General features: G+C 29.9%; 2 protein-coding genes and 1 long non-coding RNA gene across 8 annotated transcripts; 2 read left to right on the plus strand and 1 right to left on the minus strand.

Annotated features, from left to right (window-relative positions):
* Positions 1–1,943: 1,943 nt before the first annotated feature.
* Positions 1,944–5,368, plus strand: LOC125370827. Its single transcript, XR_007216907.1, has 4 exons — positions 1,944–2,103; positions 3,128–3,195; positions 3,794–4,677; positions 4,959–5,368. It is a non-coding gene; the product is annotated as an uncharacterized LOC125370827 (long non-coding RNA).
* Positions 5,369–10,060: 4,692 nt separating this feature from the next.
* LOC8282720 (F-box/LRR-repeat protein 14) lies at positions 10,061–20,458 on the plus strand. Of its 4 annotated transcripts, none has more exons than XM_048377769.1 (16): positions 10,061–10,212; positions 11,617–11,917; positions 12,000–12,128; positions 12,220–12,427; positions 13,206–13,352; positions 14,035–14,109; positions 14,467–14,538; positions 14,875–14,946; positions 15,193–15,264; positions 15,371–15,442; positions 15,802–15,873; positions 16,504–16,575; positions 17,724–17,867; positions 18,718–18,789; positions 19,141–19,287; positions 19,854–20,458. In XM_048377769.1, the coding sequence occupies exons 2-16, from the start codon at positions 11,720–11,722 to the stop codon at positions 20,036–20,038; spliced, it is 1,737 nt and encodes a 578-aa protein (XP_048233726.1). In that variant the 5' UTR covers positions 10,061–10,212; positions 11,617–11,719; the 3' UTR covers positions 20,039–20,458. The 4 variants fall into 4 exon arrangements, with proteins under 4 accessions (XP_048233726.1, XP_048233725.1, XP_048233728.1 ...); XM_048377768.1 differs by having other exon boundaries at positions 10,099–10,250; XM_048377771.1 differs by having other exon boundaries at positions 10,099–10,250; positions 17,772–17,867.
* A 3,939-nt stretch (positions 20,459–24,397) lies between these two features.
* On the minus strand, positions 24,398–33,217 carry LOC8282721 (topless-related protein 1). 3 transcript variants are annotated; one of them, XM_015718310.3, is made up of 27 exons: positions 33,053–33,217; positions 32,426–32,563; positions 32,099–32,278; positions 31,874–31,987; positions 31,640–31,798; positions 30,997–31,174; positions 30,796–30,922; positions 30,568–30,677; positions 30,270–30,435; positions 30,030–30,139; positions 29,859–29,928; positions 29,678–29,751; positions 29,482–29,577; positions 29,307–29,402; positions 29,058–29,185; positions 28,723–28,957; positions 28,482–28,643; positions 28,315–28,401; positions 27,988–28,134; positions 27,503–27,613; positions 27,224–27,403; positions 27,013–27,141; positions 26,833–26,928; positions 26,225–26,413; positions 25,935–26,101; positions 25,049–25,323; positions 24,398–24,687 (listed from the first exon to the last, which is right to left on the minus strand). In XM_015718310.3, the coding sequence occupies exons 2-26, from the start codon at positions 32,503–32,505 to the stop codon at positions 25,113–25,115; spliced, it is 3,402 nt and encodes a 1,133-aa protein (XP_015573796.2). In that variant the 5' UTR covers positions 32,506–32,563; positions 33,053–33,217; the 3' UTR covers positions 24,398–24,687; positions 25,049–25,112. The 3 variants fall into 3 exon arrangements, with proteins under 3 accessions (XP_015573796.2, XP_048233739.1, XP_048233740.1); XM_048377782.1 differs by having other exon boundaries at positions 30,565–30,677; XM_048377783.1 differs by lacking the exon at positions 28,315–28,401 and having other exon boundaries at positions 30,565–30,677.
* Between the last annotated feature and the right edge of the window lie 20,362 nt (positions 33,218–53,579).

The raw sequence follows: 53,579 nt of genomic DNA on the forward strand, positions 1-53,579 counted from the left end.
TATGACTGTACCATTAATTATCACCTAGGAAAACAAATGTTGTGGTAGATGCACTTAGTAGGAAGACTTTGGAAAGGGTTGCAGGTATGATGTCATATCATATGAGTTCCTTAATTTCGCTAAGAGCTATGGATATGCATTTTTCTATAAAGAATGGGGTATTATTGACTACAATGAAGACTAGTCCTCAGATACTAGATGAGATCAAACATGCACAAGGTAGTGATGCATACTTAAAGAAGTTACAGAAAAAGGTGCAAGATGGTAAGACAAATGAACTAATCGAGCGAGATGATGGAATGTGGGTTATGAAAACCAGAGTATATGTACCTAATGTAGCCGCATTGAAACAAAAGATTTTTTGGGAGGCTCACAATTCTCCTTATTCAATGCACCCAGGGAGTATAAAAATGTATAACAATTTGAAGCCACATTATTGGTGGTCAGGCATGAAGAGGGAAGTTGCAGAATATGTAGCTAAATGCCTAACTTGTCAACAAGTGAAAGCAGAACATTAATCACCTGCAGGTAAATTACAATCTTTAATTATACCTGAGTGGAAATGGGAAAGAATTACTATGGACTTTGTTGTTGGTTTGCCTCGCACTTTTAGGAGAAATGATGCTATTTGGGTAATAGTTGATAGGTTAACAAAATCAGCACACTTTTTACTTATTCAACAGAATGATTCATTGGATAAGCTAGCCAACTTGTATGTGAAAGAAATTGTTAGGTTGCATGGTGTACCTATCTCCATTGTTTCAGACAAGGATCCTCGGTTTACATCTCATTTCTGGAAGAGCTTACAAGTGGCAATGGGAACTAAATTGCATTTCAGTACTGCTTTTCATCCTCAAACAGATGGGTAATCTAAAAGAACCATTCAAACTTTTGAAGACATGTTACGGGCTTGTGCATTAGAGTATAGCGGAAATCGGGATGAACAGGTACCACTTATGGAATTTGCTTATAATAATAGTTTTCATTCTAGTATTGGTATGCCACCATACGAGGCATTATATGGGAGAAAATGTAGAAGCCCTATATGTTGGGATGTAGAAGGGTTGAGACAATTGGAAGGTCCTGAAATTATTCAAGAAACAGTAGACAAGATACAAGTTGTGAAGCAGTGTATCAAGGCCGCACAAGATAGACAGAAAAGCTATGCAGATAAACACAGAAGGGAAATTGAGTATGCAGTTGGGGATAAGGTTTTCTTGAGAGTATTGATCCATGGAGGGGTATCCTTCGATTTGGTAAACAAGGTAAACTAAGTCCTCGATATATCGGGCCATATGAGATTTTAGAGCGAGTTGGTCTTTTAGCCTATAGACTTGCATTACCCCTAGAGTTAGCTCAAGTACATAATATTTTCCATGTTTCTATGCTTCGACGATATCAATCTGATCCTAGCCATGTTATCAAGATACCAGAAATTGAAGTTTCTGAGAAACTTACATATGTTGAAGAACCGATTCAGATATTAGACCGACAGGTTAGAAAATTAAGAAACAAGAAAATTCCTATGGTAAAGGTGAAATGGAGTCAAAATTCATCTAAGGAAGCAACTTGAGAAGTAGAGAAGCATATGATGGATAAATACCCGAGCTTATTTGGCATGTCTGTTGGCGATTAGTTAATTTCGAGGACGAAATTTTCTAAGTGGGTAGGAATTGTCACAACCAAATTTATTTATTTCTTTTTTATTAATAATTAATATTCATTAGCATGTCATTAAACATGTCATTTGCATCATGATTATGTATGACCTATTTTATTATATTATGTGGTAGATAAATAAATTATTTAGTTACATATTGATTTAATTGAAAAGTAATGATTTTGGACTAAATTGGAACATTAGAAAGAAAGAGGATTAAATTGTAAAATTGCCTATTTTTACACCAATATACCACCTCTTTCATTTGTTCATTTCTACGCATGCTTTCCTATTTCCTCTTCTTCTTTGTCTCTCTCATTCTTCTCCTTTTCTTCTTCAACCTTGATTTTCCAAATCAAGCTCTACAAACTTTTAGTTAGTGGAAATCTAATTCTTCTTTTAAGTTTGAAAGATTTGGGCTTTCTTAATCAAGAGAAACAAAGGTGAGTAATTTTAATTTCTTGATTTTGCTGTAAATTAGGATTAATGATATGAAATTGTTGATGATTATGTGTTTTGGAAATTGTTTAATCAAGAGTAAACATGCTATTACTTGTGATCTTGAAGCTGAAATTTCTGGACAGATTTTTCACCTCTGATTTCGTGACCTTAGAGGCTTTATCTCGAGAATTTCCAAACATGAAAGTTGTAGGTATATGTTTCAAGAATATCTCTGTAAAATGGTTTTGCAGATCGTTGAGTGAGTAGGAACTTATGAGGTTCGATTTTGCTGCTGCTCTGTTTATGGTTCAGCAGGTGACCTGGTTTTTGTGCTGACATTTTGAGGCATTTAGAGGCTGAACCAAGCAGAGAGTTAAACATGAAAGTTGTTCATTTATATATCTACTATATGTTTTCAAAATTTCATAAATTTTGGTTAAGTATAACGTGAGATATATTGAACTTAATATGGCCTGCTCGAAACTGTTTTAAGCAGAAATCGGACTTAGGATTCAGAAATTTGTTGCTAATTTTGTGTTTCACAACTTGAGCTAGAGAAGTCCAAATTGAGTAAAATTAGTGTCTATAGGAACTTCAGAATGTTAACTTTATATCTAAAGAGTTTCATTAGAAAATTTATTCGTTTGATTGGTCATTTAATAGGAAACTTTTTGATGTTCTGTTTAGATGGAAATTGGAGCAGCTGTATAGAAAATGCCATAACTATTTCTATACCAATGATTTTGAAGTGATTCTTTCTGCTATGGTTTCTATAAAAAGGAAAGTGTAATTTTGGAAAATATGATATTTTTATTAATTGTACATAAGTTTTGGTGTAATTTCTAAGTGAGTACCTACAAGCTGTCTTCATCAACAAATATGTTGATTTGTTGTCATTCATCTCATGCATCATATTAATATCTAGAATATATGTTATTTTGTTGAAATGTGATGTTTTATGGATAGTAAAGATATATATATTTATGCCTTGTGATTGAGTTGTATTTATATTGAATATGTGAATAGGTTCATCCAAAGGCAAGGAAGTGGTAAGAGAAAAAGAATAGGATTACTTTGTTATCCTATAAATTTTGGTAAGTATTTAATAGACTAAACTTTGTGTATATTGAGTAGGAACTGATGTTTGATTACTTGATAATTTCTTGGTTGACTGAGTTGATATTAGTTATGTTTTTGGCTTGTTGTAAAGTGAATTGATTGTGATGTGTTGTAAAGTGAATTGATTGTGATGTGTTGTGAAGTGAATTGATTGTGATTAAGGATTGATGACTCTTGAATGGATATTGTGTGATCGGGAAAGCTGAGCCGGGCGGATAACTACTCGAGTATGTAAGATGGCAAGACTGAGCCGGGCGGATAGTCTTGTCAAGTGGTTATTGAAATTTGAAAATGTGAGGAAATATAAGGATGAGTCATCTGATCCTAATTTGATAGAAATAATGTAGAATTGAATTATTTGACTTGGTTGAGTTTGAGATTATTTGCATTATGTGAGATGAAATTGTTTGTTTATAAGAATAATTGAAATGGTTGATTTTATGATTGTTAGTTAAGTGTTGGTATAATTTTCTGTATTGATAAAGACTTGATAATTCTAGCCTAATATACTATAGTTTGTAAATTAAATGCTTATTGAGTCACTAGCTCATTCCTTAGCAATTTTTTTTTCAGGTTAGTGTAGTTGTAGATAACCTTAGCTGTGCATTGCTCTCTTTGCATCAGTCAATATTATCAGGTGGGCCAGAGGAGTTATCTAAAGCATTGGGGCATTTTGGAAACTTGTGTGAATTAAAATAATGTATAAATATTCCTTATATATATTACGTATGTCATGCCACTTAAATTGTATGAATGTATATTCTAACTAAGTAGTAAATTATGTTTATAAAGTTAATTATATATATATATATATATATATATATTGCTATTCAATTGGATGTTTGAGTTGGGGTGCTACAAGTTGGCTCTCACAGAACCTGCTGAATTACGAGCCTTTGGGACTTATATTGTACGAAGAGAGGAGCAGAGATTGGTATAGTTTTTAATGGCCTTTCGTGATGAGTTTGAGGGACTTCGTTGGTCTATTCTGCATCGTCATCCACTGCCTTCTGTTGATTCTGTTGTTAGTGAACTTTTGGCTGAAGAAATTCGTTTGAAGTCCTCGGTTGTAAAAAAGGTTTCTTCAGCTTCTACTCCATCTGTTTTTGCCATGCTTCCTCGATCAAACTCTAAATCTCAGTTCAGGCCATATGGATCTGTTGCTCGTAATGAATGCGGGTTCTGCAAGCAAAAAGGTCATTAGAAATCTCAGTGTCCGAAATTGGGCAGAGGAAAACAACAACAGTTTCATCAACAGCAGCAGCAACAGTCTCATCAATGGTCGTATCGATCACCGCCTCTCCACAATGGACCTCATCTTCTACCTCGTCCTCACAATGCCTTGTCAACCTCCTCCTTAGACCCATCATTGATTGAGCAATTTCAGCAGTTCCTTGCTTCTCAGCCTCATGTCATGTTTGCTTCCTCTCAAGTAGGTCCGTCATTTAGTCTTTCAGGTATATCCCCTTCCTCCTGGATTTTAGATTTTGGTGCTTCAAACCATATGTCACCTAATTTATCATCATTTACTTCTCTAACCCCTAAAGTTTCAGTTCCTGTTATGAGTGCTAGTAGTACACCTATGCCATTGCAAGGTGTTGGTTCGGTTATTATGCATTCTCTATCTTTATCTAATGTCTATTACATTCCTAGTCTTGCTTTGAATCTTACTTCTGTTGGTCAGATTTGTGATACTGGATGCTCAGTCTCATTTTCTTCTTCTGCTTGTTTTGTTCAGGATCCACAGTCTCAGAAAGTGATTGGGATCGGCCATAGAGAAAGAGGACTTTATGTATTAGATCAACTCAAAACCCCTCACACTGCGGCTGTTGTTCCTGGTGTGAATTTGTCATCTTTTCGTTTGAATCCCTCTTCATGTGTTTTATTTGTGGCACTCTCGGCTTGGTCATGTCTCTGTGTCTCGTTTAAAATTTTTAGTTTCTACAGGAGCTTTAGGAAATTTGAAAACTCATGATATTTCTTATTGTAGTGGTTATAAACTAGCCAAGTTTAATGCATTGCCTTTTCCTAAAAGCACTAGTATATTTGTTGCTCCTTTTGATCTTATTCATTCTGATGTAAGGGGACCCTCTCCTGTTTCTACAAAAGGGGGTTCTCGCTATTATATATCTTTTATTGATGATTGCACTCGTTATTGTTGGGTTTATCTTATGAAACGTCGTTCAGACTTTTTTGGCATTTATAATGAGTTTCGATCTCTTGTGAAAACCCAACATTCAGCTGTTATCAAATGTTTTAGATGTGATTTGTGGGGAGAGTATACTTCTCATGCTTTTAAGGATCTACTTGCTTTATATGGTACAATTTACCAAACTTCTTGCACTGATACTCTTGAACAAAATGGAGTTGCTGAGAGAAAACATAGGCACATTCTAGAGACTACACGATCACTCTTGTTGTCTGCTAGTGTTCCAAGTGAATTTTGGGGGGAAGGAGTTCTTACTTCTGTTCATTTAATTAACAGAATTCCTATTTCTCATAATTTTGGCTTGTCTCCCTATGAAAGATTGTATGGTCGTCCGCCAGATTATACTTCTCTTCGTATTTTTGGTTCTACATGTTTTGTTCTTCTTCCTCATGTTGAACGCAGTAAGCTATCATTTCGATCTACTATATGTGCCTTTCTTGGTTATGGTGCAAGTCAAAAAGGGTATCGTTGTTTTGATCCAGTCAGTCATAAATTATACGTTTCTCGTCATGTTGTTTTTCTTGAACATATTACTTATTTTGCAATTCTTGACCGTCCTCACCATATATCTATGTCTAATCTTATCCATATTGACCCTTTTACTACTGATGTTGATGAGCTATCCTCTACTGATATTCCTGACACCTCTATTGACTCCTCTACTACACACTCCGCCCAATCATTTCCTGAGACTGCGGATATTATCGTACCTTGCTATCCTGTATGCAATCATAAGTCCACTAAACAACCTGATTTTGATTATTCTTGTTATTCGAGTTTATTTGTTTCCTTTCTCGCTTCTATTCATCGTCTTTTTGAACCTTCATCTTTCAAAGAGCCATTCTTGATCCTCTTTGGCAGCGTGCCATGGTTGAGGAGTTAACTGCTCTTCACCAAACCCATACTTGGGATTTAGTATTCCTTCCTGCAGGTAAACGTGCTATTGGTTCTCGTTCGGTCTACAAGATTAAAACTAAGTCTGATGGTTCTATTGAAAGGTATAAAGCTCGTTTAGTGGCTAAGGGTTATTCTCAGGAATATGGTATGGATTATGAAGAGACTTTTGCTCCCATTGCTAAAATGACTACAGTTCGAACTCTTATTGTTGTTGCTTCCGTTCGCTGTTGGGATATAACTCAAATAGATGTCAAAAATGCCTTTTTGAATGGCGATCTTCAAGAAGAAGTTTATATGGTCCCTCCTCCTGGTCTTGATCATCATCCTGATGAAGTTTGCAGACTTAGGAAGGCTCTTTATGGTCTCAAACAGGCTCCTCGTGCTTGGTTTGAGAAGTTCTCTGTTGTAATTACGTCATTTGGTTTTCATCCTAGCCACCATGACTCTGCACTGTTTATCAAATGTACTTTGGCTGGTCGAATTTTGCTTTCTCTATATGTTGATGATATGATTATTACAGGTGATGATATTGTCGGAATTAGTCTGTTAAAGTCCGAACTGACTCGTTGTTTTGCTATGAAGGACTTGGGTTCCCTTCGTTACTTCTTGGGTATTGAAGTTGCTTCTTCTCCAAAAGGGTATCTTCTTTCTCAATCTAAGTACATTTCTGATATTTTTGAGCGTGCTCGCCTTTCTGATAATAAAACTGTTGCTACTCCAATTGAGCTCAACGCTCATTATTCTGCTTCTGATGGTTCTCTACTGCCGGATCCAAGTCTGTATCGGACCGTTGTTGGAAGTTTGGTTTATCTTACTATCACTCGCCTTGATATTGCATATGTTGTTCATATAGTCAGTCAGTTTGTTACTTCTCATACTACAGTTCATTGGGCTGTTGTTCTTCGCATTTTTGAGATACCTCCGCGACACTCAGTTTCAGACTCTTCTATTTTCATCTGCTTCATCTTTAGAGTTATGTGCTTACTCTGATGCTGATTGGGCTGGTGATCTCACTGACCGCAAATCAACTACTGGATTTTGTATCTTTCTAGGTGATTCCCTTATCTCTTGAAAAAGTAAGAAACATGACGTCATTTCTCGATCCTCAACGGAGGCTGAATATCGCGCTATGGCTTCTACCACTTGTGAAATAGTTTGGTTGCGATGGTTGCTTGCTGATATGGGTGTCTTTCTGCGGCAACCAACTCCTTTACATTGTGATAATAAAAGCGCTATTCAGATTGCACACAATTCAGTCTTTCACGAACGGACCAAGCATATCGAAATCGACTGTCATATTACCCATCATTATCTTCAGAATGGCACTTTGACATTGCCTTTTGTTTCTTCTTCTTTACAGCTTGCGGACTTATTTACAAAATGTCTCACTGCTTCACGTTTTCGTTTTTTATCTGACAAACTCTCGATCTTGTTGCTATCGCATCGTGAGTTTGATGGAGAATGTTAAACACTGTACTTAAATGTTTATTGTAAGGGTAGTATAATTATTTCCATGTTAGAGTATAAATAGTTATTTTTCCTTTATTTTTAGGTTAAGCTTACTTTGGGGATGTACATAATGTTATTCCTTCATTTGTAACATAAAGGAGTTTAATTTTGATTTTTTAATTAATTATTTATTTATATTATTTCAATGAAAGTGTATAGTAGAAAAAAATCTTAAAATAACTCATAATTTTTTAAAATTTAATTAAATTAATGATTTTTGTCGCTTTTATTTTAATAAATTTTTTATTTTAATAAATTTTTTATTTTATTATGAAAGGAGAAAGTAGAGTTTCAAATTTAAAATCTCAGTTCCATCTTTATACAACTTTTTCACTTCCCAACTGCATAGTTTTAGCCACCAGATGACACAACAAAGGGCATTCTTTACCCTTTGCATCAATTGGTCTTCATTGATATTTGCGAATTACTGCCAGCAAATATAGCCTACAGAGACTTCTAGAAAGGATCGTTACTGGCCTTAGTCTAACAAGAGGAGAAGGATCGGAACTGAATAATCTGAGGACGAACTTTAATATTATAATTTTTGAGACTCCTTCCTTGAGAATAGTTTAAATAAAAGCAATTTCACACTTTCAGACCCACCGCTAAATTAAAGACAATAGTTTCTATATGCTTGTCAATTATATCACTCAAAGTTATGAATTTTATGATGGCTACCGTACTTAATTCATATCGTTGAAATAAAATATTTCGGTATCAGAGTATTTCAGTATTCTATTTTAGATTTTTTCAAATTATATATAATTTAATTTTAAATTATTAAAAAACAACATTATAAAATTATTATCCATAATCTAATTAAATAGTATATTAAAAAACAAGAAATAGATATATACTTAACTTTTTATTATTATAAAGTTATAATAATAAATTTCTTTTATAACATTAATCGACTAAATTATAAATATTATCTTGTGGGATAAAGATATAAAAATCAAATTATATAAAATTTAAGTTGTTATTATTAAATAATATAGATTAGATCATAAAAATTATAAATTAATAAAAATATATAATTAAATTATAAGGTAATAAGTAAAAATAAATATATAATTATTTAAAATTTTAGATTCTGAATCGTTTTTATTGATCATAAAAAAGAGGTGATTTATAAGTGTAAAAAATCACCCACCATTATACGAAAACTACCGGCTCATATTTAACTATTAAACTCTCTCAAATTGTTAGTTGCATCTTTGTCAACAATACCCACCAACCATTAGTCCCAAAACAATGAGCTCATCTTGAGGAAAATTCTTTTAGATAGATCGAGTTAATAGTATTAGTCATTGTAATTATTATTGATTAATTAAATTTTAAAAAATTTTAATATATAAAACTCATATATATTGAAATATAATTAAATACTTATTTATAGTAGTGAATAGAGACACATGAGAATTTTTTTAATCGTCAAAAAAATTATATTCTACTTATTTATTATCAATTCTAATATTTAAATATTATTTTTTTATTTCAATAAAAATTATTTTATCACAATATATTTGTGTAATTTTAATTTCAACGATAATAAAGAATAGTTACATTAAAGTTAAAATTATGTTTCTATTATTAAAATATTATTATTTAAGTGTATAAATTAATTTTTTAATTATAAAATTATCAATTTATTAGTGTTTTATTATATTGATTTTTATTAATTTAACCGATAATTTTATTAATTTTTTGATTAATTTATTAATTTTTATTAATTTATCAATTTATAAATTTAATAGATAATTTTATTATATATTGAAATCAAAATTGTTATTAAATATATAATATTAAAATTTTAGATTTCAAATTTATTTAATAATAAATACAAAATATGAAATTGTTTAACAATTACAACTTTTTCAGTAATGATAACAAATATTTACAAAATAAATTTTTAAATTTAAGAATATAAAATAGAAAACTGAACTTGACACGCCCTTATTGGACTTAACTACTCATGAAGATAAATTAATAAAATACGAATAAAAAATTAAGGAGCCTTTGCGTGTACTATCCTCAAAAGCAAAATGGGCTCCATTCTAAGGATAGTGGATAAAGCAAAGCCGACGGCGAGGCATGGAATATCTAATAGTCATCATCATTGAAGGGACCCACACACTAGAGTAGGGTCCGCCCCACCCCACCCCATTTTTCTCTTCTTATCTCTTATTATTATTATGATGCTTTAGGAGTACACCTAATTCCAATCCTACCATTCCTTTTCTCCCTTACTCTATTCCACGTGGCGTTCATCAAGTGGTCCGGTCTTTTCGTTCCGTCACAGTCACAGCTCCCTTTCGTTTTGCTCATCTTTTTACTCTGGTTTAACACTCCAGTTCTGTTGGCTCAGTGTGTCCTTGTACGTCTCTCTCTCGTTTTGATCATCGCTTTGATTCGGTATATTGATTGATGGAGAAACATTTCGTGTTTTTTCGTGTTTTTTTTCTTGTTTTTATTTGTTTGATTTTCTGTTTTCTGTTCTGTGCTGGAGTCTGTTTGTTTTCTCGGAAATTGATTTCCATGAAAATGATTCCTGGAAAATCTTTTTGCAAAAATGAAATTTCACTTTCTGTTTTTTGGAGCCTCTTAGCTTTTACCTTGTTATCAACCTTTTACGTATTAGCTTTATGAAAATTAAGAAAAAGAAAAAAATTCTTTCTTCTGTAATTTAAGTTTGTGCTTTTTTATAATATATTTTTTTCTCTGTTCTACGTCATTTCTTACTTGATCAACATCTATCCGTAGCTCTTTTTTTTTTTCTTTTCTGTTGCTGTTAAAATCTATGAATTTGAAATTATTCTTTTATTTAAAATGTAGAATGTAAAATGTTTAAACTGCGAAAATATATAAATTTGGTAGCTGAGAGCTATTATGTGAGTTTTAGTGTTTTGTTTGTGGAATGGAAAACTTTTAAATGATTCATTTTGTTCATGAAATAATGATGTTTGTTGAACAATAGAATTTATGAAACTATTGCCTTTTCAGATTAAAAATATTTTAGTTCATCTGTACTTCTTATAGGGGTTAAATTTATATGCTAATAAGGTATTTAAGCTGTTAACTTACTAATGACTAATGAGCTGAATGTACTGTAGAATGTTAAGTTAAACTGTTCAGTCATTAATGATTATGATTATGTCAACCTTGTCTGATGACATTAGGTTATTAATATGGAAAGTGGGTTAATCAAACTTTTGTTTGTGTGTCTTTCTAAAATTTATTTGGAAGAAATTTTTTTACAATTAATCGAGTGTCTGTAGGATTTAGCTCTGTTGGTTTTGCAGAGCATATATGGTAGGCCTTGATGGTTTAAATAGGTCGTTGTAGCTATTTTAACCCTTATATTGAAACTTTATTTGCCACTCATAAATTGCACTGTCAACGCTACCTTTGTTTCGGTGTTGCAATTTTGGGTGGAATTTGGTATGCAAGCCATTGTCAGAAAGCATTTAGGAAATTTAAGTTGGTACTAAAATTGATTAGAACTGTATGTTGATGTTATTAAATGTTTCCTTAAAAGATATTCAATTTACCCTTTTTGAGTTGATGGCTATGTCTCATGGAGTTGTCTAATTTGAATGCCCCAAGGCAAATAGAATCGTCGGTGCTTAAATTTATGAGTGGTGCTCCTATAAGACTTTCTATTGGATATTTAATTCTTCAAAACAATGAACTTTCTGATATGAATTATTGAAAATTCTGTTCTGGAGGTGAGGATAATGTGGTCAGAATACTTACTCTTCCATACTTCTTCTTTTTACAGGGTGGGGTGGAGTGCATATTTCTGTTTTTGGTAATTGAATGGATTAGGGTACTGTTCTGCTGCACATTTTATGACATACAATTGACTATAAGATATTTCTTCAATGGGGGGAGCTTGTTCTAGGAAGAGGAATCAATTGGAAAATGAAGATAATTTACAAAGGGGCATTTCTAGAAGATATAGCAAAAGTGGAAGCTCAAAGTGGTTGGCAACTTCATTTTCTAGACCTGCCTATGAACTACTGCGGGGAAATCAGAGATGTCCATCTCTCATGGAATTATGCATCCAAAAAATACGCGAGGTATATTCTGTTCTATGCAGTATCAGAATCATCAAATTGTTTTTTCATGCAGACTGACTGCATGAGTTTCTTGCTCGAACAGGACATAGATAAATACAGTACATTTTCAATGCTTCCAAGGGACATTAGTCAGCAGATCTTCAATGAGTTGGTGTATTCTCAACGTTTGAATGATGCTACTATTGAAGCTTTTCGAGATTGTGCTCTCCAGGTAATTTCTACTGAGACATTTGGCAAAGCCTTTCAAGATCTTCGTCACTGTTGATTGTGGCATATTGTTGATCTGCTTGTGGGTTTGACAGGATCTTCACCTGGGAGAATGCCCTGGAGTTAATGATAGTTGGATGGATGTTATCTCTTCACAAGGCATATCTTTACTTTCTGTTGATCTTTCTGGTTCAGATGTCACTGATTCTGGATTGGCTTATCTAAAAGACTGCACAAATCTGCAAGCGTTAAATTTTAATTATTGTGACCAGATTTCAGACCCTGGACTTAGTAATATTAGTGGTAAGTAATATCCTTTCTCTGTGTTTATCCATCTCTACCCGAAATTATTTAGTATTCATTTCTGGCTCTATGTTCTTTTTAGAACTATAATTATATTTTCTAAAACAAACTAAACTCGTAGTAAATGGTGTATGACAGAAGGTAGGAAGCTATCCAAACTTCAAAGTAGTAACATGAAATGTAAATGAAAATTGAAGAATATGAGTAATCAAAACTGAGTGATTGTGATATGAATGCTAGAGTTCTGGACCTAAGAAAGTTAGAATAAACGGGAATTTGTTATCTTGCTCTACAGGATGGATTAATTATTTTCTTCCTTTCTGGTTTTTCCATTTACTACTGGTTCTTCTTGGTCCTAACTCGATGTCTTTTGTATTGTCATATTCTTTTTGTTTTTGTTGTTGTTTTCCTTTTTTTTTTTTTTAATTAATGTAAAGTAGGATATGGGAAGTGTCTTCTCCTTTTTCTTCTCCCGCTTTCTTTGTACTGTTTCATTGCATGAGGTCAATGGAGGATTGCTTTTTCTTGTTCTTCTTTTTCTGGGACAACTTTAGTCGTATCTGTAGTATAGATGCTTGAATTGACAACCTCTCATTAATATGAGAGATGAGATGCCCTTTAAAGTATGTGGGACTTGACCTGGGACTTGGGAGTCAGGATATCTCCTCTCTTCCTATTTTTATTCTAATTGATATTTAACATACTATTTTATCCTGGTGTGCAGATTATAAGAACTGAGATTAGTTTTTGTAATATTTTCTTTCTGAAAAATCTACAGGCCTCTCAAATTTGACAAGTTTGAGTTTTAGAAGAAACAATTCAATTACGGCACAAGGAATGAGTGCCTTTGCTAGCTTAGTTAACTTGGTGAAATTGGATCTAGAGAGGTGTCCTGGCATTGGAGGTGGGCTTGTTCATCTCAAAGGTAGTTCTCACCTTTAAAGGAACTCTGACTCCATTAGAAAGTTACAAATTTGACATTTATACAAGATTTGTCTGTTTTTTTATGTTAATTAATGTAGTTTTGTCTAGGAAATGTTTAGTTATGTATGACCTGTTTTTCAAATACTAATTGAGCATAATCAGGATGGTTTATGCTTTGCTGGGATTTTGTTTAGTTACATAATTTTGTATGATATATGGGTTTGTTTCCATCTATCTTAGAAAGCAGCATGAAACATATATGTGTTTTTGCATAAACATGGTAAACTGCATCTCTGCATATTTGTGCTTTTCTGTGTAAACTGTAAATCATATTGTGCTAACATAGTTATATATATATATATATATATATATATACATATATATATATATATATATATACAGTTTTTCCTTGAAAGTTTTTTGTGGTTATTACTCTTGGGAATATTTGTTTGAGATCCTTGAAACCTCTGCTCATGTGATACTTGATTGCATAATTTCTGCAATGCGCTTGAGATGCAAGTGCTTCTGTATCCATTATATTTAGATGGTATGTATTTGTATCAGTGTTCTGTAGAAGAATTTATAATACTGAAGCTTTCAAGTTCTGGTTACCTCGCACGTTTGTTTTAATATTTTAACTTTTGGCTAATCTGTAGAATTTTGCCACATCTATCATGCTACAGATTTGATGAAGTTGGAGTCTCTTAATATCAAATGGTGCAACTGCATAACAGATGCTGATATGAAGTATCTTTCTGGTAATGACACTCTCTCTGTTTTGCTCTCCCCTCTCAGAGAAATAAATAAATAAGTAAAGTGCGTGCGCTAGAAAATATCAATTATTTGCTTTAACTAGATAGAAGTTTTTGCTAGGTTATTCTTGCTGAATACTGACTTCCATTGGCATAGTCCCTTGTTGATGACATGGAATTATTTGCATTTTTCCATTATAGAGTTCATGCTTAATTCTTGTGGATTTGACCCATGGGGCATGAGATTAAATGGATAGGAACATAATTCTATTTATGAGAAAAGTTCTTGTCAAAATTGTAAAGCTGTTTCAACTTTGACTTACCAAATAGCTTTTCAATTTTCTTATTTACTTTTCTTTCTAGGGCTGGTAAAGTTGAAAGGATTGCAAATCTCCTGCAGCAAGGTTACAGATGTGGGCATTTCTTATTTGAAAGGTATGTAATATCTTTCTTTCTTTTTTCTTTTGTTTATATTAGTGTTGAAATTTTAATTAGGCCATACTCTCTTTGCGAGTATGAAAGTGGTTTGATGTTTATAAGCAGAGGCTTAAAATTAGTTGAACTGAACCTTTTACTTTGTATATGCCTTTTGATGATTGTTTCAATATACTTTAGCTGCATGGTTAGATGCGCCTAATATAAGTGTTTTCTCATATTATAAGATAATTTTATACAACAATATTTCCATGGGTTGTTTGATTCTGCAACATATTATTCTTTTTACATTATTGTTGAAGTTGATTTTTACATCCATAAAGATAAAATTTGCAGGTTTGCATAAGCTCAATCTATTAAACTTGGAGGGGTGCCCAGTCACAGCTGCATGCTTGGACTCTCTTTCAGGTTTGCAAGTTCAATTCCACCGCTCAACATACTAGGAATATGACTCATAAATTTGCTTTGGAAGTGGCTATTGGTGCTTAATTGGCCTGATTTTCTATGATTTTGAATGTGGGATATGTGGGACTATAATATGATGAATATCTTGTTTCTAAAAGCTAGAAAGTTTATCTTGATTTTGTTAAGTATATCAAATTTATCATTCTGTTGGGCATAACCTGATTTCTATTTTTGCATGTTTTTGTGCAGCTCTTGCTGCTCTGTTGTATTTGAATCTTAACAGGTGCCATCTTTCTGATGATGGATGCGAGGCTTTTTCCAGTAAGTATCCATTCAGCCATATTTTGTGGGGCGTAAATCCTATGGTCGACGCATGCTAATATTTAAGAAGTAATCCTACTGTCATGACATGTTTTGTCTTCCACAGAGCTTGGAAGACTTAAAGTGTTAAACTTAGGCTTCAATGATATCTCAGACGCATGTTTGGTACACCTCAAAGGTAGTGTATCTGTTGCTCTGTACCTTTTCCATACCAAAAGTGTATATCATTTTTTTTTTTCATGCCATGACATGTAGCTAGTGTTTCTAGACGACTAGGAAAATTATTTCCATTCACCCTCTAAATGAAAATTATTAAGGTTCAGAAATGTTCAGAAAAGATGAAAGACTAGGAAACTGATTCGAAAAGGTAACTACTTTGTTGATTATCTTTTAACTTTACTGGAATTATTCCAGTGCCATGTCTAAAATATGGAAGCACAAGTTGGTTTGTGCATTAAAATAGTTAATAGACTACCGTATATAAGTTATGTTCGATGGATACTTTTGGGTAACTAGCTTTCTATATTATTGGATCAGGTTTGACAAATTTGGAGAGCTTGAATTTGGATTCTTGCAGAATTGATGATGAGGGGCTGGCTAATTTAACAGGTCATTAATTGATTTGCCCATTTTCTTTTCATTTCTTGATGTGCTTATTTCATTATCTTTTCTTTCATTTCTTTAGTTATTAGGTTGTCTAGAAACATGCTTTTATGTCACTGATTAAATATCAGAAATCTGCCATGCCGAATTTTGTGTATGTAGTATAAATGTCATATTTATTGGCGATACATTTTATGTGTGAATTTCCATGTAGATAGAATATATGAAGTCTCTGATTCGAGCAAACTTAATTATGAAATCATTGAATTAATTTCTTCATGTTTTAAAACTTTCCTTTAATTGCATGTATTCAGTTTATGATCAGTAAAAATTTGCAGAGTTCTCAGTTCCAGGTTACTATAAGGGCAAAAATTAAAGTGAGCATATTGTTGTGAAGACTCGAGTGTGATTAGGAGTTCTGTTGATGAAGCCAGTATATTTCATGATGATAACCGGTTTTCAAAAAGCTATGTCAATGCAGTGCACAAGGGTGTTGAAGTCAATAGATCTATCAAACATATACGGATACTACACTTTTTCCAGCATTAAGAGACATGTTATCTGAAGTGTGTGACATGCTTTTCTCCCTTTTCTGTCTATCAGTAGTGCTAACTTTTGAATGTTGCTTGGTTTTAGGTCTTCGACATTTGAAATGTCTGGTGTTGTCAGATACTGAAGTTGGAAGTAGTGGGCTCCGCCACCTATCTGGTTAGCAATTTATTTCCTACTTCTGAATTGATATGTATAATTAGTTTATAAAAGATGACCCTTTTCAATTAAACTATTACATCATGGATTCAGTTCTTTTATGTTTCTGTTCTTCAATAATTCTCCACCATTTGAGACTTCCGATTGATGGTAGATGTTCCTCTTCATTCATTTGGTCTTTTTTTAAGGTTATTGGTTCACTTTGCCATTTTTTTAGCGTCTTTTTCTACTGATTTGAAACGTCATCTGCTCAATTGAATGAAGCTTTGAGGGTTTTGTAAAGTGTGATCTGTTTGAATAAGGGACCCTATAGTTTTGGAAAGCTCATGGGGTAATGTTTCTAATGGCTTTGGAGGAAGCTATAATGCACTAGTTTTCTATTTTTTTCAAGCCTAATCCCATAAGGCAGAGGCCATGGAGATCATGGGATGACATATAGGCAAATATGGTAAGCAATTGCACAGCCACTGGTTTATATCTGAGAAACTGGTTCGGTGTCAAGCGCACCATATTATATGCGTGTATGCTGAACTATAATTTTTAGTATGGTTTCTTTTGGTTCATCTTCATCCTCTTTCAATTTAACCTTTTTAAAGAATGTCCGAGTTCATTTAATGTCTACCTAAGTGAAGGAACAATATCTGGATATAGCTACTCAAATGGAAGATATCGGTGGTTACCTGCTTCCATGCATAAGAGCATAATTTACATCAATTGTTGGCAAACCAGTCTCACTCTGGCAGTCAACGGGAAAGGAAAGGAACACAGTCAATAAATGAATGAAATACTCTCAGGAAAAGTTCCTGCTGAGAGTTCTTGGATGGAGAAAGGAAAGAAAATTTCTGTCTTCAACGAAATTTGAAACATAAATCGTGATGCACTTTGAGTAAATTTGTGATGCAAGCTAACGATTATAAGAGGCGAAGAAATTGTACTCTTTGGGGAAGTTTCAATACATGAGAACACCATAAGGCAGTCGTTATAGAAATGCTTGGTGTGGAAGATAATCAAGCACTTCTTACCAGATTTTCTCTCCTCTTTCAGTGAACTCATGCTTTATATACAATCTATGAACTATAATCTAACTTCTTGTCTTGGTTTGTACGTATTGCATAACCTAGTTTTTTTACTTGGTGTATTCTTTTTAGGTTTGACCAATTTGGAGAGTATAAATCTCTCGTTCACTATGATAACAGATGGCGGTATAAGAAAATTGTCTGGATTATCATCTCTCAAATCGCTTAATCTAGATGCTCGCCAAATTACAGATAGTGGTCTCGCAGCATTGACAAGTAAGTGTAGAGTGATCATGGTGCCTATAGATCATTTCCTTAATATAGCTCATTAATTAAAATCTCTTCTTTCTTTGTCATGTTAAAAATATGTAATTTTCAAACATGCTTTCCTATTGAGGTGCCTCCTCTCTCCTTCCTTATTGTTTGTGAGATAAAAAAGATTTACTGGAGGCTTGCAGCAAGTTGCTACCATGCGCTAAACATATTGTATTGTTGAAATACAGAACATGAGTCATTTGGTAATTATGGACTACTAGCCACAGCCTTTAAAAGGTTCTACATTGTTTGTACTGTTGGGAAAGAATATCTCAACTGAGTTAGTTCAACTTATGTTTCACAATTCATTATATGCCTAAGATAGTTTATCTACTAGGATTTACTTATGCAGTATTTATTTTTCAAAACAGTGGATAATATTGTTGATTCATATGTCAATATGATACAGTCTGCTTCATTTGTCAAGACTAATATTGCTCCTCGGTATGACGGGGAGAACCTCCTCTGCTAAATTTTTTCTTCGTAATTAAGCTCTACTGTTTTGAAGATGAAATTAGGTACCAACTAAAATAACAGTTGAAATGAAACTAATCATTTTAAGTCATAAATGGAATCATTTGGAGTTGAGTTTGGGTTTAGGACAGAAATAAGTCAATCTGATTATAATTCTAGTGCTTGAATGATGCTTACTACTGGAGTTTTATGCTTATTTTCTCATGTAAGAAAGCTCTCCGGGCCATTTGTAATTCACATTTTCTCGTCATGTTAGTATTAGTTATTTTAGTTCTTAATATCTTCAAGTAGTCTGATTAATAGATGCATGAACATACTGCATAACTGACTTTTGCAGATTTGACTGGATTGACCCATCTGGATCTCTTTGGAGCTCGTATTACAGATTCTGGGACACATTATTTGCGAAGTACGTTTTACAACACTTTCTTTAACTTGCCTGACAGAGGGGGGAAAAGTTATTCATGATGTTGAATGCACTCTTAACTGTTCTTTAGAGCTGAAAGATTGTTTTGGGTGAATTGGCAATCATTTGGTCCTGATGTGTAACCATATGCACTATTAGCATAAAAGTTTATTTTGGTAGAATTAGTGATAAGAGGCCTCGGTATTGTTATTAGATCTATGTTAATGCAATTAGTTAATGGCACCATTAGGGAATTGGGTTTTTGTTTGATGCAGACAGCGTTTTAGTTGAATCCTGCATCCCTTACCATCCTGTGCATCTTACACTGTTTCTTTATTGCTTGTTCTACTACAGATTTCAAGAACCTGCAGTCTTTGGAAATATGTGGTGGAGGATTAACTGATGCTGGCATAAGAAACATAAAGGATCTTTCATCCCTGTCACTGCTAAATTTGTCACAGAATTGCAACCTAACTGACAAATCACTGGAATTGATTTCTGGTAACATCCAAAGCATTAAATGAATGACCTCACTTCAACTGCTTAATGTTTGGCTCTGGATCACTGGCCTAGCACCTAATGCACCTTCTTTGATTAATATTTCTATAACTTTGTGATGGGCCAAACTGGATCTATGGTTGAAGATGTTGGTGCTAACAGAGAAGTTTTAATATATGTTTTTGAATTGCTGAAACTTTTTTGACAACTTATTCCAGTCTGACCCTACACCTCAATGCACATGCCTTATATAATAATTTCTATTCGAGGTCTTTTATTTGTTACCATCCAGAGTCGCCTCTTACAATTAACAAGCCCAGAATTCATCAAAAGATAACTAACCTAGTAAACTAGTTCAGTTGTTGTGTCTTTCTCCTGAAATCCTTTTATTTGAAGTACATTTAAGGAGTTAAAAGGCGACTGGAACATCTTATTTAGTTCTCGTCTTGGTTATACGACTTTATAATATTTAAATGGTCTGAGTGAAACTTAATTTTTGTTTTTAGTACTCTTTGTAAGCATACCCAGGGTTTCAGAAGCTTGATTCAATTCTGTCTATATACATGCAGGGTTGACAGGATTGGTCTCTTTGAATGTGTCAAATTCTCGGATAACCAGTGCAGGGTTGCAGCATCTGAAGCCACTGAAAAACTTAAAATCATTGACCTTAGAGTCATGCAAGGTCACAGCTACTGATATTAAGAAGCTTCAATCAACTGACCTCCCTCAATTAGTGAGCTTCCGGCCTGAATAGTTGAGAAGGTAATATGGGATCTCTATGTAAATAGTTTCTGTCAGCATGGATTTGATGTTTGAAATAATAACATCAAGTTACAAAAGACAAATGATCTTTATGTTTCTGTCGGCATGGATCTTTATGGGATCTTTATGTAAATAGTTTCTGTCGGCATGGATTTGATGTTTGAAATAATAACATCAAGTTACAAAAGACAAATGATGAATTTGTACATATGGGTCATGGGATGGTAGTAAAAAAGCTTGCACCTTGTGTGAAGCTTTCTTTCATATTGTTGCAGTATGAAAGAAATTGTATATAAGCTTCCTAGCAAGTTATTTGAGCAAATTAAAAATCAGAGGATACAAAGAATTTCTTGTATATATTGTTGGATGGCAGCATGTTATGCATTTGAGGTCTACAGCTTTTTTCTGCCAAGGTTCTTGAACCAAGTTTGTATTTTGGTTGAATGTCCAATGTTGGGGAAATTTATCACCGGCATGCAGAGTTATTTTACAGACATAAATGTCTTGAAACTGGAAGATGTCTTTACCCATGTCTTCTTCACAGCATTCTCTAATATCAAATACCGAAAATTGTCAAACAGGGATCATAGTAGGAGGATGAATGATACATAAATTCCTCTTTTATTTTTCGTCTATAATATAGGGATATAATTTTCTTTATAGGTCTAGTGTTCGTATGATCTTAAAATATTTTCTACAATTATTTACTTTATGCAAAAGCCAAGGTTATGTTATATGTACAAGTGAGATTTATGTTGCAGAGGCACCTTGGATGAAGTTGAGCTCTTCCGGATGTTAATGGTATTGAATTGCAAAAATTTGAAAATTTAGGACTTACATTGGCAAAATTCAAAATGACAGCCATTTAAAATCTGTAGAAAGTATTAAAATTCCAATCAGGATTTGTAGGTAATTCCCTTTCTTGAGTTCATAACATTTCCAAAAGGTAAATTCCCTTTCTTAGGGTTCAAATACATCCAAGCTTAGATATGGAAGTTCATATTAACATGTCAAAATTGTTTCTCTGTTACATAATAAAGTTGCAAGATGAATTTCATTTAGCATTTCCATCATTATTTTTCTTTCTCTGGAATTTGGAATAACTTTCAGTGATTGATTTATTTACTCAGGGCATCTTTTGCTAATATTTCAAAATCTTGAAGAGTTGTAAAGTCTAATACTTGGAAAGATATTTTAATTCTTTTAAATCAAATATAAACAGAAAAAGGAAAATTTTTCAACAGGTCCAAAAAGCTTCTCGAGGAAAGTCCCTAATAGGATTTGTCCAACGGCGGTAAATTTCTTTCCTATGGTGACTTTTTTTATGATTCTTTTTCCAAAAAAACTACTTATACGATTTTTTTAATTGTACTATAATATATTTTGGATATTTTATTAACATTTTTTAATATATTTTATTATTATTAAATATATTTTTTATTTTACTTTAATTATATTTATATATATTTTTTAAACTGTATTCAATATATTTTTAGTATATTATGATATATCTTTAAAAATACACATCTTCTTGATATCTTTTAAATAAACTTTCAATATTCTTTTTTAATAAAATTTTAAAAAAATAAAAAAATTTAAAATAAAAACTAAATTCACAATGACATAAATAAAAAATAATATCATTTTGATATCTGTTAATATTTTTCTACGAAATTCTGAAATAAAAATTTATAATAATACAAGTTAAAATAAATTGAGGTTATAAAAATATAAATTTTAAAAAAATATTCTTCAGATATTTTATAAATATTTAGTATTTTTTACCTGATCCTGATGAAACTCTAAAAAATAAATTGTATAAATAAATTTTTTTTAAAAGAAACTATAAAAAATAATTTTTTAACCATAAAAATAAAATTGTTTAGAAAGAATAGTGCTCCGTGAAATCTTACAAGAAAATAAGTGGATGACATTAATAAAGAAATAAAAAAGAAAGTCTAAAGTTAAATTAAAATCATGAGAAAAAAAAAAATGATAAAGGCAAGAAATCACTACATCCTTAATATAAATGTCCAAATAGTCCAAGGAAAGAGCAACACAATTTCTTTGCCTGAACAAAAGGTTAATAGCACTGTTGGCGTTTGTTTTTCTTAGTGTTTTTGGTACTAAACCTAGTCATTTTAGTTTCTTTATTATTATTATTATTATTATTATTCTTTTACTTTTAACAAGCTTGTGTTTTGAATCAGTTGAGTATGTGTTTGGGATGTTAATCTCCATTCTGAGTAGACGAGCTATAGCTTGAGTGAGCTTTGACAAATTCATCATGACCCCAAGTTTGGGCTAAATTAACAAATTGGAGCTTATTCGAGGTGAATTTGGATTTAGTCCAGTAATAAATGTAACAATATTTATATTAATTAAAGAAATTTATAATTATCAATACATTTATAATTTTATTTAAAATTACATATATATGTAAATATAAATCGAGCAAACTAAAACAAAATCTATAAATAGCTATATATTATTATGTATTTTATATTGTATTGAGATCAATAGTTTAGTGATAAAATTTATGCGTATTTTAATGAGGTTGTAAATTCAAATTCTACTTTCCCCACAATAGCTATATATTTTTATTATTTATAATGTTAAGCTCAATTATACTTGTGAGCTATCATAAGTTAAAAATTATAATGTTCGAGTTCAATTTGTAAAACTATTAAGTAATTCAAATTCGAGTTTGAGTTGAACTTGTATAACAATTCAAGTAATTTAAATTTGAGCTTGATTTGATTGATTTTGAGTCTATTTCAAATAATTTATGAGTTGATTCAACCAAATTATATTTTTTTGCTACATATATCTAAAGTACATTTAAGAGTATACTGGGTAAAAAATTTTCAAAATTTTTTCAAATGATAAAACATTCTCTCAAAAGTTTTATTGCAGCTGCATAACTAATATTCAGACTCGAAAATTTAGTTAAGGTAAAAAAGATCCTTACTATCTTATCTACACTTTTGACTACTAAGATTAATATATTTTACAATTTATATTTATGTGAAAGATTTCAAACTGTAAAATAATTTAAATGCCTTTCTTACCTTTTTCTTTATCATTAGTCTCCTTGCTCTTTCCTCTATATTCTATTGTAAATCTATGGTCTAACTATGGTTCCAACAAAAGGTTTTCAAATTTATTATTTTGTCTTATGTTTTTCCTCTTACACTATATAAAATATAATATTTTCACTCATGTATTCTGCCATCTTAAATTCTTAATCACTGTCTCCAAGCAAAAATTGAAAAACAAAGTTCGCAAGAGAAGTTGTCTCTCGAATATCCTTCCAACAATAATTGGTTAAAAAAAATTCATAATCAAAATCAGCAGTTCTTTTTTACATTTTTTTTATTTATATATTAAAAGCTTAATTTGATGTTTGTATGCTATAAAGTTATAAATTTGAATAAAAATTAATTTATAAAAATTATTAATTAATTTATAAATTATGGTTAAACTAAAATTACTTTCCCATTGAAAGTGCAACCACATTGTCCTTATTTATTCTATCTGGTGGAGAATCATAGCATTGTACCCAGAAGGCACAAAATGATCAAAAATCAACTTTCTCCAGCGGAAAATAATTAACGAAGGGAGTGCCATGCATTTACCAATTAGATCAAAACTTAGTCTTCAAGGACAATTATAGGATGGTGATTGAAATCCAAGAATCAGTCGTGAATTTTAAGCTACGTATAGTTTTTCCAATATGAAGAAATTGCATTATTGCTAACGTTAGAAGGTATTTTGAAGGGTTAAGGCCTCTGCTTAACACAATATTCAACTCAGTACCGGTGAAACCTTCAAATATGTTAATGTTATACTGGTAAGCGAGCTTCTCCACTTGAAACCTGTGTAGTATCTTGACATTGGCATAATAATAGATCAGGACCCCATTATCAAGTTCTGCTTGAAGCCTAAATAGTATTCCTGACATGGCATAAAAACAGGGCAGGAAGCTATCCAGTTCTGTTATCAATTCCACACATGCTACAAATGAAAGGAACGGGCCCTTTTATGTAAATGGTGACTGAAAATCCACTAATATACGCTTTGACAAAGTACCAGTAAATTGAAAAATGGAAAATCTGAGCATGCTTTTATTTTAATAAAAAGAATTTTTTATCGCAGGCGAAATTTGTTGGTTTTGACAGCAAGCATAATACAACATTCATCTGATGCAACTAAATTGGGAAAGAATGAAAAGCTGAATGTATTAGGGTAAAGTACTTTATTTGAGTATAAATATTCTAAGTCTCAAAATTCCAGAGTGTAAAGAGAGCGAGAGGACATCAGACGAGTTTGCCCGTAAACAGAACCCCCAAAAAACAAATATTGGTGCTTTTTTAGTATTTGAGGATGCCAAGGTTTCAGGACAAGACAACAAAAAATTTCAGCGTATTTTAACATTTGCAAGGAGAGAATAAACATACAACCAAAAAATTTTCTTCCAAAAAAAAAAAAATCATCATGAAATTTCTTTCTTAATGGCAAAATGCAGTTCACTACAAATATTCCTACAGCATTTACCTTACATAGTATCTGACAAAACATGCTAAATCTACATCTTTTGCAAGTTGTTCCTTGAGTAAATTACATATCATGAACCTCAAACTGCAAGGAAAAATAAAATCAATATAAGAGGTATGAGAAAGGAGGAAGAGAACAAGGGTACATCAAAATATAAATTAAAATAAAAGAAATGAAAATATATATTATCAAGGGGGTAAACCACCTAAGAAGATGGCCATTGGGTAAGTTATCTGCAAACTAATTATGGACTGGGTAAAGGGGAAAAGTTACTGCAAATTAAAATTGGTTGGATTTGCAACATTTGTACATGTAATACTCCTCATTATAGTTCTCCAAGTAAAACTGATTGAACCTAATGGTTTGTCCTGATAATCATATAACAAGTGCAGGGTGATCAAGCTCTTAAGTTGTATCATCTAACCAGTACAAATGCCAGTCATACCTAACTTAGGAATGGGCCAGCAAGCCAAGCATGTAAAAAAACTTGTGCTGTGGCAGTCATTTGATCATCTCTGGGCTTGATCTGAACCTGAAGGTCCGACAGAAGGAGTAGCTGGAACACTGCTTGCTGACCCATTCTCAGTAGGTGGAGGTACCCCCCATTTGCCTTCAGATTCAAGGGGTTCAAACACATGAACTCCACCATCAGACAGTCCCAATGCAAACTGATTTGGTTCTTGCGGATGTGCAGCAATCACAAGTGGATGGAGACTAGAACTGCCATATAATAAAAATGAAGTGTCAAAATTGACGCGGCTGATACACAAATAGGAGGTAATGCACTATTCTTACTGAACCAACTTAGCAACAGATATAAAACTCAAACTCGAATTAGAGTTTTCTGTATCTTTTCCCCTTGATATTTGCATAAGATATCAAAATTTTGGAAATATTAAGTTTTCATGATATGGCAATGTGCCCATTGCGTACTTGGTCTACGCTTTAGACCATTTATCTTCTCCAGAACAGTTAAAAAATTGATATTCCATCTTGCAAAAGGCATTGAGGAAGGGGCAAGGCAAACAAATTTTATACGGAGGGCAGACCAAGCCCCCTTGGCCCCACACCCCTAGGTTTATTTTTATGGTGCTACTGTGGCTAGGATTAAAAGTTCAATGAAAAACCATGGCAGGTGTTGCCACTTTCATTTCATGTTTTGCCAAAAACGCAAATACAATGGTCAAATTGGAATACATTTATTACTGTAAATACAAAAGTACTCCATGTGAAAATGTAAACCAACCAAAACTAATATGAAAACATACTGCCAATGTAAGGTGGAAAAAAACTAAATAGACCTACTTTGATCAATGATGCAAGGCCAATACCTAACATTAGCAGAAAGATATGAGGAAGGATTGATGCGACAGCGTAGTCTCAGATTCTGCGCACTGAACACACATACTGTTGCATCTAAGAAGCTAGCATATACAAGCTGACTATCACATGAGAATGTTGCATGAGAGATTGGCGCGGAAGATTCACGTGTGACCCACTGAGCAACAGAAATAAAAACAGAGAAAAGATTACAAATAGAAAAGCATCTCCAATATTTTTTAAGAAAATAATAACAGAAAAGCATTATTTTGCCTTCCACTAGAAGGTAGACTAAAGCTACCTGCTTGGTACACTCTAGTTTTGTTGCTTCATATATGGCAAGCTGAGTCTCATGTACAACCAGAAACTGTATCTGGTCCTGATGAAACTGTACACGTGTGTCTGATTGTCCTGTTGTGGTCCTCCCAGGAGGAACCTGCAAGAATCTTGTCTTCTGCTTTTCCCATCCATCAGAATTCCATACACATAGCTGAAAAAAGAGTGGAAGAATGTTGGTTAGGAAGCCAACATCAAACTACTATTTATTTACAACGAAAGGCCCGAAAGGAAGAACCTCCAGATTAAGCGTCATTAGATTATTGTGAGAAGCGTATTATAATGCAAAAGAAAAAAAGGCCAAGAATAGAAAAAGCAGTTCATGCAATAGAGGGATACAAAAGCCTATCTTCTTATCCTTGTATACATCCTGAAACCTAAAAAAGCTTTTTGCATAGTGTTTGTAAATTAATGCAGCACTGATCACATCAAAACGCCAAATGTTGAAAATTATAAATGCTTATTTCTTCAAGTAGATAGATTCAGTAATACTAATAGGTAGTAATCTTACCACCACATTTTAAAACCCGATGAAAGTGACTAGACATGAAGACCTAATGGAAAAAGCATTACCTGGGCATCTGCTCCTGATGAAACTAGCACATTCAATACATGAGAGAAGGCAAGGCCAGTAATTCTTTTAGAATGGCCTTTGAGCTTGCTCTTGACCTGCAACAATAAACAAGACAGTACTAAATAACAAGCATCACCCTTGAATGTAAACAGTAGGAATAACTCTTTACAATTTCATACCTCATCTACCCGAACATTATAAATCTGAATTGTGGAATCATCCATGCCAATAGCAATAATGTTATTATCTTGAGGATGAAATGCGAGAAATGTTGCTGCTGGTGGTGGCGGCATGAAAGTTGTCATTGTCTGCATTTGCTCAAAAGAAGATGAGGTCGTCAAAAGAAATTTACGAAAAAATCCAAATTGCATTCATGGCTTACTGCAGTACCTTAAATGTCATCATATTGAAAAGGGAAATCTTTCCTCCAGATGCTGACATGACATAGGAATCATTTTTAGACAAAGCAAAGCAGGGAACAGCCTCTTCAGGGTTAGTGTCAGTGATGTCATTGGTCATCAGAATGCCACTTGATGGTTGCCATAATTGAGGTGACACATTGGCAGTTGCCTACAGTATGAAGCACCAATTATTGAGACACATTGGAACTTGTTTAGAAACCCACATGCAAGTCCAGAAGGTTAAAAACAGCTTGCATGTTTTCTGTACCTTGCCAGTTGAATTACGCTCACTTCGTTGCCATTTCCATAGCAGATGGATTGCGTTCGATGCTAATGCCAAAATTGCGTTACCTGAATTTGTATAAATTAATCTTGATATCTGCAATAGTCAAGAAGAAAGCTAATGAGGATATCATCTTCGAAAGAAGATAAGAACCAGATAAAGTTTCATGAGAGAAGTTCATGAGTCTGCTTGAAATGGTATCATGTCCCAGTTCCCTAAATAAACAGCCATAATTTATTCAGAAATATGTATAATTCAGAGGATTACACGTCCACAGGGGAAGCTGTTACCCTGCTGGTCCCACTAAACAAGATTGCTTTAGAGAGAGTTTTGTTGAAAAAAAGAAAAGAAGACAAACTATATTCAGAAATACCATTAATGATTATGAAAGACAAAAGAGATAATCAAACCAACATGTTCCAAGGCCAATAAATGAACAAACAAGACTTAGATACTGAGCAAATTTATACCTTGTTCACTCTCAAGTTATCAGGGAGCCTTAATGATCGACATTGAGTTGGTTCGTTGATTTCCGTGAGCTTCCATATCTTTGATTTGTCATTGGATTCTTCAGTTATTCTAGGTTTCACATCTCCCATGTTCCGAGCATCTCCATTCTGCCAAAATCGACTTTCTTTGAACAGAATTCATGACAAAAACTTAATATGATACTAACAGAATATTTAACATGTCATGCTCATAGTAGTTTATAGTGTGATTGAAGATTAATAGTCATCAAGTGCATAACAGTGTAAAATTGAAATAGTGCATGTAGAGAACAAGTACATTCAACGAACCATTCCAGGAATAGTAACCACAGAAGCAGTTCTGTCAGCAAGCCCAGCACTAGTTGCTGCTGCTGCTGATATGGGGTTAATTATAGGCTGCACAAGATAAACATGTTATATAAAACTTGATAACTTGGGTCAATATCATGTGCGAACCAATAATATAGTGATACTACCTTTGTAACAGCTTCAGATGCTCGTGAGGCATCATAAGAGAGATTCTCAAATGTGCGTAACAACCTATGACCATCTGAATTTGCCAGTATTTTAATACCATTCTCGTTGGCAGACACTGCCAAGAGACTGCCATCTTTGTTGAAGCGGATCCGCGGGCTTGCCTGAGAATTAGTAAGGCCAAAAATGAGCACCGATCATCCTAAAAGAAGTTCTTAAAACTCACTGGTAGAAATAACTTACTGGAAGGCCTCCATCAGCATCAATTGATGTCAAAAGTTGAAGATTATCCATATCCCAGAACTTGATAGAGAAATCATCACCAGCAGCCAAAAACCGATTCTTTGTAGTATCAAATTGCACAACACCCAAAGAACGTTTGCGGAAACCTTGATAGCTCCTTTTCACATTACCTTCACTTTCATTCCATTCAACAATATGTGACTCCCCATCTTTACTTGTCCCGCATGAAAATAGCCTGCAGTTTTCACCCAGAACACAAAAGGATAAATGAAAAGATTGTTTTCAGTTTGTACCTGCAGCAGTGAACATCAAAAAGTAAGGTTGAGTATATTAACCTTGTACCATCAGCACTATAAGCCATAGTTGTGCACCAGCGACCAGGAGCCTCATAATCAACTCGTGATCCTAGGTTGTCATACAACCATGCTTTTATCTTTCCATCTAGTGCTGTTGAAAATATAAACTGAGGGAAGAAGCAAAAGAGATTGTCAAGCACAAGGAGAATCAGTTGTAGGAAGGAACATCGCTAGCCCAAAGTAGGTAACAAATAAGAAATGGAAGAAGGCATTTGAGAACTTGAGAACCTGAATGTTTTCCTTATAGTGAGGGCAGACAGAGTAAACAGGAGCTTCATGGCCTTCAAAAGTATACTGTCTTGTACCAGTAGCAGCATCCCATACCTAACATTAAAGAATATATTAGCAACCAGCAACAGCTGTCAGGTGTAAAAAGAACAGAAATGTAATACAAAACACAAACCTTGATTGTCTTGTCATCACCGCAGGTTATTACACAAAGTTGTTTATTAGGAGTAGAGAATGCAAGATCATTTACTCCACCAACGTGAGCATCAATCTACATCAAAAACTATATTGTAATTTTGCATTCAAGAAATTCAGATACCAAGAATAACAAGCTCCATAGTTTGATTTACCTAAAACCACTTTACACATACCTCCAAGTGCTGCCTTACATCATCACCCCTATGGTAAGAATATATTTGTACAATGTGCCTCGAGTATGCAACTCCTGTTGTTGGAACAGAGAGAGATACAAGTAAATTCTCTTTACACCCCTAAAGCATTTGATGGATGAATTCATGAAGCAACAATGAATTACTAAGGATCTTAGCATACCAAATAATGAACCATCAGGACTCCAAATCACACGGTTTACAGATACACCAGGATCCTTGACTAGGGCTGCCTGAATTTCATGAAAGACAATTTCATTTTTCAGTAATGCCAATATAACAAGCGTTAAGCGTAAAGTGCAAACAACAATCAGAATATTGAACATGGATAAACCTGCAGAGGCATCGAACATGTGCTAATATCCCAGACTTTAAAGTTTCTTAGCATTAGTCGCTCCCTAGAACCAACTTCCCATAGGGCAACATCCCCCACATTGGTACCAACTATAGTAGAAAATTGAGAGTTATTGGTAATCAATTGTCAATTCAAACATAAAAAATCATCTAAAGGGTGTCATGCACCAAATGCTACAGTGAATATCACCCAATTTTAAGACACAAAAACAATGCGGACCTAGAAGAAGAGTCTGTTCAAGAGGATGGAAGTCCATGCTCATAGGAGATGATCCCTGATTCAAAGTCCGTGAAACAGTCTTCGGCAAGTCATCTGGTGCATTAAAATTCTGACCATGACCATGTCCTGGAAATGATACCGGCAACACATTAACTGGCAAATTTACCTGCGCAACATGAAAAGGATAAATAATACAGAAAACTTCCGCAGAAAAATAACTTTGGCAACTTCATGAACATAGCCAATGGAAAGACACATGTTTGCACAATAGCACACAAAGAAAGCAGATACTAGCTACCTCATCAGAAATTCCCATGGGCCTTGTTCTTTTTGCAACATGATCAGAATCTCCAGAAGGGTAATCTACAGAAGGGTTAGTTGGAGGTGTCCTTGGATGCTTTAAAGCAGCTGCACAGAGCAACAAAACATGCTATCATTAAAAATAGAGAACTCTCTCTCTTTCACACAATATCAGCATAATAATGCAGAGAAACTCAGACATGTATATTAGACCTAAGGATACTACCTGGGATTGATGGGGCACCAAGACCAATGGCTCCTCCTCCAGAAACTGCTGGATGAGTTACAGCAGAAGGATTAGACATCCATCCTGCAAGTGGTGCTGGAACCGGTGCTGGTGTAGGTTGAAATGGCTGAATAAAAAAATCCAAGCACATTAAAAATAGCATATACTAAGCATTAAAACAGAGAAAGCCAGATAACTAACCCCATGTGCACCAAGAGGAGGAAATCCTCCAGCTTTTGGTAAGGATCCAAGCAGTGGATTGTTTGCAGGTGATGGAGCCCGAGCACCATTTGGTTGCCCGCATGAATGATCCACAAATAGAGTTTTAATATCTGGATTTGGCCTTGGATTTTTACACAACTGATGCTGCCAATTCAAGCTGTAATTTATATAGAAAATGAGTTATTTTTTTGTGCACAAAATCATGTATTGGAAAGGGCAATCAATGCCAAAATCTATACAGTTAATGAACAGTCCGCAAGGGCCAAAAATGACTACAGCCTTTTTATGAATTCAGCGCACAGCTTAAACCAGAAGGGGGCACATTCTTTTAGCAGTATACAATATTAGCATTTCCCTGGCACAGTGGCACAAAACTATCCTACTCCAAGTCTCTATGTGTACAACAAAATTATAACAGAAAGGCATGGCATTTGAGCAACCCCAACCACAGCTCAGATGGATGAGCAGTCATCTAGTAATATTATATTTGCAAAATTCTTGTATTAAATAAAATGTTACATGAATAGATTGATAAAACTAATCAAAAGAATGAGGTAGAAAAATGTAAGGTAATAAAAACCAAAATGAAATCGAGCTGAATTCAGCTATTCAGCAAAGTTACCTTTGGTTAATCAGAGTCCGCAACCTTGAATTTTTAAGGTTTGGAAACTGCAATTTATCACGAAATAAGGGATTTGCTTCAATAAGCTTCTTCAGCTCCACCAACATAATTGCTCTTGCTGACTTTGTATCTCCATATTTTGATAGTTGCTCATTCTCCCTGCATAATATAGCCATTTTTACTACAATAGTTCATTCATTTGAAACTTTAAGACATTTCACCCATGTCTCGTACCTAAAGTTCTCCAAAGTCAATAATTGTGTGATTTCTTTGAAAAGCTCCTCATTGAATGTGGCAAACACTTTCAAGTCCTTTACCAATATATCTACTGCCTTGGACCGATCATGCCTGTCAAAAGTTTTGAAAGTTCTCATCCATATATAGAAAATTGTTGCATATGGTCAAGAATTCCAGAAAAGGAAAATAATTTAAGACTAAATAAATAACTATTTTCCTTACTTATCCAAGGCCTCAAGATACTTTTGCTTCCTAATCTCAAAAAAGATTTTCATCGAGTATCGATTATCATCCACTTTTGTGAAACCAGAAAGGTACTTCTCCACCTCATCCCAATTACCGCTATGCACCTCATCCTCAAAATACTTCATGTTAAAGAAAAACCCAGATTCCTGTTCAAGCCTATTTTACATTTGAACCAATAGTTAATGTGTCCAAATCAGCAAGTGATAATTGGGAAAAAAATACATAATAACAACAACAAAAATAATAGCAATAGTAACAATAATAATAAAATTAAACAACAGTTAAATGTTAAAAAAAGCTCACTTGTGAACAGTCTCTTTGAACTTTTCCTCATCGAGAAACTGAAGGATCAAGAACACAAGCTCTCTACTGAGAGACGACATCTTGAACGCCCCGTTTTTGCTTTGAAATGCGGGAATATAACCCTAATTAGCACTAGATCTGAAGAGAAAATTCCACAATGACACCGAAACAAAAAAAAGTCAGCCATAAAAAACAAACTATTTTAAAAAGCAGAAAATAAAATAATCTTTTACACCAAAAAATCAACCTCAAATCCAGATCATATAACAATCTTCACAATATAGTTCACTAACACACCGAGAATCATCATTTCCAACATAATTACTTCACACAATAAGCATCTAACCAAACATGTAAAGTTAAGTCACGATTAAACAAAGCAAAAGCACAATTAGGGTTTTGCAATTTTTCCTTTTTTCTTTTCCAAGGGATCAAAGAGGCATAGAAAGCAGCTTTTATATAGGAAACAAAGACACAAAGGGCAAAAATGAACCCAAAAAACAAAAGAAGAACCCAAAAATAAAATTAAAACGACATAATAATAAAAAATTAAAAAAAAAAGCTTAAAGATTTTTAAAGTGATAGATTCTATAAAGCAAAAAAAATCGAAATTTCTAAGAAACTCACCGAGATCAGAGAGAGAAAGCTTATTTCTCTCTCTAAGAAAAACACAGTTTCCTCTCTCTAGAAATTGAAGGCAAGATTTATCTCTCTTTTATCTTTCTCTTTCTAGACTTTCTCTCTCAAGAATAAATTTTATATATATACACATACAAACATTAAACCTTGCAGGAATGGCGATTTTTATAGGAAAGAGGAGACAGATAAAGAGGACGATAAGTCAGCTTACTTATTACAGAGCGCTTATCATATCAAACGATAAGGTATTGATGATAAGCAATTTGACTTATGTATAAGTCCAGATGCGTGTAGTCCCTACTTAGCCGACTGCAATTTGTCGAGTCTATCGGCGCGGAATCTCTAGCTGACAACTGTCTATCGCAGTGAAATGATTGCCTACATTTAAAATCATTGTTATCAATTCTTTGACCAGGAGAGATGCGAGAGTTGAGAAGATCTAACGGGCAGGAAGTAAGATAGAGGTACAGATGTGTAACACGGGAGTAAAGTTAAGAAAGTGATTTTTACCCTTTCAGATCCCTGAAGAAACGACAATCTATTCTCGGACGGGACCCAAATGAATTTGCCCTGAGATATTTGAGAATATTACGAGAAATGCCATTGAGTCAGTTTACGGAGAAGATAGAGACGTGGTACTGACTGTATCACGTGATACAGTAGTTTCGGTTCATGATTTCGGTATATGAGATGAGATGAAAAGAAAATATGAGTAGGCAATATGTCGCGAGAATATATGAGAAAGAAAGTAGGATTGATATGAAAGTGGTGAAGCAATAATTAAATATAAATAGAAACTTTATCATTAAATGGATAGATTTAATAATGTAGGTGGGAAGGTTAGGGTTTCTCTGACCAGTGGAGGTCACTATGGCTCAGCTGTTTGTCCACCATGATTTCATTTTAATAAATGCAAACAAGGAAAATAAAAAAATAAAAAAGCAATTATAAATAAGAAAATTATGTACAACAACTAAATAAGCATGCATGGTTCAGGTTCACACTAAAATACTTTCCTTATATATATATAATATTATCCATAATCGCTTGAAAGATCACTCAAGAAAAGATTTGGATCAATAGCACCACCCACCTCCTTCACTTCCTCAAACATTTGAATCAATGATTCAATCCAATCCTTGCAGGCAAGTTTGTTACACCACTTTGTACTCTAAAACTAATCTTTATGAATACCCCTACAAGACTTATATATTATTACAATTCTTTTAACATTTTATTTTTACTCACTCGACTCTCTAAATTTAATTCCATTCACTTATTAGAGATTAGTTTGACTATTATTTTTATTTGTAGGAATTTTATAAAAATTAAAAAGACACCATCTAAATACTAATTTAAATTTATTCACATTTAGATATAAATATATAAAAAAAAAAAAAACAACAACAACTAGCAGTATTCTTACTTCATAGTCCACCGGTCCGTTATGTATATATGGAGAATTCGTGTGGTATTTCGGGAGATTTGGTCCCATAATTTGAAGTGCCAATAATTAAAAAATAGTAATGGAATCCATCAAAATGGCCTACGTGGCGCGGTGTTGCTCTCGAAAGTTTCATTAAATGTAAGCCCCATACTGATACAACAAATCCGTTTATAAATACTTTAATCATTGTGCATTATATACATAAGCTCATATTGGAACTAAAGTAATTTTCATTTTAATCCACTTAACTTTATACTCCTTTTACCATATGCATTTCCCTTATATGATCTCTGCATTATCATCATTTTCTTCTATTGTCGTATTTACATATTTTGTTGCCAAATAAATTATGTATTCTGCACTTATTTTTCGTTAAATTTTATTACCATATATGACTATAGAAAAAAAAAAAAAACTGAGCCTACGTTAGGCTTTCGAACTCATTCTTAGACACTTTAAAGAAATCTTCCCTTGTCATTTTTATTTAAAATCCTAAAAGTCTAAGGCTTTTGAAATGTTTCTTTATTGGAACAAATAAAAATGAAAAAAAATATATATATATATATATATATAAGAGAGTTCGAGATGAATGAGAGATAAAACCGTTAAATCTTTCTCTAAATAAATATGAATAAGACAATGATAATATAATATTTATTGTTAAATTAATTATTTATTTAAAAGACGCCATTTTTTGTTATAAAATGAGTTAATTATTCACTTCTTTTCTTTTCTATTATCATTAAAGTTATAGACATTTTAATAAATTTTAATTGATAATTTTATCAGAAATTAAAACTAAATTAAATAACAAAATACATTGCTAAAATTTAAAAATGAAATCAAAATACAGTATTTATCCAGCAAATGATATTCAGTTCTCTTCCATTATCTAATATTATTTATCTATTTCAAAAAATCTGAAATTTAATCAATACAAAATTCTAAAACTAATTAAACCTTATAAGGTTAATATTAAATTTTTTCTCGGCAATAAAGTATAATACTCCAAGTCCCAATAAAATGTTAATATTGTATACGGTTGAAATTTAAATAAATTAATATGTACATCTATAAATTAAGAGTAGTACGTAACGTAATGGAAGGTGTTGGATGATTGTGTGACTCGAAATTGATGATATCATTGTTGGTATTACCCATTTTTAAGGTTCACCTCAAATTAAATTAAAAAGTAATAGAGTTTTTATTTATATTATTAGTAATTTATTTATCTTGATGTTTTAATAATACCTTAGGTCATGGTCACAGTACTCAGCCTGAATGTTTTAGGCGTACCATGTTGTTGGATAATGTATTTTCCAATGAAGTGTCAAAAGATAATACTACTGGATAATATATTATTTTTTCTAAAATAAATATTATTATGTTAAATTAATATATTTTTAAAAAATAATATTTAAAATTTTAATTTTTGACATTAAGTGTTTGTCCGATGTCATGTCGAAATAATATAGTTGTTATTCAATGAGATTTTTATTACTATCAAAGATAAGGAAATTGAATAAAAGAAATTTCATAATTGATGATACGTAAACAAGAAGGAAAGTAGTGCCAAATTGGTACATCCATATCAAGTGGAAGACTCTTTGGTTATTTACTTTATAGCATTAGTCATGAGTCACTGTTACTTAGTATTATCATAAAACAAATTATTTTCTTATCTTAATCCACATGTACATAACATCATCAAAAGTTGACCTCCAACCTTACTTTTTTTATATTATTTTATTTTATATTTAAATAAAATATTATAAATAGCCGACACAACCTCAACAGGTAAAACTGAGACGAGCCACACACGGTCGTCGCATAAAGCCAAAATTAAGGTTTTTATTTAGAAAAATTCTGAATTTAGTTTCTAAAATATATGTTTTTGTTCATAAAATAGTTTTGATGCGTCCTAAATTTTATAACAAAAATTATTATTTTTAACTACAAAAATCTAAAAAAAACTCGAGATTTATATTTTAAAAATAACCGGTTTTTACTATTTGTAATTAATAATGATTGAGTTCGGAATAAATAAGAAAGGAAACAAAATTAAAATCACGAGAGAGATCTGACGGTGGTAAATATCTGTAGAAAAGACATAATGACAGGTGTGAAATTTAAAAGACCAGAAAAAATTGTTTTAAGAAAAAAAGCGTAATTTGAAAGGACCAAACGAGAAAAGAGCAAGATTCTATCATTAAAACGGACACATGGGAAGAGAAAAAAACCCCACGCTCTGAAGATGGGGCGTGAATCACACGACGAACTGACAATGGAACAAAGTGGCCGTGTGACTGGTGTCAGAAAGTGGGGCCTACATTTTTTGTTTGAGTGTGAGAGCAGATTTTGATGTGAAGGGTACCAAATGCTCAAAATATGTCCCTCTGTGTTTGGATATGTTTTGTGGGTTTCCATTTTTTTATTTTCATAATGGAATATATACATGCAATATTTATTTAAGGGTAGGCCCATAAAATACCTTAATTAAGATTTTAGGTTTGATATCTACATTTTTTGTATTAGTTAAATTAATTTTTGGAATATATATTAGATAGTATTAAATAATAAAAAATTATATTATATATATGTATAGATAATTTAAAATGTGTTAGATATAATTTTTATTAAGGTTTTTAAAAAAAATTAACAATATTACATATTTAAAATTTTAATTAAACTATACGCTCTTACATAATATAATATATACTTTAAAACATATATATATATATATATATATATATATATAGTAATAGAAAAGTAAATATTATATATTACATTATTTTTATATTTTACTATTAAATTATTAATATTTATATAATTTATAACGTAAAATTAATAAATATAAATATTTTTATTTATTTTATATACAAACTAAGATAATTTTTTATGAATATTTATAAATATAAATATTGATACCATATATCTTTCATTTATTGGATTACGTGGTTATTCAAAATTGGTTGCCTAGGATAAAGTTTTCTTTTTGAAGTTCATATTTGTAAACTTTTTTTTTAAAAAAGTACTTGTGCACTTAGAATGAACATTCTAATTATTCAATGAATGTAAGATGTTTTATAAATTTATAATTAACTACTATTATTTTATTTTTAATAATTTGATATTAAATTAGTTAAGTACTTAGCTATTATTTAATCAAGTATATTACTTTTATTTTTACAAATTTTTATTTATTTTTATAATTTAGTTACTAATATTTGATAATAAATAAATTTATTTATATATTTTACACTTATATAAATAATTAAAAGATTATACATATTTATTGACAATCTAAATTAATAGAGTGAGATATACAATTAATATATTACATTAAAAGAACCTTAAATTTAAATATAATGGTCAAACATCACCATAACCTTAAATTTAAATATTTGTTTGTAAAATGATGGAGTTTGAAATAAATTAAAACACATATGCAGTTAGTAACTGAATTGTAGAAGAATAAATACATATTAATATATACTTTTTAATAAAATGAATTAATAAAGTTTAAGATCTCTAGCAATTATACATTTTAATATTAGTTTATAAATGAATTATATGATTGCAATGTTATTATTATGTATTCAAATCGGTGTTAATCAAACTTTATGCATATAAATGTTTCTTTTGATATAAAAATTTAAATTTAAATTTTATAAATTAAAATAGTTCTACTTAAATAATGAATAGTAATCAAAAACCCTAATGACAAGATAGAACTTTAAATTAAATAAGAAAAAGAAAATGTCCTAACATTGATTTAAGATTGAAATTATTAAAGAGAGGGAAACCCTAGGCATGTGGGAGGCATAAACACTATTAGATTCTTTTAATATTAAGAATATTGATGGATCTCCTGAGAATATTAACTAGCTGAAGGAGGGTTCTCCCAGTCTATGAGTAGGTAAAGATACCATCAACTTAGTCATGCAATCAAAAAAAATAAAATGAGAATTAGAAAAGAAAAAAGACTTGCAAGTATGGAATAAATTAGATACCTTTACTCACTCATGGGATTGACCTTTATGGAGATTTATTAGTCTTAACTCCTACTGGGAACATGGTTCTTCCAGTATTGGATATCCTTATTCAGGTGCATTAATCTCTCATTCCCAAACTGAGATTTTTATCGAAGAATTTATCTCTTGTTTGGAGTTCATAATCTATGCGGTTATCATATATAAATAGAATTAGAATGTTGTATGTAATTATTATATATAAGTTTGTAATATTTTTATATATACCACTTATTTAACAGTATAATGTATTAAAAAACGTCTTAAAATAATTTGTGAGAAATTTAAATTGTACAGTTTGAAGTCGATTAATATATAATAAAAAAAAAATCAATTAGTTGCAGTTAGGTGTCTCCTACGCAACCCATAAAAGTCAATGGTGACTAGCTACAGTATTTACCAAGAAGTAGTTGGCATCTTTTTGAAATATAATTATTCTTGATCTCCATAATCCGATCTTAACCCAATAGATTAAAAATAGACATAAAAGGGAATTTAAAAAAGAAAGAATCATAAAGATGAACCAAAAAAATCATTAGAGACAAAGCATGTGGGATGAAGGTACTTTTTGAAAAAAAAGAAAAAGAAAAACATTTCTTGGTTTACATGTCTTCTTCATAAGTAAGAGAAGAAACATATATATATATATACATTTACTCTTTAAATTGATTCTCTTGAAGCTACAAACAAAAAGCCATGGCAATAACTTCAATCAAAGCTTTTCTCTTGATTTTGGGACATCCTTTTGCAACCCCACTATTCAATGTTGTGGGTCTATGGAGAGAAAGAGATGGGAAAAAGAATTCCACTTGCATCTTTGGAAAAGATAAGAAGTTGCTAAAATCATCTTATTATTCTTTCTTTTTTTTCCTTAATTTAAGATCCACTTACATCAATAGAAAGGATTAAAAAAAATCATCTCATTTATTATTATTATTATTTAATTTATTAGATTTTTAATAAAACGAGACATGAATTATAAAATAGAAAATATCTCTTTATTTTTATGAATTACTTATTATATAATAATAATTTTACTAATACTCGTTAAAAAAATTAAAATCCCTTCTCCTCCTTCTACACTAAAATATATTGTATCATATATTTTACAAAATAAATATTTGGCGCGTTAAATATTATACAATTCAAGTTTTTTGGAGCCGATTTGTTATTGAATTTTGTATATTAATATTTTCTTTAAAGAGTTCAATAGAAACTAAAACAATTAAGATACGATACGTAATACACTAATGTTTACCCATGTAGCTCTCAATTATATGGGGTCAAATATAACCGCTTGTTGTTTAAATGGGTGGCTTCACTTCTTAAAGAATTTCTAATAAGCCATTAAATCATATCACTTCTTTATTATAATTAATAAAAAGATATATGTAAAAGATAAATATTTAAAATATTTTCTAATTTATTTTATATTTTTAATAATTTAATAGTCATATTCTTTTTAATTCAATTTAAGAAAAAGGAAATCAATTGTTGGAGTATTCCCAACAAACTATCAAGTCATACTCCTTCTCTATTATAGACTTTTAATTTTTTTTTTAATTCAATATTCTTTTTTAAAATGATCTCAGAATCACATTCTTTTTCTTTAAATTTAAGAAGGAAAAAAATAGTTCTTAAATATAGTATATTACTTTTTTTTCTTTAAAAGTCGTATTCTCTCTCATTACTTATTTCTCTCTCTGTTTACTTTATTTATAAGAAGTAAAATAGAGAGTATTATTGAAAGACACACACATTTTAAGATAAATTAAAAAATAGAATTAATTATTTATAATTTAATAGAGAGACATATAGAGAGTATGATTGGAAACACTTTAAATATATTATATTATTTTTTTATTTTATTTTTTATTTTTTAATAATCACATTCTCTCTCTTTACTTATTTCTTTTTATGTTAACTTTATTAGTAAAAAGTTAATAGATAGTTGTTTGAATATGTATAAATTTTAAGATAAATTGAAATAAAAAATTAATTATTTATAATTTAATAGAAAAATATATAAGACTTATTATTGCATACGCTCTTAGCATATCCCAAAAAACTTTTAAATTATAATTTTTTTTTTTATTATAAGAAGTATATATGAACATTAAGCTTTGAAGAGATTTTCTAATTCATCTTTCTTTTTTTAAGATGATTTAAAAATCACATTCTCTCTTTTTAAAATTAAAAAAGAATTCTTAAATGACTCTTTAAATATATTATATTATTTCTCTTGTTTTAAAAAAAAAATCTTTTCTTAATAGTTATATTTTCTCTCTTTACTTTTTTTTATTAATAAAAATTAAGATTTTATTGAAATATACATTCAGTTAAAAATAAATTAAAATAAAAAATTATTTTTTATAATTTAATGAAGAAAAACATAGAGAGAGAATTGTTCCCTCTGAATCCTGCTAAGATGGAGGGATATAAGGTCCAGTAACCCCTCTCTCTCGTACACACACACACAGCTAATTAAAGCATGCAGTAGAACTTATTCCAAATTAAACCAAAACAATCCTAACACTTGAGTCCAAAACAAAACCACTATTATTCAAGTGAACCATAATCCAACAACAAACTCAACATACAAGACCTTATGCCAATGTACCATTAAAAATGAACAGGAACCTCTAAACGCATGAATAACAAAAGAAAGAACAAGAGGAAATGGACACTAAAAAGACCCAACACCACTGCGACATCATCATCATCATTTCCGTTTTATTTTCTCTATTAAACTGAAAATGCAGACAATAATTCTACAATATATAGATTGATTCGACATCAATTATAATACTACATACCATCAATTTTGCAAAAATAATACACTTGTAGATAATGGTGCCATGACGAATTTAAATTAATTTTAAACTAATTATGACTATAAAATTATTTCGTAAGAGTTATAGACAAAAAAAAGAAAATCCAACTCAGAAAACAAAAAAATAAAAAACATGATGACATTCAATTTCAGATTGCATAAATCACAGTTCATAGAATAATTAAATGCCCAAATCAATCAATTGCAAATTTTTAAAAAAACATGAATTAGTTTCGCTTGGAAAATTTATATTCAAGTGGAAAATTTTCTTGAGAGAAGTAATTAATGGTATTCCTCTTAGTTCTCAAGCAAACCAAATACCTGCGATATTACATCATTGGCGACGGCGCAAGCTTCATCGATTTTCGCTGTCGCCAACAACGCAACAAAGGAGAAAAAGAAGAAGAAGGGAAAGAAGGTGGCAAGGGTTTAATTAAGTGTTGAAGAAAAATCATTACTGAAGATATGGGAATATTTTAAAACAAAAATTCTTCTCTCGAGTTGACTCAGTTGCTCATTGTCCACCGATCGCAAACCATTCCACTCTCTGTTTCTTCCAAACACCTGAGAGTGAATCTCTTTCTTTATTGAAAATGGAAGAGTTTTGAAAGAAGAAAATGGATGGCTCGTAAAGAAAATAATGAAGTGAGAAAGTAAATGAAAGGTTTGGCAGGTTTTTTTGAAAAGTCAAATGGTTTAATACAAATAATCTCTATTATTTTTTTGGTGAGAAAAGTTTTTAATTTTTAATAAGTCTATGTCCAACCTTTGCCACATCATCAGCTAAACAAGCAATATTTTTTATATTTTCCTTTTAGCTTATTTTCTAAAAGAAATAATTTGTATGTAATTGTTAATATTTTTAATTTTAGCAATGTAATTAAATATTAATATTAGTTTTTATCTTTAGTAAAAATTATTCAAACTCGTGGACACAATGTAGACGTCGATGATGATAAAAAAAAAAATTGAGTCAATATTATAATTGTTAATTTATTGTGTTATTAAAATATTTTATATAAATATATAAATTTATTTTTTAAAACTTTAAAGTTTCATTAAATTTCATATTTTCAAACGATAATATTTAATAAAAAAATTTATTTAAATTTTTTTAATCAAAATTCATGAAACGTCAATAAATTTAATTGATAATTTTATTAAAAATTAAAATAATATTAAAATTGAAAATTAAATAATTGTATACTAGATTTACTAATAAATATAAAGTAATTAAGCCTTTTTTTTTAAGAACACAATGTTAATTTTATAAGAAATACTGTTTTTTTTTCAAAATAGAGTCATATTGATAAAATAGGTAAATATTAGAGTTTTATTCGAGATTATCAGTTTTTTTTGGAAAAAAATAGTACAATTTTTATTTCTGTTATAAACTGCTTAAATTCTATTTATAAATAAAACTTTATTTTTTTTGTCAATATATTAAGACTATCTGGCCTTTTTAGCTCAATAATATTTTTCCTGAATAACTAATTTTATATATAATACCTTTAAAAGTAAGAATGAGGATCAAAAGGAAAGGTGATGGAGATACCATGCATATATAAAGGCATTACCTACAAAAAGTAAGGTACTCCATTTATATGCTTTAAATTCCTCTTAACAAACATGCAAAAGTCATCCTTTAAATCTTAAGACAAATGAGAGAGCTGCACGTCATATCTTGTCAGATTGATTTACAACTCCGAGTCGACGACATGCTCACATTAATCTTTTGCCTAAATAAGAAGATTATACACAATAATCATACTGTCTTATCTAATTAATTAAGAGTTTAGTGCTAAATTACTGATTTGATACTCCATTATTAAAAATATATTATTTAAATTATTATATATAACTAATTGATTTTATTTTTTTTATTTTTTTTTTAATTTGCTTACTCTTTCACCCGTCATTATTTGTTGTCTCACTATTTTACAAAATGATTTTCAAAATCTTACAATTAAAGATATAAAGGCATCAATTTAGAAATCTCAAATTTTTTTAAGTCTTTTTTTTTTTATTTAGATTAGATTTTTTTTGGTAATAAGTATTAAAATAGTAACATTTATTAGGTAATAATATTTTAAAAGAGAATACTTCTCATTGAAAGATGGGAGAAATTAGTGTCATTATTGGGCAATTAATGATTAAAAATGAAATGAATTTTGGTGTGAAGAATAAATAAATAGTAATATTTGTCCTGAAGAAGATACTGTTTCATGATAGTCACCATCATTAAGGTGGTGGAGATGTGGACGTGTTCCAATTGGTGGAAGCTATGCTTTGTAGTACCTTATAGTATTAATTTATATTTTATTTTTCTCTTAGAAATAATGAGAGTACACATGACCACACATGAAAGGTGAACCCACTACATATTTGTTTTTATTAGTATTGTTTTTTAAGTTCATTCTTTCAACAGACTAAAACTGTACAATCAAGAAGATTGCTTTATTGTAAGTTTGTGAGAGAGCCATATCTTTTAGGTGTTATTAGCTGACTGACCATAATGAATTACACTGATTTGTACGTCAAATTCACAAAGAATTTAAATGAGTATATAATGTTTTGTGTTATCTCTGTTAATAGAACAAGTTATTCTCAATTATATTCTTTATTTTAAAATTATTATTTTTACATATTAATATATTTTAATTTTTTTTAAAAAAATTACGTTAAAGATGTTTTAATGAATCATTTATTAATATCAATAGCTACTATTTTATTTTCATTATTATAAAATTTATTGAATGATGAACTGGGAGGATCAAACTTAAATTTTCTAAATATCTTTTGACCGAAAGTATTAATAGAATATTTCGTGCGATTTTAAAATGTTTATTTATATTAGGTCTAATTATTAATTAAATTTTGAACTCTATATTTTTTAATAATTTTATTTAATTATCTTGTATTTCTTAAATAAATATTTATGCTTTCAATTTGTTTTTAAAAATATTTTGTGATAATCTTTTCTGAAATTTTACATTGAGAAAAATTATGTGGCAAATTAATTATAATTATTAAGATAAAACTTAGTGAGTCAACAAAAAATTTATTGCATTTAGATATAAAATATGTGAAAGTATGCAGATATGTGAGACTTTTAATTGTACATTATTAAGTCTATGATAGACTATTTTTGTTGATTCGTATTCTTTTAGTGAGTATAGTCAACTTCTCACATCATCTTTCTTACAGTAAAATTTAGAAATTATCAACATAAAGTATTTTTAAAATAAATAAAAAATATGAGTACTTTATTTTAAAATTTTAAAAAAATTAAATAAAATTATTAAAAAGTATAAAATTCATTATTTAATTGCTAATTAAGCCTTTATATATCGTAAAAAGCCATTTAAATATTTTTCTTTACTTTTCTTCAAGAGAAAGCAGATTTAACATATATTTGGGAGAAAGAAAATAAAAGTTGAAAAAAAAATGGGAGGAGAGATTGTAGTGTGATAGAAAAAGGCTTTTATTCTCTCAACTTATTTAACAATGAGAAGAGATAAAAGTATTAGGAGTGATATATCTTTATTGTTTAAGAATTATTATAAATAAAAAAAATTAGAATTATGTAAAAATTTAGAATTATGGCAATTAATTATAAATATGAAATAATTTTGTAAGGAGTTGAGCATTTTGCGCTCAATTTAGGGTTACTAAAAGAATATGGGCCTAATAAAGTGGCTCATAAATCTCTTCTTCTTGCTTTCCTGAACAGGAAAAAGTGCTTTTTTTTCACACCAACCCTTCTATTCCGAAGCATACAATCAAATATCATAGTGACAACTCATAACACAACTTCTCACCAAATGCATAAATATCTTTAAAACCCAATTAATGAATTATTTCAACAATTAATTATAGTTAGCTCAACTAGTTTGACTAAGTCAAGAACTTATCATGAATAATTAAAACTTAATTAATACATTCATAATTTTAAGATAAGATAACAATTGAGAATGGTTAAAATCAAATTCCGATTGGTATGATATTTGATGTGAATTTCAAAATAATAAAATAATTGTGTAGTATACAATTGTCATGTGAAATGCTTGACATCTTAATCAGGAAAAAATTAAAATAAAATAAAAATAAATAAAGTTTAAATTTCCACCCCCATAATCTTGCTATTTTTCCTTTGGAGTCCTTTATTAATACTATAATAGATGGTAGGATTTCATTCCGCAAGATAGCCTCGAAATCTAACGCATCAAATATGACATACTAGTTTATATTGTGTTTGGTTTAAATTCATAAAGTTTATAAAATCTATTTATAAATTTAAAATTATGTGTTTTGAATGAAGTGTGAGCTAATTAGAATTTTATATAATCAAATTTGTACAAAACTGATTATAGCTAAACTAAATTATAATAAAATATATAAAATTTTTAAATAAATTTCACATTAATTATTAATATATTCCATAACACTAAAATATTTCTTTTAATTTTATTATTTTTATTTTTCTTTCTCTCTAGCATCTTTTTCTCAAATAAAATAAATTCTTTAATAATTTTTAATTAGGATGTTCAAAATTGAGTCGGAATTTAAATCTCACTGAACTTAAAATTAAAAAATAAAAAACAAGCAAACAAATCAAGCCAATCATATAAAGATGTTCAAGACAATAATTTAATTCACCAATTAGTATAAATACAATCCAACTAAATTTTTCAAAAAATAATAATATTCTCATTTTAAAAAATATTTCACTTTCATTTAATACATGAATTAAAAAATTTATTCTTTAATTAAAGTAATTAATTTATATTACTGTTTCTTTAAAGTGTTTTTATTAAACTCTTTATAAAGCTATAATAAAAAAGTATAAAATGAAAGTTTTTCTTAGCTCGTTCTAAATTATAGTCTATTTTTAAATTTTTTATTAATAAATAATATAAAAAATCTAAAATTATAATTTTTATAGGGAGTTAAATAAAAATATTCTAGAAAAATATAATATAAGGTAAAGCTGAACTTTAAAGATCTGACGCTTATGAATTGAAAATAAAACACCTTTTTAGTAAAAAGAGAATATAATAATTTTATTAATGCATCATAATACTTAGTCACGGCTTTTAACACCAGCCGAGCCGAGTCGAAGGAGCCATTATTCAACACTTTCTGTTTGTTGCTTTACCTAAAATTCTACTCTCTAGAATTGACAGAGACAACCTGAAAAAGAAAGGAAAGTTTTCTTTTTATTTTCTCTTTTATACAGTTTTTTTTTTTTTTTTTCTGAAGAAAGAAAGATAGAAAAAGAAAGATGTTGATAATGCCAAGCAAATTCATGGAGGAGAGAGCTTTCAAGGAAGCTCACAAAAACAAATGAAAGGGACCATTTATCCTATCAATTGTGTAATTTGCTTTTATGATTTTGGTAACCGAATCATTTAAATTGAAAGCAAAGCATTGAAAAGGAAACCTTTTTTTTATTATTATTATTATTATTGGATATGCTCTAAACCCCTTTAATTTTATTTTTTCCCTCATAATTCTTGTAAATATCATCAAACCCATCAACAAAAAATAAATGAAAAGAAAATTTGTCATTTTCGACCTGTCCGAACCACATGTATCTTAAAAATTGTCGTAAAATAAAACATATGAGATTGGTTCTGCTTGGAAGCATTCTCATGGTCAATATCCATCTCTCATTAGAACTCTTCTACCTAACATCACATCTTTCTTTCAATTCTTGAGATAACTCACAAGCCATTAATTAAATGAATTCATGGTAGAGTATAGACTGTAGAGTATATATTAATAGTAATAATTTAAATTTATAAGAGTCTGATTTGAATAATTCTAATTAGAAGATAAGAGATATGGATAAAAAAAAAAAACTTCCAGTTAAATATAATTAAATTTTTAAATAATTTAACTTTTTTCTTAATTTTTTAAAATATAGACAATCACATATTTTGAATTAAACTCAATATATTTCAGTGTGTAATGATATGAGATCCCGTTAGTTTTAGACGTTAAAAAAAATCATTTTAACTCTTTTTAATTTATATGTTTTGCAGGTGAAGAAGTATAAGCTTTGTTTTTAGTGAATAATAACTCCAAATGATAATTTATTTTATTTTAATAGAAAAAAATTAGTATTGTTCATAATTAATTAAAAATATAAAAAGCATTGAAATAGATAAAATTAATTTCTGTTTTTCAAATTTTATACATGTAATTGAGCTATTTCAAAATTTAGATAATTAGTCAGATTTATGTTGAAAATTCAAAGATTTATTTATATATCATTTACCTAATTAAAACGAATAATATTAATTGCTTAAGTAACTGATCATTCAAAAGTTTTTTTTTTTTTTTTTTTAATATTTGAAAATTTGACAACATTGCTTAAGTAATCTTTCCATCAATTTGATTATCTCAATTGAATCATATATTTGTAATTGTATTATGTCACAATTAAATCTCATTTTTATTTTACTTTCAGCTGTATTCACAAAATTATATTTATTCTGTCATTTTCCCAGCCCATCAAGTTAGACCGGTTTTAATTGCATTTTACTACTTCCAATTTTTCCGTACATGGGACTTTTTAATTCTTTTTTATTTTTCTAACAAAGGATAAGTGTTTGATAATTGAGTTATAATTATAAGGTACACATTTCATGAATCTCATCCGCATATATATATATATATATTTATGCTTGTGTACAATTGTGAATATGCATGGGAGAGCCCTTGTATGATTGTACTTTCTAGGTCAAGAATCTTGTGTTTTCATGTCAGGAACACAAAATCTATATATCAATTCTGGCTTTCTATTTTCAAAAGGTGATGCAGATTGCAGACAAAGATGTAATTTGTATCATACTGCTATTTTTAATCTAATTAGCATTTTTTATTTATGAGAATTAAGAAAACATCGAATTTGAGTTTTTCCGCTTATTGTTTATTAATATTAGTAGAAATTTAGTACATTATCTTCATTAGAAGGTGACGGAATAGCTTGTGGACTCTCGTGACTCATTAAGCGTTCAATAAATTAAAAATTAAATTGATTTATAATATAATCGATTGCTTTAAAAGCTAAAAATTAATCATTCAAGTATCTAGTTTGACATAGATATAAATTTAAATTTTTATTCATAACTCAAAAAAATTAAATCATTTTTTTTTTGTGAATTTGAGTGACTGATGACCGAAACCAATGTAGATCGGACTAATTAATTAAACAAGTAACTTCTTCATTGCAAACATTTCTTATCCACTTCAAACTTTTAACATACCAATCAATTTTACAAGTTATATGTTCAGATCAAGCCCACTTTAATCCATGGTGAAAACAACACACCACCAAATGCAACAGTTAGATAAGTGCTCATTATTATTAGTTCTATTCTAAACTACTTGTGTTTGAGCTTCAAAATAATGATCAAGTTTTTACAGTGGTCTCATACTGTAGCAGAGATATACTTAATCAATAAACTACTCTTCTTTCTAAAGTCTCAGTTCAATAAGAAGGTGAAGTCATGTGCACACAAACACACATTGCACTCACAAGGCCACCTTACTAACCCTAAATTGGTGAATATAATAAGTATTTTTTTTGAAAATAATTGAGGCGGTATGTTTCCGCTTATACTTTAAACTCGACGAGAATATCTATTTATATAAAATATATGCATAGTATATATCGGATATTAACTTTTAATATATATATATATATATATATATATAATTTTAAACTTAGTTAGATAATAAAAAGTCCAAACCTATCCCTCAACATCTGAACTAACGTTCTCAAAAATAAATAAAATAGGGTATTATAAATACATCTAAATTGATTGCATGAATATCAAAATTTAAAAGTTGAATTGAATTTTGAAAAATAAAATTCAAGCAAAAAAGAAAACAAATTAAACAGATAAACTAAAGAAATATTTGGATGAAATAAATAATAAAATATAAAATCCCATATAGTCGGGATAAAAACCAAATTAAATCCAATAATCTTTCTTCAAAGAGAAATCCAATAATCATTAAATCTATATAAAAATCATTCGATTTAAAACTAAAATCAAATTAGCAAAAAATTATTGATTGATTTTAGTAATTCGAAATTTTGTGAAGCTGGCTAAACCAACCCAAAAGAGCAGAAAACTGAATACCTCATGATTCCTATCCATTTTTTGCCTTTTGTATATTTGTCCTCTTATTATCTCTCAATGTATGGTCCCATCTCTATTTGCTTCTCTTTCTAAAGGACATGCAATATGGGCCTTTCTATCTTTTGCCTTTTAAGGGTTTTGTTCATTCATTTTGGCATAATTAATACAATAATTCTATGTAGAGATAATACTATTAAAAGTACCTCTCTATCTACATTTAAATTATACAATCTATTCACATATTTTCTGAAACAAGAAAACACATATAACCCTTTTGGGCACAGTTCTAACCCATTTTACAAAAAAGTTAGACCAATAAGAAAAAAGAAAAAAAAAAAAACAACTATGCCTTCTTTCTCTTTTTATACCACAATTAGTCCTACCCTTTTATATCCATTAATTTGTCATGATAACATTTAAGTCTAATGAGAAAAAGTAAAGAAAGAAAAATCCATATTAAAGTAAAATCAAAAGTTTCAATGGGATTTTTCCTGTTTAATTGAGTTATTATTTTCTTTTTTTGGTAAAAGTTTTTAACATAACAGGCATGAGATTTTGGTTTAATAAGATTTTTGAGAGCTTCTGAAACTTTATTTTGGTGGAGCATACCACTTTGACATGCCTGTAAAGGTTGCTATATATATATATATATATATATTATAAGACTTTATTTTACTAGAGTATTATTGTAGCACCATATTATTATAAATTTATTTTTAATTATAGACTATTAATTAATATTATTATTTATTATATATATTTTTCTATTAATATAGATTATCAATTAATTCATATATTATTTTTAATTGTTTATACAAATTAAAATTTTATAGTTGTCAAGTACCATTAAAATAAATAAAAATAATTTATTTAATTGTTTAAGTACTATATATAATTGACTGATATAGTATTTAATTATATTAATAAATTATTAAAATTATAATAATATCAATTTTTATAGACTTATATGGCACCGTAAACTTACATTATAATGACCCAAAAATTTGATATGGTATATAATTTTTGTATTTATTATATTAATGTATTAATAAGACTGCAATATAATTAATACATTAGTTAATAAATTATTTCTTAATCAACAGTAATTTCCAATCTTAAAAATAATGTGCTAATTTTATTTTTACTTTATGTAAAAATAACTAATTTATTGATTAATAAATTATTAGAATAATCTCGTTTTATGAGTTATATACTTTGTTAAATGGATATTAGAGTAAAAGTGTAATATAAAATTAGTCGCTTATCCGTGTGTTGTACAACCGTTATTGTTATTTCGATTATAAAATTAAATTGATAGATATAATTTAATAAAATTTCTAGTATTTAATATTAATTTATAATATTTTATAAATAATAGCAAACTAACTATTTTTAAATATTATTTTTAATTTTTTAAAATTTTAAATTTTTATCAATGTAATAATATAAAATTATCTTAAAAATATTATAAATTAGTACTATCAAAATAATTAATACAATTTTTTTAAAGTAAACATTTATTATATAATTAAAAAATTAATTTATAATTAAATAAATATTAAAAATATAAATTAATATGTTAGTTTCTCTAATTAGAATAGTTATTTAATTAAAAATTAATTTATTAATTAATATAATATTAAATAATTAAATATTATTATTTTTTAAAATAGAATTGGAGTGAGTATTTAATTAAGAATATAATTTGTTAATCAATCAAATTAATAGAAAAAATTATAAAAATTATATATATATTTAAATTTATGTGTCAAAAATAATACATTTATCAAAATAAAAATTCTATCCGTAAAAGAATTAAATACACTTATAAAAAAAATTTAAATTTTAAAAATTAATATTATAAATTAAATATTTATAATTAAAATAATATGAACAGCGACCCACTAGGCGAGATCTTTGAGCATTGGTAGCATGTATTGATAGAAGAGACCACCATTATAAAACCAATTTGAATAATATATATTCCCTTAAATCTTGAAGAGGTTTTTTCAACCATGACTTCAATCAAATAGAATAAAGTTTACAGAAAAAAAAAAAAAGAGATTTAAAAATAGAAACCTTTCTCTGTCAAAAAGAAAAGAAAAAAAATAAGTCAGTTGTCAGTTGTCACGTTACAGCTGGGTGACCGTACCAATTGCATGGCTTTGTTTATTATTCGGTTCTTCTTTACACTACAGTATCCATTCTTTGTCTGGGTCACGTCCAGCAGACGCGCCAGTTCTGAGAGTACTCTAGCCCTTAGTGTCTAGCAGTTCCACGATGTGTCCTTTTCGATTTTTTTAATAATATTTTATTATATTTGAATATATATTTTTCTCCAAAGTCGAAACAGTCAAGCCAGTTAGGCTACCAGATCCCGAGATGATCTCATAACCCAGTTTCTCTTCACGACAACCTAATAAAGTAATATACCGCGATACAAATAATGATAAGAAAAGGTCGATAAACTGGCGGTATTTTTGGTTAAATGTTTTTCTTTTCTTTTCTGGCGCAAGGAGTCAGTTGTCAGAGGGAGTGGGTCTCTCTCTCTCTTCTTTTTCTTTCTATTGGGAAAGTGGAATTACGTTATCAATGACTCAGGTTTTTTCTTTTCTGGTGGAGATTTTGAAAAGAGGATTTTCTTTTTTTAAATTATCAAAAAAGAGAAATTCTTTTTTAGAGAAAATGAAAATGGGGTGTGTTTGGAATTTAAGTGGTTAAGAGAAAGAGACTGATCTGAAAGGGGAAGGGAGGGAGTAATACGAATTACATAGTGAATAGGAAAATTTGTCTAAACCCAAGAGAACCCTTCTTTCTATAACTTACCTATTCTTGATGTGGACTTTATTGGGTCACATTCAAAGATGGAGTTTTCTTTTGAGACTTCACAAACACCCACGCAAAAGAATTATACTCCCCCATTCAAACAAAGAATGCAAAGCAAAATATATAATTTCTTTTACCCATTTTAGATTATAGTCAGTTTTACTTACTTCTTAGTAGTTTAAATATAACTTAAACATTTATATAATTTATATATTTACTAGATGTTTTTATTTTTTGTTATAATATTATATTTTAATTTATGTAAATCTATACTATATTAAAATCTTGGTTATTATATTAATATTAGATTTATAATTTTTTTTACTTATTAAAAAAAACTTTGTATACTACTATATATCTAAATAATAAAAAGAATTTTAATAATGATAGGCCTCAATCCAAATCTGCTTTGTTTCCTTTATGTCACATTTTTGTCATGTTCAATATTGACACTCCTTTTAATATATGGGTGAATTATTTATCTACTACAAGTTTCCTTGCAGCTACCTAGGATAATGTTGCATTCTAATTCAAGTATAAGCCAAACTAATCCATGTTTACGGTTATAAATATTTGTTTTAACAAATAAATAAATTTTCATCATTACCAACTACGATATATTAATATTAGTATTTAATGTATTGAGATTGCTTCAGGGTTCAAATCTCATGAAACTTTAGAAAAGAATTACCATGTATAATAATATTATTTCATTATAATTAAACATTTTTGTTGAGAATATTATAATAAGCATTGGATTAGAATAAGGATAGAGAAGTTTTAATCATAACCGTACATATACCTAATAATATTAACAACAAGAGCGCAAGTCTAATATTCTTGGACATGTTCCAATGAGATTTCCCACTAACTTTGATATTGGTCTCTCGTCCTGAATATTTTTAGTTACTAATTTTGATTAAAGGTGTGGGATTTAATATTTAATATTTAAACATTGATTTAGAGTTCTATAAATTCAATTGGCCAGATACAATGCATGAACTTGATGTATAAATATAGAATATTTTTAAATTTCAATTCTTGAATCTTTGCATTTAATGATTAATTCATGACTTTACATTTTATACATAACATTTATTAATATTCACAAATATGCAGAACAAAGATAATATATAACAATGTACCCATGTACAACTTCACAAGTAAATTAGCCATTGTTTGTTAAGTTTTTCCTGATCTTAATTTTAATAAGACCACTTTT

This window comes from Ricinus communis, chromosome 8, assembly GCF_019578655.1.
Source record: "Ricinus communis isolate WT05 ecotype wild-type chromosome 8, ASM1957865v1, whole genome shotgun sequence".
NCBI classification, from domain to species: Eukaryota; Viridiplantae; Streptophyta; class Magnoliopsida; order Malpighiales; family Euphorbiaceae; genus Ricinus; species Ricinus communis.

What these genes read in the sequence shown, in the direction of transcription:
- LOC8282720 (XM_048377769.1), top strand. Translation starts at nt 11,720, where the DNA reads ATGGGGGGAGCTTGTTCTAGGAAGAGGAATCAATTGGAAAATGAAGAT. An exon ending in TGATATGAAGTATCTTTCTG is followed by an intron (nt 14,110 to 14,466) that starts GTAATGACACTC and finishes TTTTCTTTCTAG; the next exon opens with GGCTGGTAAAGTTGAAAGGA. An exon ending in ATCACTGGAATTGATTTCTG is followed by an intron (nt 19,288 to 19,853) that starts GTAACATCCAAA and finishes ATATACATGCAG; the next exon opens with GGTTGACAGGATTGGTCTCT.
- LOC8282721 (XM_048377782.1), bottom strand. Translation starts at nt 32,505, where the DNA reads ATGTCGTCTCTCAGTAGAGAGCTTGTGTTCTTGATCCTTCAGTTTCTC. An exon ending in CATCTGAAGCTGTTACAAAG is followed by an intron (nt 28,402 to 28,481) that starts GTAGTATCACTA and finishes TATCTTGTGCAG; the next exon opens with CCTATAATTAACCCCATATC. An exon ending in AGCGTAATTCAACTGGCAAG is followed by an intron (nt 27,404 to 27,502) that starts GTACAGAAAACA and finishes TTCATACTGTAG; the next exon opens with GCAACTGCCAATGTGTCACC.